General features: G+C 36.4%; 4 protein-coding genes and 1 long non-coding RNA gene across 9 annotated transcripts; 3 read left to right on the top strand and 2 right to left on the bottom strand.

Moving 5' to 3' along the window:
- Positions 1-11,338: 11,338 nt before the first annotated feature.
- On the top strand, positions 11,339-16,383 carry LOC115969209. Of its 4 annotated transcripts, none has more exons than XR_004086889.1 (5): positions 11,341-12,795; positions 13,917-14,013; positions 14,421-15,293; positions 15,556-15,650; positions 15,994-16,383. It is a non-coding gene; the product is annotated as an uncharacterized LOC115969209 (long non-coding RNA). The 4 variants fall into 4 exon arrangements; XR_004086887.1 differs by having other exon boundaries at positions 11,349-12,795; positions 14,421-14,589; positions 15,167-15,293; positions 15,556-16,383; XR_004086886.1 differs by having other exon boundaries at positions 11,339-12,795; positions 15,556-16,383.
- An 18,400-nt stretch (positions 16,384-34,783) lies between these two features.
- Positions 34,784-35,758, top strand: LOC115967216 (probable carboxylesterase 9). The gene has a single exon (XM_031086273.1). The coding sequence runs from the start codon at positions 34,784-34,786 to the stop codon at positions 35,756-35,758; it is 975 nt and encodes a 324-aa protein (XP_030942133.1).
- A 3,473-nt stretch (positions 35,759-39,231) lies between these two features.
- On the top strand, positions 39,232-40,209 carry LOC115967215 (probable carboxylesterase 9). Its single transcript, XM_031086272.1, has one exon. It carries the CDS (start codon positions 39,232-39,234, stop codon positions 40,207-40,209), a length of 978 nt encoding a protein of 325 aa, XP_030942132.1.
- A 6,415-nt stretch (positions 40,210-46,624) lies between these two features.
- Positions 46,625-47,746, bottom strand: LOC115967214 (putative F-box protein At3g10430). The gene has a single exon (XM_031086271.1). It carries the CDS (start codon positions 47,744-47,746, stop codon positions 46,625-46,627), a length of 1,122 nt encoding a protein of 373 aa, XP_030942131.1.
- Positions 47,747-53,220: 5,474 nt separating this feature from the next.
- Positions 53,221-61,401, bottom strand: LOC115969117 (alpha-1,3-mannosyl-glycoprotein 2-beta-N-acetylglucosaminyltransferase). 2 transcript variants are annotated; one of them, XM_031088686.1, is made up of 19 exons: positions 61,097-61,401; positions 60,824-60,874; positions 60,640-60,727; positions 59,720-59,782; positions 57,556-57,584; positions 57,380-57,456; positions 57,246-57,291; positions 57,034-57,096; positions 56,641-56,707; positions 56,502-56,570; positions 56,334-56,403; positions 56,163-56,224; positions 55,928-56,018; positions 55,741-55,834; positions 54,985-55,047; positions 54,846-54,884; positions 54,591-54,761; positions 53,831-53,958; positions 53,221-53,667 (listed from the first exon to the last, which is right to left on the bottom strand). In XM_031088686.1, exons 1-18 carry the CDS (start codon positions 61,166-61,168, stop codon positions 53,842-53,844), a joined length of 1,332 nt encoding a protein of 443 aa, XP_030944546.1. In that variant the 5' UTR covers positions 61,169-61,401; the 3' UTR covers positions 53,221-53,667; positions 53,831-53,841. The 2 variants fall into 2 exon arrangements, with proteins under 2 accessions (XP_030944546.1, XP_030944545.1); XM_031088685.1 differs by having other exon boundaries at positions 57,550-57,584; positions 61,097-61,400.
- Between the last annotated feature and the right edge of the window lie 10,688 nt (positions 61,402-72,089).

The following is a 72,089-nucleotide window of genomic DNA, read 5'->3' as shown; positions in this document are numbered from 1 at the left end:
TAATCAGTCCACCCCCTCCAGCATTCCCCAATAAATCATCAAAAGACCTGTCAGTATTTAGTTTCAACCAGCCCGATTCAGGCTTTTCCCATTTAATGAGTTTTGTGATCATTTAGTGGTTGCATTTTGGATTGTTAATGCAAAGGAAAAACTCAGTGGCTTGCATCTTGATCAACCTATAGATATTCGGATTGGGACTCTTGTGGTTAAAAACCACTTGATTTCGCTGCTTCCAAATCAGCCAAACAACAAAAGAAAAAACAACATTCCAAGGGATTCCATTAGCCATGAAAGGAGCCTTGAGATTTGCATTTGAAATGAGCTAATCTCTTAGCTCTTGAGAATAAAACTGTTGGTTCAATCTCTGCTGGCCTAAGTGTTGCCAAACAGATTTCACAATTGTGCAGTCTCGAAGAGCATGACTGATGGTTTCGGGTTCTGTGTGACATAAAGGGCAGATTGTGGGTATGTTCAGCCCTCTTTCTGCCAAGTAGCACCTCACCCCCACACTCTTGTGCATACACTGCCAGAGAAACATTTGGATTTTGGGGAGGGTAGTTAGCTTCCATATCTATGCACCCGGAAAAAGAATAGCTTCTGAAGGCTTGGTGGCTAGCAAATATGCACCTTTAGAGCTGAAATCACCATTGGAGGACCCTTTCCAAGCTAGCTTATCCCCACTTCTAGAAGCAATGGGAAGAGGAACCGCTTTAATGCTCTCTTTGATGTCTAAAGGCAAATCAAAAGGAATGGCTGACCAATTCCACCCATGGGGGAGAAAAACATCCTTAACTTTTAGGTTAGTGGATTTTAGAGGGATTGGACCGTGGATGATGGATCTAAGAGGACCCAAATCTGACCAACTATCCAGCCAAAAGTCTAAATTGCTCTCATGCCCCAGAATCCATTTCATTCCCTCCTTGAACACATGTTCTCCCTTTTTTAAACCTTTCCAAATAGGTGACCCCGGTAACTTGGCTTCATTTCTGGAGTTTAGGCGCTGCCTGGTTCCATATTTCAGCTTGAGCACCTTGACCCAAGGTGCATTGTCCTCCGAGTGAAATCTCCAGTTAAGCTTAGCTAAGAGCGCCATATTTCTTCCTTTAGCTGATTGAAGCCCTAAACCTCCCCTATCTTTTGGGGTGGTGACTTTATCCCAGCCAACCTAATGCATCTTCTTGGAATTTTCAGTGGACCCCCACAGGAAGTTTCTGTTTACCCTATCTATGCCCTTTAGAATTTTATCCGGGAGCTGGACATTCTGCATAGCATAAGTGGGAATGGTGGATGAGGAAGCTTGAATCAAGACCCTTCTACCCGCCATGGAGAGTAAATTAGCTTTCCAACCCACAAGCTTCTTTTTAACTCTATCCAACACAAAGCCAAAATCCTGCCCTCCACTTCTAGAGTGTTTTAAGGGAAAACCTAGATATTTGCCCAGGTTAGGAGTTGACCTAAAACCAAGAATATCAGCTAGATTTTCTCTTAGATCTAAATCAACATTGGGTGAAAAATACACCCGAGATTTTGCTTCACTCACAGTCTGGCCGGATCTTCTACAAAACTCTTGGAGGACCTCATTAATGGTATGGCAATTTCCTATGTCAGCCCTAGCAAAGAGGACTAAGTCATCTGTAAAGAAAATGTGAGAAAAAACCGGACCACTTCTAGAGGCTTTTACGGGGTGCCATAGCTTGTCTACACATTTTTCTTCAATTAGGTGGCCCAAGTACTCCATGCAAAGAATGAAAAGGTAGGGGGAGAGGGGATCTCCCTACCTAATACCTCTAGAAGGTAAGAAAGACTCCAAGCAGCCCCCATTAAAGAAGAGTGAAGTGGACACCGATGTCACACAGCTCATAATGAGATCAATAATATTGTCTGGAAAGTTGAAGTGGATGAGCATTTCTCTAATAAAGCCCCATTCGATCTTGTCGTAAGCCTTTTCAAGGTCAATTTTGATGGCCATATGACCTTTTCCCCCTTTGGATCTACCCATGGAATGAATAATCTCTTGAACTATAATGGTGTTGTCCGTTCCCCTTCTTCTCGAGATAAAGGCTGCTTGGTAAGGAGAAATCATGCTATCTAAGTGAGGTCTAATCCGAGCCACAATCACCTTAATAATGATTTTATAAACCGTATTGCAAAGACTTATAGGTCTATAATTCCCTAAGGTTTCCGGACCTTGTATCTTCGAAATAAGAGCAATGAGGGTCTTGTTGAGGTAATCCGGCACTCTTGCACTAGTGAAAGCCCTCTCCACTTCCCTTTTAACTGAATCTCCTGTAATAAGCCAAAATTTTTGGAAAAAACCCGCGTGGAGCCCATCTGGGCCTGGGGCTTTGTAGGGTTTCATGGACCAAAGCGCACTTTTTATTTCCTCAATTGTCACCATGGCACTAAGAGAGCATTTTACCTCTTCTGACATGCGACCATACCACTGAGTGGGTAGAAGAGGAACTCGGCTGGCCGCCACATGTGAGGTGGAATATAAGGAAATAAACCCTCTCCGAAAAAACTCCATGACCTCTTTTTCACTGGTGATCCACTCCCCCATATCATCCTTCACCGAGGTAATGTGGTTTCGTTTCCTTCTAGTTAAGGTGGACAAGTGGTAGAAGGATGTGTTTCGATCTCCTTGTATCATCCAATTAACCCTAGACTTCAGCAGCCAGAGGTCCCTCTCCTGATCCAGGACGTGATCAAGGTCCTGTTGAAGCTGACTTTCAAGAGTAAGAAGGGGGGCACGAGGGTTGTTTGACAATGCCTTTTGAATGCCATAAAGTCTAGCCAAAATCCGTTTCTTCTTATTGTGAATGTTTCCAAAATGGTTCTTATTCCATAAGGTAGCCTCCTTGGAAAAAGAGTCTATAGATTCAGCTAAGCCCCTGCTAGTATTCCAAGCCTTAGAAACAATACTAGGAAAAGATGTGTCCGAAAGCCGGAATTCCTGGAATCTAAATGGTCTGATAAGGGACGTTGTTCTGCCCGGATTGGTCTCGAGCAAAATCGGACAGTGATCAGAGTGACATCTAGGTAAATGTGTGATTTTTGCCTCCGGATGCAACATACACCACTCCGGATTCATAAAGAACCTATCAATCCTCTCCAAAATCAAATTGTTAACATCCCTCTTATTGGTCCATGTGTACCTAGGCCCCGAAAAGCCTACGTCCACCATACTACACCTGTCAAGACATTCCTTAAAAAGGAGAGATCGATTTATACTAACTCCTCTGCCTCCAAATTTATCTTCATCAACCAAAGGCTCATTAAAATCACCGGCCATAACCCACGGCAGATTATGAAGCTCAGCTACTTTAGTAAGGTTTTCCCATAAAATCTTCCTCTCCTCACTCCTAGGACTAGCATAAATAGCAAACAGAACCCAATTAAGGTTTGAAGAGCGTACCTTAACTTCAACATGAATCTCCTGCTCCGTGTTCGCTAGTCTCTGAATATCCACTTTGTCTGAATTTCACAAAAGCCAAAGTCCACCGGCATATCCAATGGTGTCAGTATGGATAGCCCCGTCAAAAGGCAAGCGATCAGTAATCTCTCTTGCCTTGTCCCCACCCAGCTTGGTTTCCATAATTATAAAAATAGCCGGATCATATCTTTGAGCTAGTTCCCGAACATGACTCTGAAAATTTGGTTTCAGTGCACTCTACTGTTCCAGATTATGATATTCATGGGAACAAAAGCTAAAAGGGGTGGGGCACTCATTATGCGGAGGTCGGAGATCCGCCTCCTTCCTCGGATTCCATCCGGTCTTCCTCAGCATCACCGTTGACATTCCCCATAGAGTGGTCATCCATGGCAACGATTCTGGTCTCTGCACCATTTTCGTTGATGGGAAAATTAATTTCCAAGCTGCCTTGAGCTTGCGCTTGAAGCTCCCCATGACATGCATCGGATTTGCCCAAGTCTTCAAGATCACAGCCCTCGGTATCGCGACCGCTTCCTTCTCCATTCGTGTGGCCAATTTCATCTCTTGCAAGGGTCTTGAACTCAAAAGTGGCGCTGGATGATGGTTGGAGAGCATAATCGGAGAGTGTGGTAAGGTTGGTGAAGGATAAAGGCGGGTTTAAGGTTAAGGGGCGTTGTTTTATCTGAGAGGCGGCTGTGTTTTTTTGAGAAGTGTCTGGAGTTTTAACTCTAGCTAGGTTCTTCTTGCCTTTGACCGAAACAGGGAAAGGTCTAGAAGATGGGTTTTTTTTATGTGCTAGGATCGGCACCTCAAAGTTTGGTCTAGGGATCAAAGGGCGCCCATCTTTGCTGCTAGCAAGTTGGGCCTTTGTTGCATGGGCATCTCCACTACACATGGAGTGTTCGGGAATGGGCCTACTACTTACTGGAGATTGGGCTTTAGGCCATTCGTTTTTGCTCTTCTCTATTCGGTCCAAATTGTATCCAGAATGTTGAGGCTTGGCTACCCACATGTGTTTGCTTGCCTCCACCTGGCTGGGACCATATTTTGTACCTTTGTACCCACTCCTTTTCTTGACCACAACCATCCAAGGTCCGTACTCCCCATCAGCCTCCACAATCCCACTAGCGCCAGCTGTGGAGTTGTCAGGACAAGGACGTTGGTTCTCATGCAAATCGCGTGCCGAGTCAGGTACAGTTTCTTGTTCATTCTCCACCGGAGTTTCTTGGTCTTTGTCGCACCAGACTGTGTATGGGCATGCTTCCACCATGTGCCCAATTCTTCCACATGAAAAACATAGCCCATGGACACCTTCATAAGTCACCGGTTGCTCAAATCGCCCAATAAGTATGGTGTTAATCAATGGTTTGTTGATATCGATTTGAATGCAAAGCCGAGCATATTTACCTCTGGCTTCCATGGCAGTGTGAGCATCAATCCTTAAAACTTTCCCCAACAACTCACCTATCTGTTTAAGGACTTCAGTTTCATACAGTTCCATCGGAAGTGCGTTTAGCCTAACCCAAACTACTACCAAGGATACATTTGCCGTTGCTGGCTTAAAGAAAGGCTCCCACGATCTTAGAGAAAGAAAGAAATCACCAATAAACCATGGCCCCTTCTCCAAAACCGAATCCAAATCCTCCTTGGAGAAAAAACGAACTAGGAAAAACCCATGAGAAAGGTCCACACAGTCCATTCGCCCTACTGGTCTCCATAGATGGACTAGTTTATTTTGCATGTAACTGAAGCTCACAAACCTTCCCACCAGCTTCACTATAATGGTTTTTTACCATGGTTTCCTGATGTGGCTCTTCGTTTCCTTGGATAGCTTGACTGCCACCATCCCTTTTCGGTGTAGGTTGTGACCCTCCACGTCTTTATCATCAGAATGCAAGTCATCGTCCATCAGGTCTGTAAAATCAAAAGCTTTAGCAAATGCACCTGGGATAGCTCCGACTAGCTTATCCTTAAAGGAGGTTTTTTTGACATTAGATTGATCTAAGTTATTTGTGGGAGGAGAGTTCTCACTGGACTGGTCACTGGTCCTCTCCTTGAACCCAGCGTTGTGCTAGTCTTTCACTTTCTTATTGCTTCGGGCAAGCTCAGCCTCTTCTTCTCTGGAGAGCGTTCTTGGTTTCATGCTAGAAAAAATATACTCATGTGGGTTCACAATTCTAACACTTACAACTCGTCATGTGGGTGAGTTGTAACAAATGTTGTGTCATTTGTTATGGTTCTAACATGTTTGTGACAATCGTGAACATGAGTTATATGTAGTCCATTGTGCACAAGCCCTAAAATAACTTATACAAAATTTGGTTACAAACTTGGTTGTAACCAATGACTACAACTTTACTTAATTTTTTTTTATTGAATGTGAATTTAGACAAATCAACCATTAGATTTTTTTTTTTTTTTTTTTTTTTTTTTTTCATATATTCTCAATACTTGCAAAATTTCTAGAAAATCAAAGATCAATAGTTATCCTATCAATTAAATTTTTAAAATTTCAAATTTTTTTAATATAAAATTGTGCATGAAAAGTAAGTTCAAAGATCGAACAGTAACTAACATTTGATTGGCATGAAATTTTACATGCATGTTAAAAGCTTAAAAAACATATAATTTAATGATTAAATTTTCAAAATATGTAATCGTTTTAATTGTTTTAGTGCAGTTATAATCATTAACTACGATCAAGTTTGTAGTTAAATTTTATTCAAATACCTTCCCTTTTAGGCCCAATCCTAGCCCAAATTGACTTAACAAGATCACAAAATCTAGCAAATAACTTACAATTTTACATAAATCTTCACCCTCTCCTTTGCTCAAAAAAAGGGGGGGGGGGGGAGGTGGTCTTCACCCTCTCTTGGGAATATTCTTTTGGGGTCCACCTTAAAAAAAAAAGGGGAAAAAAAAAAAAGCTTCTTTGACCCAAAAAACTAAAAAAAAAAAGCCACAATCCATGCTAACAATTGGTCAATTTAGATAAACTCAAATGGTTTGGTCATATGCTAGTATAATCAAATAATAATATATATGTATTCAGCAAAAAATATTAATAATATGATGATGTTGACAAAATCGATGCTTTTATTAAGACTTAAGCCGCACACCAGAAAACTACAAAGTTTTACAAATCAACACGTTACAAAACAAGAAGCAGAGCAGCTAATGTTACATCTCAAACAGTTTATTTATTTTTATTTTTTTTTTGAGGAATGAGATTAAATTTTATTCAACCTAAAAATCACAATACACAGAGTCGGTGAAGCCATCAGGAAACACACTGCATAACATAAGCCCCGGTTGAGAAGATAGCAACAAAGCCCATTTTTGGGCCCATAGAATAATGGGGATGGGCCTGATACTCTAACATAACACATTAACAAAGGCGTTACCAAGGTAAAGCTCCACCACCCTCCCCGACTGAGGAGAAAGGTGTTTTGAGTCTTTTGAGTCTCAGCAATAACATTTCACCATATCAGAATTTTTTTTTTAAAGCTAATCAATAAACACATTCACACACAATTCTATTCTCTTTTCAAGCAATTTATATATATATATATATATATATATATATATATATATATAACAAAACAAAAAATGTACCAACACTACATAGTACGATATGTGATTTTGTTAAATTATCGATTGTCCCAAAAACTTAAACTATTGGGATATGATAAATTTGATCATTTAACCACATAATTCTAACACTCATCCTCATGTGTGGGCTAAAACTACCTTTTTATAGGTGAGACTCAATATGTGGGAATTTAAATAGGAGGTAGAGTAAAGGAAACGGGGATCGAACTCATGACCTCCTGCTTTGATACCATGTTAAATTACCTATTGTCCCAAAAACTTAAACTATTGAGATATGGTAAATTTAATTATTTAACCACACAATTCTAACAGATTCGTATCATATTGTGTACAAAAAGTTCTATAAGGTTATATCGAAAATACTCATGAATCGTTTGTATCATATAAATCATATCGTATCATATCGTAAAATTGTATCATATTGTAAAATCATATGTATCATACAACACGTAGACATGTGGCTCTAAAATTGGTATTTTTTTTAATTAAAATTTGTGTTTTTATTTGGATCCAACAAGCTGTTAGACTTTTTCTCAAAAAAAAAAAACAAAAAACAAAAAACTATTAGGTTACTTAATTGCTCCAATAAAATAGATGTCTATAATTTTTTTTTTCTCCTACAAAATTTGGACTATATACTTGACACGTTACTTTTATATTTGCAAATTTATTTTCTATACTATGAATAAGGTATTAAATGATAATATAATTATTATTATTTTTTTGTAATTATTATTATTTTTTTGTCATTATTGTTATAAATCTATGAAGCAAGAACCCAATAAGAAATATTAAAAAAAATTATTGAAATAAAAGAACAAAAAAAGATAGTAAATATTGATGAGAAGAAAATTTCAATGAAGAACATGGTGATAACATTGACTGAGATAGAGTTTATTAGGTAAGATGATGAATATGATAAAGATAAATTATAAATTTGGTCATTTGTCATGTATTATCACTTTGAGTTTAATAAATATGAATGTGCACATTATAAATATATGTTAATTTGATTTATGTAGTTAGCTTGTTAAATATTATTATATTAGTGATGATTAAATTAGTCATTAATTAAATATATTTTGAATTTATAATGATCATACCCTTTATATATATAATTTTTTTATTATAAATTTTATTAAGTGTTTGTGTATCTTAGAAGTTACGATACAAGATACGATATGATATACGATATAGAAAAAATAAAAAATTGATTCATGATACAATTTACATTTTGACAACTATGATTACTGCCTTCTCATGTTCTCATGGATACTCTGAAATAATGAATAGCCCTTTCATGTTTCGAATCTAATTGAAACAAACTAATATAATTTTAAAAATAAAAAACTGTTCACCTTCTTTACCCAAATAATGATTGAATTTAAACTTTATCTACAATCACTATCAAATGATATCTACAGATCAAGTAATTTTTTGGATGAATAAGATTTAGGTACAGTACTTAAATGCTATTCCTTAGGTTTCCCTTTTAAGATTCTGCCATGTGGATATTTTCTCATGGGATAAAAATGTATTTTTTTATTTAAATAGTCATATATTTGAATTTTAAAAGGAGAACCTAAGGAATAACATCTAAGATATTGTACCTAAATTTTGTTGTTCCTAGATAATGTCAAAGGAAAACATTGTCATGAATGATGAATTATGTGAAATTCCAAGACTACCATTAGGGAAAATTTCAATGATGCCATTACAGAGTCAGCCGCAACAGACATTGAAATTACAAAAAATTGACGATGATGCACCCAAACCTAGCTATGAATTATGTGAAACTCCAAAACCACTTTACCAAAAAAAGAAGAAGAAAGAAATTCCAATGCCATTTTTTTTTTTTTTTTTTTTTTTTGATGAGGTTTGGATTTTGGTTGCATCATCGTCAATTTTTTCTAACTTCATTGTAAAAAAAAAAATTCATTTCTTCTAAGGTTTTTTCTAACTTCATTGTAAAAAAAAATTCATTTCTTCTAAGCTCAGCCGCCAAGTTTCTAAGGTCGCCGCAAGCGGTGTCACTCTTTTATACTAACTTTTTCTAACTTCATTGTAAAAAAAAAATTCATTTCTTTTAAGCTCAGCCGCTAAGTTTCTAAGGTCGCCGCAAGCGCCCTTAGAAACTTGGCGGCTGAGCTTAGAAGAAATGAATTTTTTTTTTTTTACAATGAAGTTAGAAAAAGTTAGTATAAAAGAGTGACACCCATTGCGTTTCAGAGTTTCACATTCATCTTCAAGTGCCTATATAAATCTCATCTTCATGCTTCAGAGTTTCAAGCCTGCCATTGAGTGTTCCAAGTGCCTATATAGCATCTGAGCTTCAAGCCTTCCAAATTATCTATGGCACGTTGGGCTTTTGCAAATCCTCCAACTCCTCTCACCGCTTACACTTTTGCAGATTCTCCCCCGCCTCTGATCGGGTAACACTATCTATATATATATATATATATAGTTATTAGTAGTTATTATCATTTTTTATACATGTGTTTGTGTGTTTCATTTACTGTCAATTTCTGAATCTCTTCTGGTAATGATGCACAAAAAACTTCAACTTTGTAACAGGGAGGAAAAGCTTCTCTTAGGCATCAAAATCGCTGTCGCAATGGTTGGTTTCATGATCTTCACTGTCATACTCATTCGTAAACTACACGAGTGTGATTCCAGCAGCGGCAGCAACGCCAGCGAAGGTGGTGGTGTTATCAACGGTCAAGTCAGTATCCAACTTCCAACTCTGAATACTGACGGTGTCTCTGTCATAGCCTAAGCTGCCTGATATTGTCACCCACGTAGTGCTTAAATTTACGCTTTACATCATTGGGAGCTTCCACGTCCAGAGGAAGATTACGTTGATGCAAAAAGTAGAATTCCATTTTGTTGGTTGTTAGTTGAGAATAAGCAAGCATGACTGTCTGTGTCAGTGGTGTGAGATTTGTTGTTTGTTCTGTATTTGTCTTGATGACCTCCGTACCCTTGCTATAATTATTTTTTTTGATTGAATAAGTTGTTATTCTAAAGAGGGAGAATATTTCTCCACATGTATGAGACTTTTAAGGTTTGATTCTTTTTTTTTTTTTTTTGGGATAGGATTTAAGGTTTGATTCTTAATGTACAATTATATACGTGCGCGTGATTTGATAACCTATTTTATGCCTATTGCCTAATCCATTTGAGTTTATTTGAATTGGGAAATTTAGATTATATAATTTGGGCACCATGGGATTTTTTGGCTAAGAGGTTTTAGGGATGAAGATCCATACAATTAAATCCTTCTCACAGCATATTCAGGATTCACACACGTAAGAAAGAGTGCGCATCACGAAGAATTCAAGAGTTATGCAAACTGGTGGAAGAATTTAGTTGTTTTTTTTTGGGGTTGTTTTTTATTTGTTAATATTACTAAATATTATTTTTGTTCATTGCATTAAATTGGTTTTCCTTATTTTTTTAAATTTTACTTTTTATTCTCTAAAGTTTTATCACTAAAAAAAAAAAAAAGAGATTTATTTTTACTAAATTTTTTTTCGGTTCACTGGAAAAAAGTTCGAAATAAACACTAAAAATAGATTTTCGCGTCAAAGTATGGCCTACTTTAACCAATACAACCTTAAAAAAAAAAATAAATAAATAAAAAAAAAAAAAAAAAAAAAAAGAAGTACGTCCGTTCCAAATATTTATTTATTAAACTATAAAAAGTTCGTTTAAATATAGTGCTTGTTTGGATAGCACTTATGCTGCGTCTGTTTTTTTTTTTTTTGTTTTTTTGTTTTTTTTAGCTGTAATGGTTGACCGTTCTTCTGTAAACAGTGCACTTATGCACTGTTTACGAGTCCCACAAACTCCATTTTTTATCAACTTTTTCATTAAAAATAGGTCCCACAGTACTATTTATATATTTAAAAATTATTTTATTACAATATTTTCAATTTTCAGTTTCAACAAAATAAGTTCTATCTAAACAGACCCATAATTTATTTTATTAAAAATTAAAAATATTGTAATAAAATAATTTTTAAATATAATACTTTTAAAATATTTTTTGGGAATAAAATGGTTAGGGTCTTGTAAATAATATAAACAGTATTTAACAGTGCTCCTTGTCGGCTAGAAGGCTAAAGGCTGAAACGCCTGCAAAAAAAAAAAAAAAAAAAAAAAACCCAAAACGCCAGATTTTGAAACGCAAAACGCTTAGGGCTTATTTGGTTAAAAAAAAATGGTCACTCATCACTCAGTTTTCATCATCTATTACTCATCACTCATCATTTAAAATACCCAAATTTCCTACCCACCTGTTTGACATATTTTTTTAATTTCTCATCACTCAAATTTTTTTACTTTTTGTGGGATCCATACCTGAGCAACATGTCATAAGTTCTGTTAACCTACCCGCCTCACCCTTACTGTCTTCATTTCATTTTCTTTCCCTTCAGTCACCATTGCCTTGTTACTCTCAATGAAGCTGTCCTCTTTCTTTTTCATTTCTCATGTACACACACATCAACAAGAACAATCCTATCCCAAACCTACGGCCAAACCATCATAAACATACAAACACAAATGAATACAAACATAAACTCATAGGTACCCACAGATGTTAAAATCAAAACCCACAAATACCCAAATCAAAAATCACAAATACAGACCTTATGCCCAAATCAAATCCGAACCCACACCACAAATCCTCAACCCATTTTGGCATTTCGGACCTAGGCATCTCAAAGAATCTCTCCGAAGATGAAGACGACAACGATGATGAGTTTCTCTGGCGCCGGTCTACGGCTGCGTCCCTCTGGAACTCCACCCATCTCGATGTCCTTGCTCCGGCCGATCCACCTTGGTCCAGACTTCTCCGTGAGAAATTGGACGACGAATCGGCCAATTTCTTGCTCAGGGATCTTTGCCTTTTGAGAATTTGAGGATCAGACAACTCGGAGCTTCGGAACAGAGACTCGCGCTCAAAGAAATCAGATAAATCCAAGCCGCAACAGAAGATCCGATTCTCGTCCATGAAGAGAATCGGGTTCCCGGCTAAAGATGGGTTACAAGGAATGTAGCAATGGTTGAAGATAGGAATCAAATGCGGAGCTCTCTTTAGAGCGTTCCGGGCTACTTGTAGAGCCTTTTCCGGGTGGGACGGTCTAGGTCCCCAAGACTTCGACTAGATCGTATTCCAAGCGATCTTCATTTAATGTGAGATGCAAAGGGAAAAGTACAGATAGACAAGAGAGAAAGGAGTAAAAAATTTATGAAGAAATGTTGGTTTGTTGCTGGGAGAAGGAGAAAGGGGAAAGAAGAAAGAGAAAGGGGAAAGAGAGAAAGAGAAAAAGTCGTTGGTGCTTAGGACTTGTCCCTGACACGGGTCTCACAAAGATGCATGTATTTACATTATTGCTACCATCACTCGTTTTTCAGAAATTGAAAACAACTTAAAGTTGTTTTCAATTTCTGTGACTCAAACTCAATTTTTTGAGAATTGAGTCACGGAAATTGAGTTAGGAAACTCATCCAAACAAAGCAAGTCTCTGTGGGGTCCACAAAATTCAAAAATTGAGTGATGAAAACTGAGTATTGGATTATGAAAACACTTAAACCAAACAACACCTTACATGCTAAGCTCACTCACTCATTTTCGCTCATCAGTCTCCCTCTCTCTGTAAGAAAACTCAAATACAGATCTCCGACGATGAACTGAGCGCGGTGGTCGGCGATCTCAACTCCGCCGCTTTTTCTTCCGATTACAGGTCTCTCTTTAACTCTGTTTGTTTCCTCCCAAAAAAAAGATTTTTTTTTAGTAAAGAGACTACGAAGTATGAAAGCAGTAGTATAATTTGGGAGCTAGAGTTTGTATACTTTGGAATTAGAATTGCATATCTATCTCTTGGAATCTGAATTATGGGTTGGGTCTATGAGGTTTGAACATATTATATTGAAGAAATGCTTAAAATGGAGTTGATAAGTATTTCATTACTATCAATTTAAATATGGATTGGATCTATGAGGTTTTTTCTGATTTGGTTTAATCTGAAGTATGGGTTGTGTTGGTTCTGTTATGCATTCTTTTCCATTTTGATATAAACCAACATCTTTAGAGTTTACATTGATTATGGTGTGTTGTTTGTGTGTTGGTTACAGGTGTGAAAACATTTCAAGAATATAACAAGCACTAACCACATAAAGAACAATAAACCATAAATGAAAAAAAAGTTTTCTTTCTCTCTTCTCTAACTTCTTGTCTTTTTTACTTTCTGGACACTCTGCACAGCTTCAATTAAATAGAAATATCCTTCTTTTATGCTTGATTTATCAAATATGGCCCTCGATTGGTTTATATGTTTTTCATGAATTGAGAAGATGTAAAAACAAATCAAAAGCTCGGCTCTTTTACTAATGAAGAGTAAATTCAAATAGCTTTGTGGTTTTATTTGAAAACTCTATGTGTGTATATATTTTAATAGCATATAGGTAACATATTTCTGCAAGCAAGTCAGGGAAAAATGTGCATTATTGTAATTTTATGTTTTTGAACAATTCTAGTGTTAAAATATGATGTAAAGGGGAAAACTTGTATGGTTCATATCTTGTGGCAGAGGCTGTTAGGGAAGAAAGTTGTATTTATTACCAGCACAGATAACCATAGGGAGAAAATTGCTACTACTGCAGCAGTCCAGGGTTCTGACCCAAGTGAACATTGCGATGTTAATTTAACAAGAAATAATGCACTCTGGAAAGATGTAATATTAACCCAAGATACTAATGCACTCTCAATTTACTTTAGCCTGACTTGTTGAATGTTCCAATTGTTTTGCATATTTTCCATTTTTTTATGATCTCCTTTGTTTTATTGTTTACGTTCTGCCTGCAGTTAGACATTTATGATAAGTTCATTCGGACAACCGACCTCTCAGATCCCAAGCATGAATCAATTGTGAAGGAATTTTACTCAAGGGTTCTTGCCAATGGTGATATATATATATATATATATATATATATATATATGAAGGATTTTATTGTGTCTACTGTGAGGAGTATCAGGAAATATTTGCATTTGAACTTGTAAGTGTGGATGTAGCAACATTATCTAAATTTAATTTCCCTTATCTGCTTATTGTTTTATATTCACATACATACTTTTGGATTAGTGATGGGGTTATTGCAATATCTATAATTGAGCATTTGATAAAAAGTGAGTTCTTTTATTTTTGTAGGTGCTAGTATTTATGTAGAAAATCTCCTTTGATATTTACAAGAACTTGTTGAGATTACTCATTATGTGTAATTCCTTTTATTTGTTGTGGTCGTTTTGTTTGAGAGAGGTTTTGTATGTGTACCACAATAGTGTAATGTCTTTTGCTCTATGAATCTACAGGATGAGAAAGAATTGCTTGATAACAAGTGTTGCCCTATGCACCTGAAGTCATGTGTTCTGCGGAAAGAGGATAAGTACTACTTTGCACTATCAAAATATAAAAAATTCTTGGAAGAAACTTTGACACAAAATCCAGATTTTTTTTCAGCCTTCTTTCCGGTTAAATGAGGTGAGATGGTAGGTAATTATGGAAAAAACTTAGTCTAGCATGTCCTAAATAGTTGTCCATGAGCTTTACTGTAAAAAGATTTTCTTGGGGGCTGCGTTCAGCATGATTAGTTTCCTGCTAAGAGCCTGAGCATGCTGATTGAGAATGCTGTAAGCTTAATAATTGGCATATTGAGTATATACTGTTGTAGTAAATTTGTATTAGCTATTGCTATAGTTATAGGCACATGACAGACTGCATTTGATAGTACTTTTCATTCAAGATATTCTTTTTGAAGAGTCATTATGCCATGATTGCTACTATATTCCTTAAAATGTTTTTGTGCTGAACCAACAATACTTTAAATATGCCTTTCGGGTAAAGATTTATTGTTGACATGCCCTGTATTGATAGTGCTTCTGCTCTCAAAGGTCAATCATGCTTGGCAGGGGAATCAGTTTTTATGAATTTAATCTAAAATTCTCTCTGCATCTCTTTCCCCTTGGCAATTTATTGATGAAACGTTAGGAATACTCTTTTTGTATCCTGCTATATGGAATTTTCTATTAATCACTTCCATAATCTTTTTTGCTTGAAGGTGCAAAGCCGGATCAAAAGTGGCTCAAGAAATTTTTTTCTGTTTCCTGAGCATCAGTGTATTGGGGCATCCTAGTTCCTAATGACAATAAGCAAACCATATATGTGTGGCTTGATGCATTACTAGGGTAAAGTTCTTTTCTTTTGTAATTCGAAATTTGCTAAGCTTCTAAGTTCCTAATTTGTATTACAAATGTTTATTTTATCTATTTATTTGTTTTATTACCACAAAACATGTAGTAGACATCAGTCAATTTCCAACATATGAAACAACTGTTTGTATATATTTATATGTGTGTGTGTGTGTGTAAGATTTATGAAAGCTTCTGCTTTATATAACATTAGCAATCTTTATCCATTGACTTTTTATTTCATTTTTCTGTTGAACAGATATGTATCAGCACTATCAGAGGATGCAGGGCAAGCAAATCTACAAAGTGCTGTTTCTTCAGGTTGGCCTGCCTCACTACACTTGATTAAATAAGGTATAAGCATCTTCTATGCTTATTGGAAAGTTCGTGTAACTGGCCACTTAATAGCTGTACTAAATCTATTATCTTCATTCTAATTATTAAAACCTAATATAAGCTGTAAGACCCCTGATTCATTAATAGATAATTTTGCAAATAATTATCTCTCCAGGTAGGTGCTGTATTTAAGTTTCTAACTTTGGATCGTGCATGCTGTGAAATATGACCTCATATTTTTTGCTCAAATTCTATTAAATATTAATAGTGCTAGATTTTAGTTTCTTTTGAATGAAAAGTAACACTTAATATGAAAATTCCTTAATTGGTGTTGCTGCTGACTGCTGCTGTATGAGACCAGTAAATATGGAATGACATGAACATTGGTAAGAGTGAAGCAGACAAAGACCACACGCTGTTGGAATTTTAGAGGCAATGCTTAGAAGTCTACAGACCAAAGGTTGAGGAGGCTGCCAATGCCAAGGCATGCCTCCATTGTCTGTTGCAGCTGAAGAAGCTGAACTTGCCACTCTCATGGCTGAACGCCTCCATCAGGATTTTGGATTATTGTGGACTTGGTGAAATGTGGTATTTTGTTATTTTGCTTGGATGTTTTAGTTTATCATGATAGGATTTTGGAACTATTGCGGACTTGGTAATATACCAATTTGTGGTCTTTTGATGTATGTGTGGTTGTGGAACACATTGAAAGAGACTTGGAGCATTTTATATAATATTGAGTTTTGAGATAGTTTAGACTTTGTAATGTGGCTCTTTAGAGTATGTGTATTTTTGTGGTATGTATTGAAATGATTAGGTGCAAGGTATCTAATATTGTGTTTTGGAATATAATTTCCAGTAGGTTACGTAATATAGTGTTTCAAGCAAGTTATATAACTCTTGTTTCAAGGGTCATAAGCCACACTCCTGAAAGTTGCAGAGATTTACAACAGTAACACATAAAATAAGCAAAGCTGCTAACGTCAAATATCAAATATGTTGTTTTTGGTTTTTAATTATGACTTGAGTTATTCAACATTAATACATTATAACCACATACAAACCATATAATACGAACTAAATAAAGCTATACGGTAACACATTGCATAACAAAAAGTTCGATTGAGAAAGTCACAAACAAAGCCGATTACTAGGCCCATATTTATGCAAGGGATGGTACAATGGGTCCAAGAATGGGCTTGGGCTTGAGACTTTAACCGTAGGCAACCTTGCCCTCACACCTGTGAGACACCTCAGACTCAGACCATACTACCTTATTTTAACTAACATCAAATACGCATCCTAGAATGAATTTAAATTAAGCTATAATTCTTTAAATGTGCATGATCTCCCTTCGAGGGACAATTCTAATCTTCATTGTTGTACTCATTGTTAAACTAGGCGATTGTGGAATTAATTCAAGCTGTGGAATCGGCATTAGTGACAGTGACAGTGGTAACCAACATACTGTGTAAGGCTCCACATTATTTAGAGCTTGAAGAAGAAGATTGTGATGCTTGTTCTGTGTAATATGTCCCTGTGTTACGTTTTTTGATTGTGGTGTTTTGTGTCCCAGAGGGCAGAGTGTGACAGTCTTATTATTAAGGGTGGAGATGGAGAATAGCATGGCCTGAATAAATCTCAAGTCTCCTATATATACATATATACATGTGTTTAATTAGTTTCCTTTTTATGGAGTTTCAAAAAAAAAAAAAAAATGATGCCCTTTAAGAGTTCTAAAACTTCACAGTACAATGTCTTTACATAGAAAGTAACTTACCTTTTTTAAGGGAAAATTATTGTGTATTTCGGAAGTATACTCTTTCCCTCTCACAAAGGGATGAGTCCTACCGTACACTTATATAATTATATATTTAATTAAAAAAATTATCTTTAAAAAATTCTTATTATTTAAAAGAGAGAAAAAGAGTATACTTGGAATTGGTAGACGTTAATTACATGCATTTTTAAGGTTTAGGTTTAAATCTAACCGTATTATATTTCACTCACACAAAAAAATCTAACTGTATTATTTTTATTTTTTTTGTAGGATCTCATTTTATAATGTCTAAATGGCATGTATCAAAATTGACATTCTTACGGTTTGTATATTAAAACGAAACATTTTAATATCAGTTAATTTTGATTTACCATTTCATAGTTACCTCTAATAACACAAAATAATTCATCAAAAAGTTGTATAACATATCAAATTATCTATGCAAAACCAAATCATTAACATTTTTAATATTAACACATATATAATAAGGAAATTAATTTTAGAATGAATTTATAGTTTAGCCTAATACACCAAATTTCAAATATCAAATCCAGAAAATATTTATGATGAATCAAATAAATAACTCAAATTGATCCAATTTCTCTTGACAGTGATATCAAATAAAAGAATCAAATCCAAATTCCATATTCTAAGAATAAAATTAGAAACTTAAGCCAAGAAAAAAGCTTAATGTTTTGTTCACATATGGCCGAAATTTAACAGAACAAATTAGAATAAACTAGAATTTTGGCAGAGGTGAAACATATGAGTGATTCGTACCAATTAATAAACCATAATAAAATTTTTGGTTAGAATAGAATTGATAACATTGATGTGTATTAGACTATTAGTGTTTGATTACATCACTGAATGCTTAATCCATTTGAGTTGATTGTGATATAAAAATTTTCGTTATCCTTTTCACAACTTGCTAAAGTTGTAAGTTGAAATTTGAGTAACATCTTGTTTACCATGCCCTTGAAAATATTTTATTATAAATAAATCACAACAAAATATGTTGTGGATTTGGGTGTGTGAGTCTATCCCTAACATTATTCAATCATGTTAATTGGTGAAAAAAATATTAATATAGAACTAGATGCTGATGTTCTTGGACATTTACTTACTAACCCTTCCTCTATTAATCTCATGTTAAAACTCCTTTTGAATGATTGCAGGAACTTGATCAGAGCTTTTCCTAATTGCACAATGACTCATATTTTTAGGGAAGGTAAAAGATGTGCTAACAAGCTTGCTAAGACGAGAGTGATTCAGTTTACTGACTTCCTTATTTTGTATGAACCAATGCCTGTGGTAGATAATTTGCTAGCTTTTGACAAAGAAGAGCTCTCTTGTAATAGATTGGTTGTTGCATAGTGGTATATATTCAGCGTGTTTAACCAAAAAAAAAAAAAAATTGGTGAAAAAATGTTTTTATGTCACTGATAAATCTTATTGTTTTGTGGATTGGGTTAAAAAAAAGGTGGTCATTTTCAATTTTTTGTTTATGTGGGCCAATAAAATATTCTGTAGACTGTAACTTGCCCTCACGTGCAAGTTCTATTTTCGTATGAGGGTTGCAAGGAAGTCATTGGATTAAAGGCTTGTGACCTGTCGTTCGCTTTTATTGTCAAGCTCAAATTAAATTTGGGCTAGGATTGGCCTCACGAGGGAAGGTAATTCAGTATTTGTGGAAACTGGGCCTATAAGGTGCATCTTTGCCTTGTTTCAAAGTTTTATTTTTATTTTTTCGCCCAAAATGATAGATTGTATTTATAATGAATCAGAGTTTACTATGGTAAAGAGAATAGAAGGTGTGTTCTTGAGCCAAACCGAGGGTTTCTTTGTCTCCTTAGCATACAGAGCTAATTCTTGAGTCACCATATTACAATATCTAGGAATGGAAGTATAATAAGAAATTCATCTATTGGAATATTCAAAATAATATCTCTAGAGGGCAATTATCTTTAGATGAATTTGATTTATTGACATTGAACAAGATGAGTATAAAACTAATGAATGTTTCATATTAAGAGTCTGAATTATGTAAGTAGAGATTGACACATCAGTATTTTACTTAAAATTTAATACATTTTACCATACCTAATAACATTTCAATATACTCCTAATTTGATTGGATTTATTTATGGGTATTAGATTTTTTTTTTAATTGAATTATGGGTATTACAATTGTTTGGGTGTGATTGTGCTTATTTTTAAATATATAATAAGATGGTGTGACATGTTGGGATTAGAGGGATAAAATATGAGTTTTACACCACATCCTTACAAAATTTAATCTCTTATGTTAATTTATTACACATCCATCTATTTTACATAAGAAAAAAATAACTTGATTAAATTAGTACAAATTGCACTTTATAAATACACTAGTCTCTAACCTGTGCTATGCATGGGAACCTACCTATTTGTGTGGTAGAGTAAATAATTTTATAAAATCTTAAATTGATTAAGAAAGTACACCATTACATGATTTGCTCTTGTATGACTTCAATTTATGTTGCAATTTGAAGAAGAATGCATTGCTTAAACATGCAATGACTTACAAAAAATTTGTCAGACAATTTTAGATACTGTAAAAAATAACTTAAAAATTCAGATATTAAGAATTTGATTTATTGACATTGAACAAGATGAGTATAAAACTAATGAATGTTTCATATTAAGAGTCTGAATTATGTAAGTAGAGATTGACACATCAGTATTTTACTTAAAATTTAATACATTTTACCATACCTAATAACATTTCAATATACTCCTAATTTGATTGGATTTATTTATGGGTATTAGATTTTTTTTTTAATTGAATTATGGGTATTACAATTGTTTGGGTGTGATTGTGCTTATTTTTAAATATATAATAAGATGGTGTGACATGTTGGGATTAGAGGGATAAAATATGAGTTTTACACCACATCCTTACAAAATTTAATCTCTTATGTTAATTTATTACACATCCATCTATTTTACATAAGAAAAAAATAACTTGATTAAATTAGTACAAATTGCACTTTATAAATACACTAGTCTCTAACCTGTGCTATGCATGGGAACCTACCTATTTGTGTGGTAGAGTAAATAATTTTATAAAATCTTAAATTGATTAAGAAAGTACACCATTACATGATTTGCTCTTGTATGACTTCAATTTATGTTGCAATTTGAAGAAGAATGCATTGCTTAAACATGCAATGACTTACAAAAAATTTGTCAGACAATTTTAGATACTGTAAAAAATAACTTAAAAATTCAGATATTAAAACTTCTAAAAGACCAAAAAATATTAAAAAATCAAATGATTCACAGCTTAGAAATGATTGAAATAAAACAAAATATATATGACTAAAAAATAGAAAAATATAAGAAAAAGATTGGGTTACATTCAAAAGAATAATTCGTGGCTATAAGTTTGCACCCTATCATAAAATATCACGTTAATGAAGTAGAGAGATGATAATAATAATAATAATAATAATAATAATAATAATATCAACGTTTGAGTTTGAGTTTAAGTTGGACTTATTAAAGAGATAGAATTTCACATCCTATTAAGTTTGGATTAAACAAAAATAATTTTGTTTTAAAAAAAATGAAGAGTTTGAGTTTAAGTTGGACTTTTAGAGAGATAGAGTTTCACTCATTGTTAAGTTTGGACTAAACAAAAATAATTGTATTTAAATAAAATGATAATTTTATTTAAATATTATTCTGGTGTGGAAAATTGTGAGAGTTTCAGAGGTTTTGGTTATGTTTATATATATATATATATATATATAGATTAGAAAAATATGGGAGAAATAGTAAATGTAAGGACCGGATTTGAGTTCCTAATCCAAAAGATGGATGAACTGAGGCCCAAAAAGCCTAAAACAATAAATTTGTAGAGAGTGGGTTAGAAAACTGGGCTAAAATGAGTTGAACAGCAGGTAAAGTGAGTTCAAGTGACAAGAACAAGAAGATAAATTGATTCAAATTAAAGAAAATCGTCTTCGGCACAGTCGAAGGAGATAAGTTCTTATATACTTCTCACAAGTTTGATTACAAATTTGGTTCCCGATTGCTACAGTGTTTTTCTCTTGATTTCTCAATCCTCCTTTCCTCTGTGGTCTCTTACATTATATATCTCCCTTTGAATGATCTTGGCCCTCCACTTGTCGATTTTCCAAACCATCACTTGAGTGCTTGTCCCATCGGACACCTTCATAGGCTCTTTGTGAGTTGGGGCGACCAAAGCAGCACTATTTAGAGGACTTCTCCACATAAATGCAGCTAGAGAGTTATTTGAAGAGCGTTCAATGCGGTGGTAGTAACTTTTTCTTAGATATTTCTCAACTCCCCCTTTATTCCGTTCGTTCACAATGCATATCCTTATTAGCAGAACTTCCTGAAATATCATCCTAGATAATAGATCTCACCTTCTGACCCCTTCTTTGTTTTAGCTAAAGTGATACTCCTCCTCGACTTACCTTTCCCAGCCTTTACAACAATGGCTTGCTCGTGAAGTTCTTGGTCTTACTCCTTCCTTACTGTTGATCTATTCTCGGACCATTGTGTCTCATCGGACAAGCCCAAGGCTCAATATATATTTGGGCCTGCGTCCCCACAGAACGTATAACGCATAATGTAATAAATCGAAATATGGTAAAGGAAGCTTTTATTAATAGTAATACCTTCTCAGGTTGCTTACCTTCCACAGGTGTAGTACGACATTTTCATCTAGATCCTCAAGATAATATGCACCTATTCCAACTACTTAAGTGATGCGATATGGTTCTTCCTAGTTAGGCCCTAACTTTCCCTAAACTGGATTCTTTGTGATACCTAAAACCTTTCTTAACACCAAGTCGCCAAGCGCTAAAGGCCTTAGCTTCACATTGGCATCATACACTTTAGCTTGTGTTAGTAGTATGCTAATTGAACCATTGCATTTTCTTTTTGCTCTTCAATTAGATCTAAACTCTTCTCTAATAGCACGTCATTGTTGCTCAGAGTAAAAGAGCTTATTCTTAGTGTTGGGAATCCAATTTCTAGAGGAATAACAATGTCGACTCCATAAATCATTGAGAAGGGTGTTTCTCCTATTGATCTACGAGGTGTGATCTAATATGTCCAAAGGATGTGTGGCAACTCTTCCACCTATTTTCCTTTCCCATCATCCAACCTCCTCTTTAGCCCACCCACTATGACCTTATTAATAGCCTCAGCCTGTCCATTCCTTTGTGAATAAGCTGGGGTGGAATACCTATTCATAATTCCCAGGTCACAATAATACCTCCTGAAGGCTTTTCTATCAAACTGAAGTCCATTATCCGAAATGAGTGTATGAGGGATCCCAAACCGAGTGACAATGTTTTTCCAAACAAATCTCTTGGCATCCACGTCCTTGATATTTGTCAATGGTTCAATTTTAACCCACTTGGTGAAGTAATTCGTACTGACTAGTAAATATCTCTCATTCCTTACTGCCTTAGGGAAAGGTCCAACAATATCCAAGCCCCATTGAGCAAAGGGCCAAGGGCTAGAGATAGGATTGAGGACTCCTCCTAGTTGATGGATGTTTGGGGCAAATCTTTGGCACTGGTTACACTTCTTCACATATTCTTGTGCTTCTTTCTACATGTTCGGCCACCTTCCTTGTCTCAGGGCTCTGTGAGATAAGGATTTGCCTCCTGTGTAACTTCCACAAATCCCTTCATGCAACTCTTCTAGAAGTAGCTCCGATGCCTTAGGGTTTATGCACAACAAGTACAACCCAGAGAAAGAGCATTTGTACAATTTTTGGTCCTCGGATAGCTAAAAACAAGGAGCCTTCCTTCGCACCTTGTCACTTCTAACTTATCCTCGAGCAAGATATTTTCTTTAAGGAATAGCACTATAGGGTCCATCCAGTTAGGCTCTACCCTGATCTGATGGACATGGACCATTTTTCCCTTCCCCTCAGTAGACTTGCATAAGTCTTCAATGAGGATGACCCAAGGTAAATCCTATGCCAAGGAGGTTGCAAGAGTGGCTAGAGAGTCAACGTGTGTGTTTCCATTCCTGGGGATATGCAGTAGGCTGAAAGACTCAAATCCGGACTGCAAGTGCCTAACTTGATTCAAATATTCTTGCATTCTCATGTCCCTGGCCTCTAACTCCCCTTTCACTTGGCCTACAACCAATCTTGAATCCGAGAATATCTTTACTGCCTTTTCGCTCATTTTTTGAACCATGGCCATCCCGGCCAATAAAGCCTCATACTCAGCCTCGTTGTTTGTGGTTAAGAAGCCCAGTCTTATGGATTTCTCAATAGTGACCTTCTCAGGAGATACCAGAACAAGCCCCAGTCCGAAGCCCCTTTGATTTGCGGCGCCATCAACATATACCCTCCAAGATAAAGGCTCCCACGAAGAGACCATGCCAACTAATTTTTTATCCATGCCCCGCTTCTTCACTTCTTCTTCTGTTAGGGATTTAGCGAACTCAGCCATCAAATCTGCGAGGACCTAACCTTTGACAGAGGTGCAAGGCATGTACTTGATGTCAAAAGCTCCTAGAATTGTACCCCATTTGGCAATCCTCCTTGCGAAGTTAGCACTCCGAAGTAGTGATCGAAGTGGAAGTTGGGTTAAAACAACAACTGTGTGAGATTGGAAGTAGTGGGGGAGTTTGTGTGTAGCATGTACCACTGCTAAAATAGCATTTTCTAATAGTAGATAATGAACTTCTTCCTCATGTAATGACTTCCTCACGTAGTAAACTGGCATCTGCACACCATCAACAACTCGGATCAGCACCAAGCTTAGGGCATGAGAAGCTACAACAATGTAGGCAAACAAGACTTCGTCCACCTCGAGCCTGGACATGACAGGTGGCCAAGAAAGGTACTCCTTAAGCTGTTGAAAGGCTGAGGCACACTCCTTGGTCCACTCGAATCCCCTCCACTTATTCAACAACTGGAAGAAGGGTTTGTATTTGTCTGCTGATCGAGAGATAAACCGGTTCAGGGTAGCCATCATCCCAATTAGCTTTTGGAACTCTTTAGGATTCCATGGTGGCTATAGACTGTTGATTGCCTTCACCTGATCAAGATTGACCTCAATTCCACGGCGGGTGACCATATAGCCTAGAAACTTTCCTGATCCCACTCCAAAAGAGTATTTGGAAGCGTTGAGGCGTAGCTTATGTTTCTTTAGTATTTTAAAAATATCCTTGAGGTCTTCCGCATGCTCGGATACCACCTTACTCTTTACCACTATATCATCTATATAGACTTCAATGTTCTTGCCTAATTGCGATTCAAACATCCTAGTCATCATCCACTGATAGGTGAATCCTGCATTCTTCAAACCAAAAGACATCATATTGTAGTGGTAATTTCCAGTTGGGATGATAAAAGCGGTCTTCTCTTGATCACCTAAGACTAGTTGTATTTGATGGTACCCTTGAAAGGCATCCAAAAAGCTCATCCTAGGATGGCCTATAGTTGCATCTACTAGTTGGTTTATTCAAGGCATAGGGAAAGGATCTTTTGGACAAGCCTTGTTTAAACCGGTGAAGTCCACACACACTTGCCACTTCTCATTCTTCTTTCTCACCACTACTGTATTGGCCAACCACTCAGGGTAAAACAACTCCTTAATAGCCCCAGCTTGCTTGAGCTTCATCACCTTGTCTTTGACAGCGTTAGAGTGGTCTTTAGATGAGTGCCGAGGTGGTTGCTTTTTGGGGGTGACAGATGGATTGACATTCAAATGATGACAGATGAAGCTTGGATCCACCCCAGCAGTTTCGTAAGCATTCCATGCAAAACGTCAAGGTTCTTTCTGAGAAACTCTATCAGTTCTTCCTTCTCTTGAGGAGGTAGCTGAGCCTCGACCTGGAAAAACTTCTCTGGATCATCACCTACAGTAATTTTTCTAAGTCCTTATATTTCGCCCCCTCGGATGTCTTTTCCATGAGTAACACCGGAGTCTTTGACTGCTATAAGCTCCTCTCAGCAGAGGCTGAAGTTTCCACTCCTGGTTGATGTGTTATTGCAACGATCAAGCACTGCCTCACCACGGATTGGCTCCTAACCAGCTCCTCAATCTGGTTCCCAGACGGATATTTTACTTTCAAATGTAGGGTGGAGGAAACGACCCCCAAGACATGAAGCCAGGGCCTTGCCACAATGGCCGTGTAGGGGGAGTAGGCATCCATTACAATGAAATTCATCTTCACCACCTCTGATCCTGCTTGTACAGGTAATCAAATTTGGCCCTTAGGAATAACAATTTTCCAGTCAAAACTTACCAAAGGCGAATCATAAGCCGTCAAGTCTTCAGGCTTCAAGCCTAGCTCGTTGTATAAATCGGGATACATAATCTCTGCCCTATTGCCTTGATTCACCATCACCGTTTTAACATCATATCCCACTATCCTAAGGGTGACCACCAGGTCATCGTTATACGGCTGTATGGTTCCCACCTTGTCTTCCTCAGAGAAACTCATCACTGGCCGGTTCTCCATTCTAGCCCTCTTCGGCTCAGGTTTTGATTCCTCGACAAGTAGCTGGGCTATAAACATCACCTTGGAAGGGTGAGAGTTGGTTCTCCCCAGGGCTGCAAAGATGACATTAATTATGCCCAAACGAGACCTTGAAGAAGTATTCCCTTGAGCCCTCGGCCCTACTTGGTCTCATTGCCCATTAGGTAGATATAAACTGTTGTAGCCTTCCATCTCTGACCAATTGCTCCAAATGGTTCCATAGGGTTCTACAATCCTTGGTGGTATGTCCTCGTTCTTGGTGGTACTGGCAATAAAGGCTTTGGTTGCACCTCATGGTGTCTCTTTCCATTTTGTTTGGCCATTTAAAGTATGACTTATTCTTGATCTTCTCCAAGACCTAGTGTATTGGTTCTCAGAACACCTTATTAACTATCTAAGATGTCGTAGGCCCAAATTGCCTAGCAAAATCCCTTCGGGGTCTGTTATAATTGTAGCGGTCCTAACTGAAATCCCTCATCTCCTGAGAGATAACCTTACCTTTCCCCTTGCCTTCTTGTTGGTCCTCCTCGACCTGCTTATACTTATCTATCTGATCCATGAGCTGGCGTACGCTGGTAGCAGGTTTCCCAATTAGAGATTTCCTCAAGTCATGCTCGGCAGGTAAGCCAATCTTGAAGGTCTTGATGGCCACGTCCTCAAAGTCGCCATCTATCTCGTTGAATATCTCCTAGTATCTATCTGAGTATGTTTTCAGGGTCTTCCATTCTCGCATGGCCATGGACAATAGGAGTCTAAAGGCTGAGCAATCCTATTGCATGTGATGAAGCGGGACCAGAAGGCCTAAGTGAGCTCCTTAAGGGAATCAATGGAACTTGCACCTAGGCCATCAAACCACCTTATTGCCACAGTTCCTAAACTAGAGGGGAACACCTTGTATATCAATGTCTCATTCTTAGAGTGCACAGCCATTCTCTAGTTGAAGTGGCTTATGTGCTCTACAGGGTCTGTTTGACTATTGTATATGGTGAACGTTGGCTGAGTGAATTGTCAAGGAAGTTTCCTTCTCTCGATTCTGCGAGTGAAGGGTAACCTAGAAATTTGGTTGAGTACTCTACTCATCGCATCATTTCCCAAGCCCTTGGAAGATGGATTTCTGTCTTTACGCTTATGATGGATGTCCTCATCATACGAGAAAGACTCACTAGGAGGAGTTCTTGATCTGCGTCTGTAACTACGATCCCTTTCATCGTCAAAAAATGAGTTATAATTAGAGGGAGTTCACTTTCGCCGTTCATGGCGTAGCTTTCTCTTCAGATGATCAATTTCATGTTGCAGGGCCCTGGTATCCTTCTTATGAGAAAGGTGGCTCACATTTTGGGACTGGCTTATACTAGTGTGGGTGGTATGCACACTAACCTCCCGGTCCCTTCTTCGCTAAAGATTGACAAAATGGTCTTCGAGCTGGGACCCTATAGATTCTACCTGGTTTGGACCTGAACCTACCATAGTTGCATGTTAGACTCACTACTACACCAGGATTTCCCACAGACGGTGCCAATTGTAAGGATTAGATTTGAGTCCCTAGTCTATTAAATGAGTTTAGAGTTGTTATCGTGGTGGTTGGTGGAAGAAGGCTTGGAAGAAAAGAGGTTGGAGAGGAAGGGAGCGAAGAAGAAGTGGAGAGAGAGGAGGGATTCGAGAGCGTGTGGAAGAGGCGAGGTCGGAGACACGTGGGAGAGGAGGATAGGGAAGTTGTTGATGTGAGCTCGAGATGAGAGCAGCTGGTGCCCTGGGGTTTTTTGCTTTGATAGAAAGAGTCGCTCTTTCGATTTCGATTTCGATTTTGATTTCTTCTTTGCGTTTTTAGAAGTAATGGAAGCCATAGTTGAGCTCTGTGTGTGTTCTTTCTGGTTAGGGTTTTTGGAGGAAGTAGAAAAAGAAACAGAGAGAAACAGGGTTTAAGAGGGAGGGTCTGTTTGGATGCGCGGGGTTTTTATTCTCTTGTCACGAATAGGAATGTGACTGAATTAGTACATGGAAGTAGGTTTTTTTTTTTTTTTGTTTCCCAAAATATCACCCATTTTTAAACAATTTTGTTAGTTAGCATTGTTTCCAAACTATTTAGGAAACTAACTCGAATTTTCTGAACTTGAGTTCATTATAGTAAATTGAGTCTTTAAGACTCGATTTCCATTAGGTGCATAGTTGAGGTGGATTAAAAAAAAAAATCCATGTGGAAACACAGAATGTAGCAACCCAGAAAACAAGACACAATTCAACGCAGAAAATACAAACCCAGAAAACACAACATAGACCAACGTAAAAAATGAAAACCCAGAACAGCAACCCAGAAATCACAACCAGACCAACTAGAAAAAAAAAAAAAATAGAACATCAACTTAGAAAATAGACCAACCCATAAAACATTCCATCGGAGACAGACCAACCTAGAAAACATTCCACTGGAGACAGACTAACCCAGAAAATGAATCAAGAGAAAAACCAAACCAAAAAACACAGAAAACAGACCCTTGGTGCCAAGATCAACAAACCCAAGCCACTCTAATACCGAGATTGTCAAACCCATGGTGCTCCAATGCTGAGATCGTGATTTTTGGGTTTGTGTTTTTGCTCCGATTTCGAGATCGTGATTTTTGGGTTTGGGATTTTGAGAAATGGGTTTGGAACTTTGAGGAAGGAGAAGAAGAAGGAAAAACAGTCTAAAGAAGAAGAACTGTCTTGGAACGGCAAAATGGAGAAAAAAAAAAAAGAAAAAAGAAGAAGAATGAAGGAAGAAGATGGTGTAAAGGAACTGGAGTCTTAAAGACTCAAGTTCCGTGTGATTTTTATTCCACCTCAGCTTTGCTAGCACACAAAAATCGAGTCTCTTAGACTCGAGTTGCTATAAGAACTTGAGTCTAAGAGACTCAAGATACTAGTTTCGTAAATAGTTTGGAAACGTTACTAACTAACAAAATTGTTAGCAAAATGGGGCTATTTTGCAAAAAATTCCCATGGAAGTTGGAAGTTGGAACAATATAATCTTTTTTTTTCCTTTTTTTTTTTTGTATTTTCTTTATTAGGTTCCATATTTTTTTGGGGGATAATTTCGTATTATCTTCTTGTGGTTTGACTCAATTTTATATTGTCTATATGTGACTTGAAAATTGTCACTTTATCCAAATGAAATTAGCAAAATTTTTTTTTTTTGAGAAACATGAAATTAGCAATGTTAGGTAGCCCGTAACCCATTTCATTATTTTCCATTAGAAAAACACTATTTTTTAAAAAACTAAAATATAGGGGTAATTACACATAACCCACCTATGGTTTGGGCGAAAATCACTTTGCCAACTCGTAGTTTGAAAAGTATCACTTAACCCACCTGTGGTATGTCCCTTTTGTTTTCCGTAACCCACCTCTATTAAAATCAGGGGTAAATAGGTATTTTTGCTCAAATTTTATGTCTCTCTCCTCCCAAAACAAAAAATAGTACAAAAATGCAAGAGAAACAAGATCAAAAAGTGGTATTTGTCTCTCTCTCCATTTACACGAATTTTGAACATGAAGAACATACCAAAAAATTAAAACCCATATCTTGAAGAACATACCCAAAAAAATTGTCACTTGGGCCATTCCCAATTTTTCTTTTACATTCTTTTCAGCCAAACACCAAAACTCAAAACTCAAAAACAAATTTGTACCATATCTAATTATTCTTCTCTCTCAAACTCTTTATCTTACTATCTCTCTTTCTCACTTGCAAACCCAAAGTTCTCACGTTCTAATGACTCTAATCTACAACTGAGCCTAGCTTCAATCCTCCATGGCCGAAGCACAGGTCGACCTTCATGGCCAAAGTCCTTAAGCTCTTCTAGCATTTACTACCAGCAGTGTCGTTGCTTGATTGCCAGCGAAAATGTATTCGCTCTCCTTCACGGCCATTGACCGTTGCAACTCCATCAGACACAATGTTGCCATAACAGATAACACACACATGCAAACTTAGACACCCTCCTTTCTAATTATTTCCTTGGAACCATTTTCTCTTTGCTTGCCCAAATACAAAACAAAATATAAAAAAGCAATTGAAATATTAGTCTTCTAGGTATTCTTTATTTGAATACGTGTCTTTGTTGCTGTTAGTTTGGTTGTGAGTTTGTTGCGAGATTTTAGAGATTGTGAGATAAAAGAGAGAGAGAGAGAGAGAGAGAGAGAGAGACAGAGACAGAGACAGATACTAGAGAGGGATCAAATCTAGGTTTTACGTTTGGTTCCCTTGAGGGATTTTCAAGCCGGTAACCACATCGAGCAGGGAGATTCGATTGTGGAGACGCAATCGAACGGTCCCTATTGGGTTAAGGGTTTTGTGGGGTCAATTTTGATGAGATCGATGTCGCGTTGTTTGGCTTGGTTGATTAAAGAGTTTTAAATAAAACTCTGAACATTTTGGGGAGAAAGAGCATAGCCTATATAGTGCCTTTGAGAAGACCAAGAAGAAGAACGTGGAGATGGAGATTGCACCACACTTGGATATGGGTCCTCTTGTAATAATTTGGATGCTAATGGGAATGCCTCGTATGCATTTAATATGTATTTCCAGATATAGAATCAAGATACAATGGCCTGTAATTTTCAAGGGTTGGCCCAAGTGACAATTTTTTTGGGTATGTTCTTCATGATTTGGGTTTTATTTTTTGGGTATGTTCTTCATGTTCTTCGTGTTGAAAATTTGTGTGAATGGAGAGAGAGACAAATACCACTTTTTGATCTTGTTTTTCTTGCATTTTTGCGCTATTTTTTGTTTTAGGAGGAGAGAGACATAAAATTTGAGCAAAAATACCTATTTACCGTTGATTTTAACAGAGATGAGTTATAGAAAATAAACGGAACATACCACAAGTGGGTTAAGTAATACTTTTCAAATCACGGGTAGGCAAAGTGATTTTCGCCCAAATCACAGGTGGGTTAGCAAAATTGTTAGCAAAATGGGGCTATTTTGCAAAAAAATTTCCATGGAAGTTGGAACTTGGAACAATATAATTTTTTTTTTCTTTTTTTCTTCTTGTGGTTTGACTCGATTTTATATTGTCTATATATGACTTGAAAATTGTCACTATACCCAAATGAAATTAGTAAATTTTTTTTTGTTTTGAGAAACATGAAATTAGCAATGTTAGGTTGCCTGTAACCCACTTCATTATTTTCCATTAGAAAAACACTATTTTTTAAAACTAAAATATAACATAGAACAGATCAAAAAGAAACTTAAGAGAAATTGTCTCACCATAATGAAATCCAAGGTTATTACACCAATCTTTATCTCACATGGATATATATATATATATATATATATATATATATATATATTCCTATAAAAAGAAAAAAAAATAGATACATATTTATGTGCAATGGAAAATCAAAGCATGATATTGAGTTTAATTTTCTCAAGATTTCAAATGTTAGAGGATGAACACTTGGTGGGTAAAGTAACAATTTTCAAACAACAAATAAACAAAGTGAAATCTGACCAAACTACAAGTGGTTAATCTGTAATTATTTTTTACATTAAAATTTAAACTTAAGTCATATTATAATATAAATAAGTACATCCAGCAAATTGCAATTGGTGGAGGATAAGAAGATTAAATCAACTGGACTACATTATTTTAATGGAGTTATAGGGAGAACAAATATTAAGATGAACACAATGAACCCATCTTTTACTGAATCAAGCTAAATAAAGGCATTTGGGATTTAGACTGAAGCATTAAATCAAACAAATCATTAAGAGCACTAACATTGGGAGGTGTAAAACCCCTAAGGTGCTATTTTACAACTCAAACCATTAAAAACATGCCACAACTGGTTGCTAGATGCAAAAAATTATACCCACCAGCTATAGTAAGTACTTACTTTTGAAACCTCACTATTCATAGGATGCAAACTTAAAACTTAATTTTTTTTTAACAAAGAGACTTCTCTCTCCCCCTGACTCACCCTCTTCTCTCTATTCTTTGTCTTCGCCGTCTCTCCGTTTTCTCTCTATTTCTCTCTTCTCCGTCTCTCACTCTTCTCTCTATTCTCTTTATTTCTCTCTCATCTATTTCTTCTCGTATAAATCGAGGTTGGGTTCTGGTGGTGAGTCTCGGTGATAATAGGTTTCACTAGTGGTGGGTTTTGGTGATGTGGGTTTCAGTGATGGTGGGTTTCAGTGGTGGCTGGATTTTAGGGGTGGCGATTTGGTGGTTTCTAGGTTGGGTTTCGGTGGTGGAGTTGAATTGGTGGCTAGGTTTTGGTGGTGGGTCTCTGTGATGAATTTCAATGATGGGTTTCAGTGATGGTGGGTTTCATTGGTGGGTTTATTTCAAAGGTGGAAATTTGGTGGTTACTGGGTTGGGTTTTGATGGTGCTCGTTTGGGTGTTGGCTGGGTTTCACGATGAAGATTGGGTTTGGATCACGATGGAGATCAAGTTTGAGTATGGGTCACGATGGAGATCTAGTTTGGGGTTCAATTTTGTCTCTTCCTCTTCGATCGTTTGGGTTTTAGTTCTGGTGATGATTGATGTGGAGAGTGGTGGAGCCATGGAGATCAAATTAGGGCTTGGGTTGAATCATTTGCAAGCAAGGCTGTGGTGGCAGCAAGTATTCCAAATTGGTTGTAAGTGATGGGTATTTTGGCTGTGATGAGTCCTGTGGGTTTGGATTTCACTAGGTTTGGATTTGGGATTTTTGTTTGGTGTTCCAATGATGGGTTTGAGGTTTGGTTTGGTGTTTCAATGGTGTTTCAGAGGTGATGGTGGTGTTGGTGTTGTTTGGTTGGTTTGGTGTTTCTAGGAGGTTGGTTTGGTGGTGATGGTGTTTAAATGTGAGTTTGGCTGTTGGGGACAGATATAGAGATGAGGGAGAAATCAATAGTTTTATATATATATATATATATATATATATATATATATATATTTAGTTTATATTATTTGATTGAGTTGTATGTAAAAATAAAACTGAGATGTAGAGTGAGTTGTAAAATGGAATAATAAAATAGATAAAGTAAATTTTTAGGGTATAAAATAGATTTTTTTTGCATCCTCGAACGCTAGTGCTTTAAATGGTAATGAGTAAATGGTTTGTTTCAATCAAATTAATGAAAGAAATCCAACAGAGAACTAAAAGATGGAATCCTTTTACCTTAATGTCCAGTTAGCGTGTAACCCAAGCAAATGCATAGATGTATTTAAAATTAAACACAAATTTTATTATAAAAGTATAAATAATTAGTCAAATTATAAATAAATAAAAATAGCATATAACACATGCATATTTATAGATACATTTAAAATTAAACACAATTTTTATCATAAAAATATAAATAATTAGTCAAATTAAAAAAATTAAATGTAATTAGTCAAATATTAAAATTCTTACCTAAATTTAATACAACTTATGATCAATTTTTTTTTTAATTTTTAATAAAATAGAACGTGCATTGTGTGGAGATTTTTATTGAGTTTATATATATATATATATATATATATATATATATATGCGTGTGTGTGTGTGATTGGTTATATATATATATATGTGTGTGTGTGTGTGTGTGATTGGTTTATTTATTTATTTATTATTTTTCTATAGTTCATTAATATTAGATCCTTCGTATTTTGTACTCATTAACTCACTTGGTACAAAGATTAAAAAACTTAAATGGACACATGGCCTAAACTTAAGTGAATAATTATGATATGGTCCCCACATAAATTTAGACACATAGCACAAAATTGGATTCTAATTGAACTTTCTCTAAGCTTTACCTATATATATAGAAAAAGATTTAAGTATAGTATTTAGGTGTTATTCTTTAGGTTTCTCTTTTAAGATTCTACTATGTAGATTTTTTTCTCATAGAAAAGAAGTGTATTTTTTAGTTAAGTAGCTACATGACTGAATTTTAAGAAGTGAATATAAGGAACAGCACCTAAAGTATTGTACCTAAGTTTTGTCTATATATATATATATTAAAGACTCTTGTAGGTGACTTGAAATTGCAAACTAATTAGCTACCCATATTTTTTCTCTCTACACACACACACAGGAACAGGAAAGACACGGTCAAGCTTGCAAGTGAATTGGGACCAATTTCAAAAGTTTCGGGCCAAGAACGGAGGGATAGATGGCTGGTGGGTCTAGTGAACTGCGTATTTCTCTCTCCTCCTGCCATCGGGTTCATGGGATTAGATTTGGTATTTTGAAGTCCATGTGCATCTCATGTACTATTTTATTAGCATATTAACAAAAGACTAACAAAGGTATTGATTTGGCTCTTGCGTAAAGTTTAAGGAATAAATTAGTCAAAATAAAAATTTGAGGTGTCATTACCACTACTCTAAAATTTGAAAATTTTGAGCCTATTGCCTCTACTTTTAAAATTTGACCCTATTTTTGAGCCAAAAGTTTCCCTAAACTACCTGAAAATTTTACTCAATCTGTTAGAAATTTGCCAAATTCAAAATTTAAAATTTTACAAATCTTGGACGTTTGAAACCACAATACCATAGGATCTGTTTCTTTTGTTTTCTGTTTCTTGTTCACCCTTAAATAAGACTCACACACCAGATGTCGTTGTTGAACCGATTTCAAACCTCAAAATACCATAATTTTCGTAGTTGCAAACCTGGATTGTCACATGTTTCTGTAATATATATCCAACTTCACCACCATTATCTTTTCTTAACAATAAAAAATTCAACAACAAAAATTTCATGCACTTGCATGAAAATTTTATTATTCAACGTACAAAACAATAAACTGTTCAAAATCATTTGCCAGAAAAAAGTATTAAAAAAAAAAAAAAAAACTAATAGTAACATCTTTCATTCGTAGATTATGTCGTTGGCAGAGTCTGATATAGACCCATATGAACATTTCAGAATTGGTCGCAACCCTGATGGCACTATCACTCGATATATGAACCTCCCAAGGATCAAGGCAAGCCTTGTAGCCTCTCACGGTAACCCTGTGGTCTCCAAAGATCTCACTCTCAATCCAAAAAACGAAACCCGAGTTCGAATCTACATGCCTACGACCAAACTGTGTTCATCAAATGATGATACAAGAATTCCCATCATAATTTTCTTTGCGGGTTCTGGATGGATCTCAACTAACTGGGACACTGTCCTCGTCCATTCACAATGCTCAGCGCTCACACAAGAAGTTCATGCCATTGTTGTCAATGTTGACTATCGCATCGCCCCAGAGAATAGGCTGCCGGTTCAATATGAGGACGCAATGGATGCGGTTCTCTGGGTTAGAGCACAAGCTTTGGATACAAATGGTGAGCAATGGATTAGAGAATACGGAGATATTTCGAGGTGTTATCTACATGGAAGTAGCAATGGTGGTAACATGGTATTTTTCACTGCGTTAGAAGCAACGAGGATGGAGTTGGAGCCGTTGAGAATTGCTGGGAATATAATGAACCAACCCTTGTTTGGTGGGATGGAAAGGACTAACTCAGAGATGCAAAGCATTGATGACCCGTCGTTCCCCTTGTGTGTACAAGATATGTTCTGGGAGCTCTCTTTGCCAGAAGGTGTAGATAGGGACATTTGGTATTGTAATCCAATGGTGGAGGGTCCTTACACAAGCGCCATTAGCAAGCTTGGTAGGTGCCTTGTGATTGGGTTCTGCGGGGACGCCCTCATCGATCGGCACCAGGAGTTTGTAACCATGTTGGTGAAGCATCAAGTCCAGATCGAAGCACAGTTTAGCAACATTGGTTTCCATGCCATCGAGCTTATAGACAGGGAGACGGCAAACGAACTTGTGGAAATAGCTAAAGACTTCATAAACAAAGCATGAGCTCAATTGTTACTAATGTAAATTTGTTCTTAATTAGCTGGTGATGTTAAATGCTTGACTTGTTTTTTAGTTGATAAATTAGAGAAAACGTATGAATGTGTGATCTGATAATCATGTATACATTTTATGCAAAGGTTAAAAAAAATTATTATATTTTAAGTTTATTTCTTCCAAATGGTGAAAGAAAGAATCTCCTCTAATTAATTTAGTGGCTGTTCAAATGTTCATCCATATATATGTTTTAACTTTTAATTAGTTGAGTGATCTAAATAGGTCACATTATACTTAATTTCATAAATTAAACTTAACAATGGATAAAAGTAATGGAGATTGGAGAGATGATTAGGAAACTTTGCGAATTTTTTATTTTGCAATAAGGGATAAATTATTTAATTTAATTTAGATTGATGTGGGCAAAACTTTTTTAGAAACGTGTTTGCAATATTATTTGCACAATTTTTGTAGTTATATGGCTTCAAAAGGCATCCTTGCTAATTTGAATATGGGAAATAAATTGGATGGGAACGATTATGAAATCTGGCATCATAAATTCCAAGATGTCCTAAATGAACACGATCAAGGTCTTGAAGAGCCTAACCCGTTAATTAGCTGACCCTAATTAAGGTGATATCGAACAACATCATCATGATTTTGTTGAGTTCAAATCTTTTGTCTCACTTTTCCTAATCTACTCTATACTCCACCAATAAAAATTTGTCACATGTTCACCTAATTAATTAAATACTACTATTATTGATTAATGGTTGTATTTAATTAATTAGGTGAACATGTGGCAAATTTTTATTGGTAGAGTATAAAGTGGAACAAGAAAAGTGGAACACAAAATTTGGACTTAATTTTATTGCCTTCGAGAGTTGGCTTTAGAAAAATCAAAGCACACATTTAGAATATTCATTCCATCCTAATTTGTTTATCTTGTCAACCTTTTAAGGAAACATCATTTATTGTCTTGTCTGTTGTATAAAAATATATAAGTTTCCAAAATTATCCTTAAATAAATTTATCAAAAATGGTTTTGAAAATAAAGTAGAGGCATAATAGAAATATTAGTAAATTAATGGTTTTTAATTTTAGAAATAAAACAATATTTTAGGACATTCCAAAATGGAGTAGAGGACAAACAAATTAAGACGAAAAAAGTATTATGCAATACATGCACAATGTTGTGATTGGTGAGCTGGAGGAGTATCAAATACCTCAAGAGATGTGGAAAGCACTTAAGATGAGGTATGATGGGACTTCAGCCTTTAGATATGATGAGAAGTGAAATCTGGCCAAACTATAATTTGTAATAATTTTTTTATATATTAAATTTTAAACTTTGGTCATTTTGTAATATAAAAAAGTACGTCTAGTAAGTTGCACTTGGTAAAGGATAAAAGGATTAAATCAATTGAACCACATTTTTTTTTTTTTTTAACGGAGTTGGATGGAGACCAAATATTAAGAAGAATACAATAAACCCATCTTTTACTAAATCAGGCTAAATAAAGACATTAGGATTTAGACTGAAGCATTAAATTAGGCAGGTAGTAGGCAAATAATTTGTTAATTTCAGTCAGATCAATGAAAGAAATCCAACAAAGAAACAAGTAATCGTAAACTAAACGAGAGATAGAGAGAGAGAGAGAGAGAGAGAGATGAAAGACTTGGTCTTGCAAGTGAATTTGGACCGATTTCAAAAGTCTTGGCTAGAACGGAGGGATATGTAGTGGGCAGGTCTGGTGAGTCGTATGTTTCTCTCTCCTTCTACCATTGGGTTCATGATGGGATTAAATTTGGTATTTTGAAGTCCATTTGCGTCTCATGTGACTATTTCATTAGTATAATAATAGAAGACTAGCAGAGTTATTAATGATTTGACTCTTACCTAAAATTTGGGAAGTAAATTGACTAAAATAAAAGTTCAAGGTGTGTCACATGCAGTTACTATTCTAAAATTCAAGGGATGTAAAAGCATTTTTCTCCTAAATAGTTGAGATAACACAATACATGGAAGGCAAGCACAAAAATCAAAATCTGCATTTGTATCACAGGATTTTGAATCAACGCATTTAAACATTAAAAAAATGCTACTAAAATTTAACAACAATTTATAATTTGAGTTTTAAGGATTTTACTAAAAAAAAAACTATTAGAATTTGACATGACATTTAACATATAATTATTTTTCAATTTGCATATTAATAAAGCTTAAATCCATCCAAAAAAATTCCATAAATGAACAAAAAAAAGGTCATTTGATTTATTAGTATTAACATAAAAAAGGAAAAGTTAGTTATTGATTTTTTTTTTATTGTTTAAAATATCATTTCTATAAAAAAATACAAAATATTTTAAACTAGTTTTTTTTTTTTTTATTAAAAAAACTCTAAGTGCATATAAGAAAATTTTAAATTTTATTATAAAATAAATCTATGATATCTGAAAAATCCAAAAAAAAAAAAAAATTCAAATATCAAGTCAAAAGTTCAAACACATCCAAATCTTTTAACCTACCTATTATGCTATTAAACGGTTACTAAATGAATTATTCTAGAGAGTAGAGAAACGAAAAAAAAATTCCAAACACATTCAAATCTTTCAACCCACCTATTACGCCATTAAACGGTTACTAAATTAGTTTCTAGCTCTAGTTACACAACAAACGTTCAAACATATCCAAATCTTTCAACATACCAATTACGTCATTAAACGGTTATTAAATGAGTTATTCTAAAATCACAACAAAATATCGCAATATCTTCATAACAAGTAAGGTGTTAACCTATAATAAAAGTCAAAGTAAATTAATGAAATATAATATAATAAATTATATCAAGACCCATCACAACTCAAAAACAAGGATATTGTAAAACTGGTGTAACATTATACTGTGTCCTTAGACTTTCTCTTGTTAAATTTAAAACTAACTCCTTGGACTTTATCTTGATAAATTTAAAACTAACCGAATCGCTTTTATTTGTCCCCTCGAATGTTCTCCTAAACCCTTGCTCCTTCCTTTAAAATTAGGCACTTATCCAAAAGTTTCCCTAAACTACCTGAAAATTTTACTCCATCTGTTAGTAATTTTCCAAATTTGAAATAAATTTTTTTACAAATCTTGGACGTTTGAAACCACAATACTATAGGATTTGTTTTTTTTCTTGTTCCACCCTTGAATAAGACTCACATTATTCTGTACAGCATTAGAAAATTTCAAACCTCAAAGAGTCAAAATACCCTATTTTTTCTTCGTTGCAAACCCGGATTTTCTCGTGTTTCTGTAGTATATATTCAACTTCCCCCACCATTATCTTTTCTTAACGATAAAAAATTCAACACCAAAATTTTCATGCACTTGAAACATTTATTATTCAACGTACGAAACCCTGAACTGTTCTACATCATTTGCCAGAAATAAGTATTAAAAAAAAAAAAAAAAAACTAATAGCATCTTTCATTCATAGATTATGTTGACAGATCATTTGGATATAGACCCATATGACCACTTCGGAATTGGTCGCAACCCTGATGGCACCATCACTCGATATATGAACTTCCCCAGGATCAAGGCAAGCCCTGTGGCCTCTCATGGTGAGCCTGTGGTTTCCAAAGATCTCACTCTCAATCCCAAAAACAAAACCCGAGTTCGAATCTTCATACCAACGTCCAAACTGTGTTGTTCAAATGATGATGATACAAGGATTCCCATCATAATTTTCTTTGCGGGTAATGGATGGACCTTATCCAACTGGGACACTACCCTTGTCCATTCACAATGCTCGATGCTCACAGACCAAGTTCATGCCATTGTTGTCAATGTTGAATATCGCCTTGCCCCAGAGAATAGGCTGCCGGTTCAATATGAGGACGCAATGGATGCGGTTCTCTGGGTTAGAGAACAAGCTTTGGATCCAAATGGTGAGCTATGGATTAGAGAAAACGGAGATATTTCGAGGTGTTATCTGCATGGATGTAGCAATGGTGGCAACATGGTATTTTTCACTGCATTAGAAGCAACGAGAACGGAGTTGGAGCCGTTGAGGATTGCTGGGAATATAATGAACCAACCCTTGTTTGGTGGGATCGAAAGGACTAACTCAGAGACACAAAGCCTTGAGGACCCTGTGTTGCCCTTGTGTGTACAAGATATGTTCTGGGAGCTAGCGCTGCCAGAAGGTGAAGATAGGGACATTTGGTGTTGTAATCCATTGGTGGATGGTCCACATACAAGCGCCATTAGCAAGCTTGGTAGGTGCCTTGTGCTTGGGTTCACTGGGGACCCCATCATGGATCGGCTACAGGAGTTTGTAGCTATGTTGGTGACTCATCGTGTCCCGATCGAAGCGAAGTTTGACCATACCGGGTTCCATGGCATCGACATGGTAGATCCAACGAGGGCAAATGCTCTTGTGGAAATGACTAAAGAATTCATAAACAAACCGTGAGCTCAATTGTTACTAAAGTAAATTTGTTCTTAATTAGCCAGTGATTTTAAGTGTTCTACTTGTTTTTTAGTTTCTTATAAAAAAAAAAATTAAAAAAAAAAAACTTGTATTTTAGTTGATGAAAGAGAGAAAATGTATGAATGTGTGTTTCATTTTATGCAAAGGTAAAAAATATATATTTCGAGTTTATTTCTTCCAAATGGTGTAAGAATCTCCTCCAATTAATTTAATGGCTGTTCAGATGTTCATCCATATATATATTTTAACTAGTCGAATAAGTCACATTATCCATAATTTCCTGTTAAATATGGATAATAGTAATAGAGATATGATTAGGAGGAAACTTTGCAATTTTTTATTTTGCAATGTATATACACACACTAGCTTTATCGTATGCGCTTCGCAAAAAAAAAAAAAAAAAAAAAAAAAAAAAAAAAAAAAAAAAACACTTTGTATTTTATATATAATTTTTAGGGCAAAGTTTAGTTATAAAATTAGTTGTAGCATAACTATAACCTTACTTAATATCTTTTTATTATTTAACCAAAAAAAAAAATCTTTCTATTGAAGGTAAATTTTGACAAATTTACCATTAGATTACACCTTCTTCTTATATCCTTCATGCTTGCAAAATTTCTAGAAAATTAAATATCAATAGCTATGTCATCAATAAATTGTTTAAATTGCAAGTTTTTATAGTTTAAAATTATGCACAAAATATAAACTTATAAATCATATAATAAATAATATCCGATTGACATAAAATTTGACATGTGTATTAAGAGCATAAAGAACATGCAATGATCAATAGTTAGATTTTCAAAATATTTAATAATGTTAATTTTATTGAGTAAGGTTATAGTTTTAAGTTACAACCAATTTTGTAGTTAAACTTTGTCCTAATTTTTATTTTGAAAATCTAATTTATAAGTGAATAAAGTAATTTGAAAATTAATAGGAATGTGACCCTAGGATGCGTTTGGTAAACTGTAATAGACATTATAATGTAATAGATATTCCTATAACATAACTATTCAATTGTTTGGTTATATTTTTATTACAATGAATAATTATTCATTATAAATAGCTATTCTTAAAAATGAGGAATTATTATTCCTTATCAAAAGTACTGAATATTTATTCATTCACCTTATGTAATAACTATTTTTAAAAATTTCCTAAAAAGCCATTAGTTACCACATCTTCAAAATAAAAGAAAATAAATTTTCCTTATTGTTAATTATTAGCTCTATTTTGAAAATCCTAAAATACACTTATTTTAGGAAATTTTACTTAAAAATGATTTAATTACACTTTCTTTTTATATTCTACTAAATTGTGGATGCATATTCAAGATTTTATTCCTAAATGGTCACCAAATTACTATTCTCATATAATAATCATTACAGTGTACCAAACATGCCCCTATTTTTTAGGCAATATTTCAGTATGAGTTAGAGTTATATTTTTATCAATTTTTCTTTAGTTTTGTCTCTACATAAATATAAGGGTGTAGGGACATTTTTGAATAAAAAAAATGAGAAACTCAAATAGGGGAATCCCTTTAAATAATAGTATATATATAAAGCTAAGAAAAAAAAAAAATCCAAATAGTCATTAATTAGTACTGTCCAATTTTGTACCATGTTTCTCTAATTTCTTCTTAATTTTGATGTCAAATGAATTATTCAACGCAAAATATAATGAGGAATTTTTTTTTTTTTTTTTTTTTTTAGTTTTAATGCATGAATTTACACTATTGTGAGAACGAGAGATCCAACAAGTTAAAACTTAAAGAGATTATAAATTTTTTAAATCTTGGGGCCAAGTGACCTTCATTCATAATGCTTAGTGTGGAAACCAAGATGAATACTTCATCATCACAATTATTAAATGTTTCCGTGTGTAAACACAAGTTACATACTAATATATATTTAAAGTTAAAGTTTAGAGAAAATTCAATTAGATTTCAATTATGGACTAATTTTGTGTCATGTGTCCATTTAAGTTTTCGAATCTTTATGCCAAGTGAGTTAATGAATATAAAATACTAAGAGTTCAATATATTAATGAACTACAAAATAAAAATAAAAAACCAATCATATATCTACTCAAGAAAAATCACCACACAACAAAGGTTACCACATATTCTATGTTATTAAAAATTAGAAGAAGAAAAAAGAGAGCATAAGTAGTATTAAAATTAGGCAAGAATTTTAATTTAACATGCAACTTATTACAATTACTTTTTTCTAATAATTTGACAAATTATATATATTTTTATGATAAAAAAAACCATGTTTATTAATTTTTAAATGCATCTATGTGCATGCATGAGTTACAAGCTAGTAAGGGATAAATTATTAAATTTAATTTAGATTGATGTTGCAAATCTTTTCTAGAACATGTGTATAATATTACTTACACAATTTTTGTAGTTATATCTTATATGGCTTCAAAAGGCATCCTTGATAATTTGAGTATGGGAAATAAATTGGATGGGAATGATTATGAAATCTAGCATCATTAGATCCAAGATGTCCTAAATGAACACGATCGAGGTCTTGAAGACACTAACCCATTAATTAGCTGACCCTAATCAAGGTGATATCGATCGAACAACTTCATCATGATTTTATTGCCTTCGAGAGTTGGCTTAAGAAAAATCAGTGCACACACTTTACAATATTATGCAATACATGCACAATGATGTGATTGGTGAGACGTTGGAGGAGTATCAAATACCTCTAGAGATGTGAAAAGCACTTAAGATGAGGTATGGTGGGACTTCAGCCATTAGACCATGCAGCTTGGCCATTAGATCTACAAGATGCTCTCTAAGCATACCAAGAAGCAAAATATAGGAGTGAAAAAGGTACTCTCTAACTTAATTAGTTTCCCATTGTGTTTTTGCAACCATTCAAGTTATGGTTGCTCATTCTTCTCCTATATACATGCAACAATCAAGCATGTAGCATGGGACTAGGTCAAATTTGTGAAATGCCATGGGATACCAATTAGGATAACTAATAACATAATTATTAATTTCAATGGACAGGTCTATTAATAAAAGTGAACATATATAGCTAGTAATAAGACATGATCTCCATGTTTTAATTACATTCTTAATAAGAAAATAGCCCAAAATTGAGGATGAAAAAAAGAACTAATAAATTGAAATCCAAATATTTATATATATATATATACACATATATTTATACAAGATAAAAATTCTACTCTAACCTAATCTAAGTGTATATGTGTGTGAATCTCCCTCTTAGAGACTTGAATTTCAGTCCTTCCTCTCACAATTTACAAGCACTTAATATTTATAGAGTGACCATCACACCAAAGATGCTCAGTGATCCAAATATTTATCTTAACACACATCTTTAATAAGTAATAATTAGTTCCAAGATCCAACAAACTGCCAAAAGATCTATTGATAAAAGTGAACTTTGAAAAATGACGAAGGGAGCATGCATCCACTGATTCTTCTTCGATAACCTCAATACTCCTCAACTCTTTCCTCTTCACGTTGTATACAAACAACTTGTGGCAAAACTGTATCATGATTATTTCAACTGAATAAGAGTGCGCACTATGGTATATTGCAAGAGGTAAGAACTTATCATGAACGAAACTCTTCAAACTTGTTGGCTTGCAGGTCATCGATGAAAGGCGTAATGTATATTGCTTGATCCAAATAGGTTTAAGTTTATCCCAACCCTTCAAGATCCAAAAATCAAATCTATCCTTGGAACTTGGACTAGCATAACAAAGAAATCCATTGAAAGCTAATAACTTGCAATTGAAGAATATTGTCATGTTGCACAAGCTGGGTTTAGACGGCAACTCAATTCTTTTCCCAAGCTTCTCACTTGATATGTCTATCGTTGACACATATGCCATCAGATCTGTTTCAGTTTTTGAAATCCAATTCAGAACCCCATTACACACAACTCTATCAAAGTCTACTGTGGGATAAGTTGGAAAGTTTACTAGGAAAGAAAAGTTCAATTCCCTCCAAGTAGGAGCTTCATTTACTTCATCATCATTACTATCCAGAACATATATATAGCACTTCACAATATTATTACGCAAACAAAAGCAAACGACCTTGTACTTTTGGATGGAAACATCATGTACCAATGAATGGTAGTTTCTTGAACTCGTTAGTGGCACAAGAGGGACGGTGGTCATCTGGTCATTGCTATTATTATAGACGTGGAGATTGCTATAATTTGTAGATTTGTGAAGTATCAGCCCATTATAGGCATCTTCAATTCGAAAAAATGTGCACCAGGAATGTTCTAATACTTTACCTGTCCAATTGCCATTGTTGACATTCAAAACTAAATATTGAAGCCGATGAAATTTTCTAATGATGAATACTTGCTTAAATTTGTGGACGAAAGTTTGGATCATGAATCATTCTAAACCAACTTTTGCAAACCCTCTCACATTGGATAAGGCTTTCTGCTAGCAATCTTGCTAATGTTTCCAAGATGACATCTTGACCCAAAGAGCAATTTTCATCTGCTATGTGAGAATGTGATTCATTTTCCATGATCAACTTTACTATTGAAGTTTTCACTGCAATTTAAAATTTAAAAAAAAAAAAATATGAGTTACAAGTATTAAATTACCGATTGTCCAAAAAACTTAAGCTATTAAGAAATTGTGAGTTTAATCACTTAACCATAATATTCTAACACCCTCCTCACTTGTGGATCTAAACTTTCTCTTAATAAGTGGAGGCCCAACAAGTGGAAATTTAACATTTTAAATGGGAAATAGAGTTAAGACAATGATCGAACTCAAGATCTCATGCTCTAATACCATGTTAAATTACTGATGGTTCCAAAAGCTTAAGTTATTAGGAAATTGTGAGTTTATTCACTTAAGCATAATTCTAATAACAAGGAACCAATTTTAATTATGTTGACTACCTTTCTTATAATACCCTTTTGCTATGTTTCCCACCAAATTTTAAAAAATTTATTAATAAAGGAAATAAGAACTTTGATTAGTTAAAATGAAGGCAAAAAATAGGTTTTTATTCTTATTTTTCTAGGCATAATGGGGCATGGGGGAGTGATAGAACCAGAAACATGATGCAATACAAATAATGACATTAGTCATGGGTTATCACTTAATACCTTAGAGCATTCCCATTGGATAATACAAACAAAAAAACACTAAAACTCTATATAGGTGTTGCTATTGCATTCTTTAGAGCAATTACATCAGTTTGTGCAAAAGATTTCGTCTATTTTACACAAAAAACCTACTTTTTCTATTTTACACTATCACTTTTACAAAACACCCACATCAGTTTATCTATTATACACACTTTTTTATTAAAATAATATTTTCTCTCACTTTTTTTTATTATTTCCCACCTACCCCCACCTAACCCTTCTTTTTTCTCTGAATAACCCCTTCTTCTTCTTCACACCATCCTTATCTCTATCTCTGCCTCTCTTTCTTCTCCTTCTTTTTTTTTTTTTTTTTTTGAGAATCTTTTTCTTTCCTCTTCTCCGTCAACCCATTACAGGCACTCCATCAACACCGATCTCTATCAACCCATCACCGATCTCCATCAAAACCGATCTCCATCAACACCGATCCAATCAATTCGATCTGATCCAATTTTGTTCCAGTGGTTGATTTTTTTTGTTGATTTTGTGGTTGATTTTTTATTTTGTAGTTGATTTTTGATTTTGTGTTGTGGGAGTGTATGTATCAGAGGAAGAAAGAACATGAGAGGGAGGGTTAGTTTTGCAAATGAAGAAGAGAGAGAAAAAAATGAGCGAATCAGAAATTATTAAAATATTTCTTGCACATGTTACAGTAACCGTGCATATATGCACAGTTACTGTAGTAATTGTGTATTTATGCACAATTTTACATTCACTAATGTGGATATTTTTTTTACTCAAAATGTGTAAAATCAATTAGTTTTTTCATTTTGCACAGATTGATATAATTGCTCTTACTTTTAAAGATTATTCTAGTGTTGTGTATCTTTGTGAAAACTAATATTTTATACTCTCTCCTTTGATTTGTCTGAGAAGAAGAAAATAACACTAAAAAAGTACGTGGGAGAAAAAGAAAATATATTATTTTAGTGTGATGATAAAATGACGAAGGTAGCATGCACAGTTACTGTAGTAATTGTGTATTTATGCACAATTTTACATTCACTAATGTGGATATTTTTTTTACTCAAAATGTGTAAAATCAATTAGTTTTTTCATTTTGCACAGATTGATATAATTGCTCTTACTTTTAAAGATTATTCTAGTGTTGTGTATCTTTGTGAAAACTAATATTTTATACTCTCTCCTTTGATTTGTCTGAGAAGAAGAAAATAACACTAAAAAAGTACGTGGGAGAAAAAGAAAATATATTATTTTAGTGTGATGATAAAATGACGAAGGTAGCATGCATCCAATGATTCTTCTTCGATAACCTCAATACTCCTCAACTCTTTGCTCTTCACGTTGTATACAAACAACTTGCGGGAAAACTGTATCATGATTTCAACTGAATAAGAGTGCACACTATGGTATATTGCAAGAGGAAAGAAATTATCATGAACGAAACTCTTCAAACCTGCTGGCTTGCAGATCATCGATGAAAGGCGTAACGTATATTGCTTGATCCAAATAGGTTTAAGTTTATCCCAATCCTTCAAGACCCAAAAATCAAACCTATCCTTGGAACTTGGATTAGCATAACAAAGAAATCCATTGAAAGCTAATAACTTGCAATTGAAGAATATTGTCATGTTGCACAAGCTGGGTTTCGATGGCAGCTCAATTCTTTTCCCAAGCTTCTCACTTGATATGTCTAATGATGATACATATGCCATCAGATCTGTTTCAGTTTTTGAAATCCAATTCAAAGCTCCATTACACAGAACTCTATCGAAGTCTATAGTGGGATGAGTTGGAAAGTTTACGAGGAAAGAAAAGCTCAATTCCCTCCAAGTAGGAGCTTCATTTACTTCTTCATCATTACTATCCAGAACATATATATAGCACTTCACAATATTATTACGCAAACAAAAGCAAACGACCTTGTACTTTTGGATGGAAGCATCATGTACCAATGAATAGTAGTTTCTTGAACTCGTCAGTGGCACAAGAGGGATGGTGGTCATCTTGTCATTGCTATTATTATAGACGTGGAGATTGCTATAATTTGTAGTTTTGTGAAGTATCAGCCCATTATAGGCATCTTCAATTCGGAAAAATGTGCACCAGGAATTTTCTAATACTTTACCTGTCCAATTGCCATTGTTGACATTCAAAACTAAATATTGAAGCCGATGAAATTTTCCAATGATGAATACTTGCTTAAATTTGTGTACGAAGTTTGGATCATGAATAATTCTAAACCAACTTTTGCAAACCCTCTCACATTGGATAAGGCTTTCTGCTGGCAATCTTGCTAATATTTCCAAGATGACATCTTGACCCAAAGAGCAATTTTCATCTGCTATGTGAGAATGTGATTCATTTTCCATGATCAACTTTTCTATTGAAGTTTTCACTGCAATTTAAAATTAAAAAAAGAAAAAAAAAAGTATGAGTTACAAGTGTTAAATTACCTATTGTCTCCAAAACTTAAGCTATTAAGAAATGGTGAGTTTAATCACTTAACCATAATTCTAACACCCCCCTCACTTGTGGGCCTAAACTTCTCCTTAATAAGTGGAGACTCAACAAGTGGGAATTTAATATTTTAAATGAGAAATAGAGTAAAGATAGGGATCGAACTCAAAATCTCCTGCTCTGATACCATGTTAAATTACAAATTGTTCCAAAACCTTAGAGCATTCCCATTGGATAATACAAACAAAAAAACACTAAAACTCTATATAGGTGTTGCTATTGCATTCTTTACTTTTAAAGATTACTGTAGTGTTGTGTATCTTTGTGAAAACTAATATTTTATACTCTCTCCTTTGATTTGTCTAAGAAGAAGAAAATAACAATAAAAAAGTACGTGGGAGAAAAAGAAAATATATTACTTTAGTGTGATGAATTTTAAAATAAAAAAATGGGATGTTGGGTGTGTTTTTAAAGTGGCAATATAAAATAAATAAAATGTGTTTTAATAGTACAAAATGCATATTTTTTTTTTAAGAAGCTAATAGAAATGCTCTAAGATAGATATGAACTAATCATTATGAACTTTCCATTTATAGGCTATAATGAACTCCATATTTTGATATAAAATTATATGAAAAATTAATTGAGATAACATAAATTTAAGAGGAGAATAACAAGTTTAACAAATTCGATAACCATTTTCTTTAGAAGATGGAAAGTCTTTAGAACCCCACAAGAACAACTCCTAAAATAAAACATCTTCACACACATATACACTTAAATTACCCATATTTATAACTATACAACAACAAAAATTCTGTTTTGGTTGAAAATGACTAAGGAAGGGAGGTATCTAGCCCATGAAAAATGATCTTAGTTTCATGAATAAGGGAGGAGGTTTTGAATCAAGATTCTCTTTCAAGAAGAAACTGGTAATGTCACTAAGCTACAAGACCGTTGGACATTCTTCAACACTTTTACTAAACGATAAATCATAAATGAAATAAATTATAGTCCATTAAAAAGTTAAAAAAATACATACCTGTTCTTCTTTTTTTTGTTTTCTTGATACAAGTCCATACTAGTGCTATTCTGTCTAGAAGGGAAACTATAGGGAAAGAGACGAACAATACACTTGGCATCCTTGGCACCTCAATATGTTTAGAAGATCTTTTGATGGTTTTCTTTTTTGTTCTATGTGGTGATTTTTTACTTTCTAAACTTTTCGCATTTTAGAAAATTATATTTGCACTCATTGCCAAAAAAGGAAAAAGAAAAACACAGAGTGTTAGAATTAAAAAACTTTGACCTAGAACTTATCTGGGGTACATGTCACACTCTTGGGAAAATCTAGAGAGAAAGATTGTACGGCTGAGTTTAATTACAACACCCTTGCAAGTAGGGCGAAGGCTTTTGACCACAGCACATATATGTATGTCATTGAACAGGGTAGTTGTAAAAACGAGTATGGAATTGGTTGTGGTACTAGAAGTCCAAAATTACTCTATTTATCAAAAATTTCATGGGATTATAAAATATTTCCCAGCTTGAGAAATTATGTGAAAAAAAAAAAAAGAGAGTTATAAGAACTATCAAATTTACTGTAAAATAAATAAAAGATTTATGAGCTCATGTTATAATAAATATAATTAGTGCCACATCAACAACATAATAATTTAAATAAATAAAAAAGAATAATAAAATAATTTAGTTATTAATTAGTCAAATGTTTAAAATTTTACACATGATTTTGAAAGATTAATATAATAATAAAATTTGTAATATCCCTAACATAACTCTTTTTTCTTCGCAATCATTAGGAGCCAAAGCTATAGGTTGAAACTCAAAAAAAAAAAAAAAAAAAATTATATTTTTGTGCTAATTGTCAAATCCTACAATTTCAGGAATTTCCTTATGAGATTCATAAAGAGCTCTCTTTAATCTTGACTCTAAAGCCTCATCCTTTTTAATATGGTGGTTCATAAATTATAACCCTTCGTGAATCTATCGTGGTGAGGTATTATAGCATAAAAGAATATAATATTATTTTATTACATAATATAACATGACCTGAGTAATTTAGTGTTTATTATTTTATTTCTTATTTTTCTTCTCATATTATTCTCTCTCTCTCTCTCTCTCTCTCTCTCGATTTTTTATTCTTTCTTGCGACTCTACTTTATATTGATGGATCATTGTGATTTTTAAAACTTTATTTTGGGTCCATACTTTTTGTTTTTGTATTTTTTTAGTTCCCCATTACAAGTAGTATCTCTATTTCTCTTATAATTTCGGTTTGATTTTTGTTTGAGTTAATACTTAATTATTTTGGAAGTAAGAATATGTGTTTATATCAAAACACATTCTTGACTATGCTAATTACATATAGACATTCAATCCATTTTGGTCTGTTTCAGTCCACTTCATCTATTTGGTCTAATTCGGTCTACTTTAGTCCACTTCCGTCATTTCAGTATACTTTGGTCAATTCAGAAAGATTTGGTCTATTCGGTCCCATTCCGTCCATTTGAATCACTTCGCTCAATTTTGGTCCATTTGGTCTTCTCCGGTCCTGTTTGGTCCACTTCTGTCCAATTCGGTCCATTCAATCCACTTTGATTTATTTGATCCATTTGGTCTATTTCTAATCACTTTAATCCAATTTGGTGTACCTACTTAAGAATGGAAAAATACAACTTTGGGTTGAGAGTACTATTAATTATTTGAGTAATATCAATTGTAATTATATAATAAGTTTTGGTTATCATGATAATCTCCTTAAGAGAATTAGAATTTGAATAATAACTTTGAAACTTAAAAATTTTAATTGTACTAAAGGTCTGTTTGGATAGAACTTATTTTGCTAAAACTGAAAACTGAAAACACTGTAGTAAAATAATTTTTAAATGTGTGAAAGGTATCGTGGGACCCATTTTCAATGAAAAAATTGCTGAAAAGTGAAATTTGTGGGTCCCATGAACAGTGCATGGATGCACTATTCATGGGAGAATTGGTCAACAACTGTGGCTGAAACGAAAAAAAAAAAAAAAAAAAAAAAAATGTTGAAAACGCGCTAGAGTTGAAAACGTGGACGTGGACGTGGACGTGTATCCAAACGGATACCAAAAGAAACTGGGAAAATATAATGTATAATAACAATAGTTAGAAAAATGTGGATCATTTCAAAAAAGAATAATATCGATAAAAAACATAAAATATATATATATATATTATTAAATTATATATTTGTAAAAATAGAGTGATGGAAATTAGCTTTTGAAATTATTTAATTTTTAGGGAGAAAAAATTATGTACAATAAAATTTAAAGAATAAATTATATATGTAGGAACACTTCCCGCATTAAGCAGTTTTTGTCCGCTTTGGGGAGCCAGTCCCTCACGGTTTTGTCACGAAGGGGTAGAAGCTCAGGATTTTCACCCTTTGGGCTTGACACCCGAGTCCCACATCGCCTAAGTAACCCTCCCACTCATGGTCACTCCAGAAGCTTATAAACCATGAGTGGGAGGGTTACGTAGGCGATGTGGGACCCGGGTGTCAAGCCCGAAGGGTGAAAATCCTGAGCTCCCACCCCTTCGTGACAAAACCGTGAGGGACTGACTCCCCAAAGCGGACAAAAACTACTTAATGCGGGAAGTGTTCCAACAATATATATTCAGTACAAGTTTCTTATGAGTTTTGATTATCATATTCAGTATAAATTTATTTAAACAAAAATCATACAAACATATGTGTGTGTGTGTGTGTGTGTGTGTATTGCTTGAAAGTAATGACTTTAAAACAAATGAGTAACTGCCTTAAAGATTAGATTATATTCATAGCCTTCATGTTTAGAAAGACTTTCACTTAAATTTAGCCAAACCAAAATTATTTGAAATGCTACATTAATGTGGCTCAACAACTGTATAGCAATAATAAATATTATGCTTAAAATTTTAGATATTATGAATTTGAAATCTATGTATTTTTTAATAAATTTAGATTTAAAATAGGTGTTCTCAACCCAAACAAGTCTTTTCCCTATACGTAACTCCACAAAAATGGATCAAAGTGGACCGAAATGAACCAAATTGGACCAAATGCAGCAAAGTGGACCGAATTGACAGAATAAGACTGAATGGGAACAATTTGGACCGACATGGACTGAATAAGACCGAAGTAGACAGAATAGGATCGAAGGGGACCGAATAAGAATGAATGGACTGATTAGGATTAAAGTAGACATAAGGACCGAATAGGAACAAATTGGACTAAATTGGACCGAGATGGACCGAATAGAACCAATGTGGACAGAATGAATCAAATAAGACCAAAGAGGACCAAATGGTCTGAATAGGACTAAAATGGACTGACTAGGACCAATGTGGACCAAAGTGGTCCTAATAAAATTGAAGTGGACGGAAGAGGACATAGTGGACCGAATTGGACTTTTAAATATATATCATTTTTATTTCATTTTAGGACTCATATTTCTAATTTTTAATGTCTATTTTGTTTGTATTTTTTTAATTCAAAACTAAAGAATTTAGCTCAAATATAATAAAATTTCATATTTTTCAACTCAAAAATTATGGAAAAAATAATAATGTTTGAGCTAAACTTGAAAAGACAATATATAAAAACAACCTTTAAAAAGAATCAATTTAAAGCTCAATCAATCCAAAATGAATCGAAGGGGACCGAAATTAACCAAGTGAACCAAATTGGACAGAATGAGTCCAAAGTAGACCTAATTTGATCGAATAGAAATATTTTAAATTTTAGAAAGAGCAAATTGTTTTCAACAAATTTTAAAGAAAAAAAAATTATACATTATATTATAAGTTACAAAATAATTAATTATTTATTTCTACACATCGTATGAGCCTGCAACTAGTTAAATTAATATGAAGATCCTACAATTTATATAGTACTTCTCTTACTTTCGGGAAAACCTTGAAATACAAGTAATAATAATAAAGCACGCTAGCGTTTGAAACATCCTTGCAACTTGCTAGTAGTGAGTGCAACTTGCAAGTAGTGAGTTCTGACTTCTGATTGGATGCATTAAAGTTTTTATTTTTTATTTTTTTTGATAGAGTGAAAAATTTTAAAACCACTAATAAACCCAAGTGATAATGAATATGATTTGTACCAATATCACATCAAATATATATATAGTTGGTCTTGAGTTTAAAAGTTTACACTTCAATTTGTGATATTTCTGGTATTACTCTTTTTTTTTTTTTTTTGGCTACTAATTGCCAAATCCTACAATTTCAGGAATTTTCTTATTAGATCCATAAAGAGCTCTCCTTAGTCTTGAGTCTTGACTCGAAAGCCTCATCCTATTTAATATGGTGGTGCATAAATTATAACCCTTTGTGAATCTATCGTGGTGAGGTTCATTTGATATCAAAACTGCAATGTGTCAACAAGTACATCTGATGCCACAAATCAACAATTAGAATTACATTCTCATATTGTGGCTATCCATCAAAGAAAATAAAAGGGCTTAAATAAAAACTGAAAAAGTATACACTTAAGTCATGGCATCTTCTTGCCTATATATTAAGACCATCTGCAAATGTTTAAACCTCAGGAGATAACCACCTTGACGAGCGCAAAGATATGTCTGCTACATTAAGTTGTTAAATGTGTCAATTACAGAAGTTGGTATTGCTGTTGAGAAACTCAACCTGTGAACTCGGGGCCAGATCCTTTAGTGTAAATGGTGCTGTATGTCTAATTGTAACAGTGCCCCGTCTACTTCGAAAACAATTCTTTTGCCTGGACTCGTTTTCTAATCCAGTTAACATATTCTCTCCCCATAAACTGTCCATTAAATGAGAGACAATCATTCGTGCCAATTAATAAATAAGAACTCATCACTAAGTTACTCTCAAAAAAATTTCAACAGTTTTAAGCAACCAATATTGAAGGTGGTTCTGGTGATGTTACAAGACAATAATGAAGTGTAAGTGGTCACTACACTAACCTGTTTTTGCATCAAGCACCTTCAATACCAAGCTGCTTGAGGGAATCTGGACCAACAAGGAATACACGCCTTGAGGTTTGGTACCGGAAAACAACTACTCCTTTATATGCTGTCCTTGGTATACCATCCTGGAAAATTGAGTAAAAGCAAGAAGATAAGCATGGCTTAAGCTTTTATGAAAAAGCAGCAGAAAAATCAGTTTCAAATAAAGATAATACAAGCACATTTGCAACAACACATAAAGCCAAAGAGGCCAGATTAAAATAATTCAGCTAGAATTCTGTCAATGTGCTAGTTTCCTAGTGCAAGTATTGGAGTGTGTGAGAGAGAGTGAGATCAACTCCAACTTTTCATTGTTTCCTTATGTCAAGGTGAAAACAAAAGCACCATTAGGTTCATTACCACACACTTGATTGAATGCTACATTCAAAATAGACCCAAAACATTACAAGTCTGACAATAATAGCTAGGCAAAAAGGAATTATCCAACCACTCGATAATAAGAATGCCAAAGAGGATTTCAAAATCTTTTGAATACCAAGTTCATCACTTCCTCTGCGCAATGATAACAGAAATTGTATGCAATTATTTAGCTTAAAAACTCTGCTGTTATTAATCAAAGCTCTAGCACTAACAAAGTCGATGGACAAAACAGGAATTATCCACCATATCATCCACTACATTCAAATAAAATCGAACATTTTAGTGCCCATATGAGTTTAAATGAAAGGAAATGTATGCCATAACCGTGAGGGATTACCTTCCACTCTTCAAAAATTCCAAACTGGTTTGCGATGCGTTCAAACTCTGGTTGGTCTTCGTACTGTATTCGTACATCACCATCTATATTATATGCCTTCAGAACAACATCTGTTCCGCGGACAGGTTTAGCCTTTTTCACCATGTCACCAAAGTGCTTTGTGAACTTCTCCTAAGAAGATTAGAGGATATTTTATATAACCATAAATGTAACAACGGCTGCAGTCACTTCAAAAAGAACTAAGATATATTTTACCTCCATCAAGTAGCTCAAATCCATGGACTTCCAGTCAACCTTTTGGAAAGAAAAGGAAGAATCTTTAAAATTTAAAATGTAAAAGAAACGAGTACTAAATCAAACAAGACAGAATAATCAGAGAGAAATTGGTGCTAACCTGGACATCATTAAGCTTAATTGGCTCAAGGTATTGTTTAAAAAACTGCCCCATACTAGAACCCTACAAGAAATCACGTAAAGACTTCAAAAGAAATCCATAATAAATCCACATTGATAAAGACAGCTACATCCACATTTTTTCAATGGTTAAGTTATGCACTCAGAGGGTTTTGGACCCAAGACCTCACCCTAGACCTTGCTCTTACAAGGGAAGGAGGTGCCATTTGAACTAGAGCTCATTGGCATGGCTGCATGCACTCTAGGTTTACTTTAATCACTGAGTTAAGTCACTAATATTCCTCAGTGAAACAACAAAAATCAGCACAGCATTTAGCATCAAACTTTAAATGGTACTTCAAAATTCTGAAAATGGGTGATTTTCAAATAAAGATTCAAAAGAAGTAGACATCTAACAGTATATTATCCATTAAAAAAATTTGTTGACTGCATATAACCAGGTTGAATTGTCCAATGTAAACACACAAACATTTAATTCACTACGTTAATTTCCTGAATATTTGCTGTTGCAAGGAACAATTTTAACTGTCTAAGAAGATTTGGTGGCATCACTGATAAATTTCAAGTATTTGACTGCATGCACATATAATAATAGACATTCACTGACTAAATATTCCAATACATGCTTGCATTATCAGCAAACCTCAGGTGGGGGATAATGAAAACCTAAAAACCAAATAATAATAATAATAAATAAAAATAAAATAAAAACCTTAACACATAAATCAATACATACATGCTCACCAAAATTGTAGGTTCTGCACACTTCTGGACGAATAAATTGTCGACCTTTGTGATTCTCTTTTAACCTCAACCAGTCATCCCAGTAAGTAAGGTTTTGTTAAAGAAAATTTTAAACAGAGATGCATCAATATGTATGGATAGTTAGATCCAAGCACAAAAGTAAATTAAAACAAGGATATGCCTTAGGCCATTTTGGAGACAGCTCATCCCATATAGATCTAGTCAGCATCCACCCAAGTCCAGGAAAGAAATTTGAACGATAGAGTGCATCTGCAGAGCACATCAAATAGCAGATCAGGCAAACAAAAGTACAGGAAAGTTCTGTTTCAATAATTATCAAAATATTATTTAAACATTAGCAAATAAAATGTCTAATCAACGAATGATACTTAAAGGGGGATGAAAAGAACTTACAAGGATCATGCACAAACTGCTTTTGTCCATTGTCGTTCCACGAGGAAACAGCCATTATGGACCTAGCATGGTTCAAAATCAAAAACATGATAAAAATCAATTTTGGAAGTATAACTCAAATAAAATGATATCCATCATTTAAAAGTTTTGAGTTCTCCCAGAAGACAGTACTTATCCTTGTCGAGGAGTGCTGCTGCAGCCTCAAAGTAATCAAAAAAGTCGGGTGCAATTTCCATATCATCTATGCACAGAGATATTATTTTATCAGTATACACTTGTTCCACAAACTTAAAGGAATATTATAAGTGAGAGAAAAAAAATAAAGCAACAATGTTTCACCTTCAAGTATGATTACTCGGCTTAAGTTATGCTTATAGAACAATTCATCCAATGCCCATTTGTAATGACCTAAAAATAAGCAAGTACATAAGCAGTGAAGTTTATAGAAGTTATCAAAGAAGGAGCAAAATATCCTTACGAGCAATTTTATAGTATGCAACCATCTCTCCAGGCCTTTCAGTTTTCGGTGGTTCAGAATCCAAGTGCTGCAGTGAAATGAAGTCAGTGTTCAAGGTAATCTGGACAGCTCTCAAGTTAAGGCTATTCCTAAGGACATAAGTTGATGATTGAACATTAAAATCACTTTCTAATTAAAAGTATATGAGTATACCAACAAAATCAAATCTTTATATAACATGATAAACTTGTCTCATGTTCATTTAAAAGCACTGCCAAGGAAAATTTACTTTGAAGATATATGATACATACAGGACAGTTTTAAAACATCTACATGTTTGACAGTTGCAAGCAATCCCTACTATCCAGTGGTATTTGACCACGAAAAACAATTTCACAAAAGCACAACAGTTACCTGCATATATGTCAGCTGATCATAACTCAATGCCTTCCTTTTAACATCTGGATGTGATCCATCCTGAGAGAAAATAAAAGCCACCATGCTTGGCGGTGAGTCTCTTCAAAATCACAGCTTAAGGAATAACATAGTTTTAAGGGCATCAAGCATGCCCATAACGCAAACCTTAATTTGTAAAACAGCACTAACAAGCCTATAAATGTAAGTACCTGGGATACAAAGACAGGATACTTCAAAGCAACAGAACTTTGATATCTGGAAAATGGAGAATCATGCCAGAGGGTCAGCTGAAAATATGAAAAACTGAGTTAAAAGCACAAAACATAGAATGCAGTGAACATACTTTAAGACAGAATTAATTGTCCTCTCTAAATAATCTGCACGATTGCATGCCATAATCACAACTGCAGCCACCGGCACCTAATAAGTTTGGCAGACCAACTTGTGAGAAGGATTAGAAGCAAAGACCCGAAACAACAAACATGATTAGAAAACATCATATTTCATCAGAACCTGTACTTTGTCAGTCAGTCTCTGTAGGCCCTTTCCTGAAATTTAACAAGAGAGGATGCTAAGTGCCTTGTGTCAAACAGGAAATTTCATATGATATCAAAATGACATAAAAGAAAAGAGCCTGAATGCAACAGCAAAGAAATCTACTCAATAATTTGGAGATTCACAAGTAAGGAAATCACCAAGTAACCAATTAATTTAAAAACAAAAAACTAAGGTCGATTGGCCGTAAAGAGAGCAGCAAAGGAAATAAATCTGCACAATCCATAGAAGACAAACATGAATAGAGAATTGCCAATGTCTTTCAAGGCTAAAGCATTCTTCTTCTTCTTTTTTTGATAAGTAAAATATTTTATTTGAAAGAGAAGCTAGTATGAATAAGCAAAGTTTTCATTGAACCACTCCTAAATCATTACAATATGAGATTCAAAAGATCTAAAAATTTAGAAAAGATGATGCAGAGACACTACCCAATGTAGTCAAAGATCTTAACATAGATTGCATAATGGGCGTTACATGCCATTAAATGTTCTATTGTTCCTCTCTTGCCAAATTGTCTACAAAACACATAATTGAACTGCTTTCCATATTTTCGAACTCTTGTGACGATGAAATCTTCCTTGCCAACATTCTAGCATCTATTGCACAGTTTTTGGCATAACCCAAGCTACCTTGAGTTTAGCAAATACAAATTACCAATATCCCAAGCCACTAAACAATGAAGTAAGAGGTGCTCAACTAACTCCGTACTATTCTTGCACTTAAAACACCAATCAAAAACCCCAAGACTTTGTTTTTGAAGATTGTCTGCCATCATAGTTTTATCCAAGTAAAACACCAATCAAAAACCTCAAGACTTTGTTTTTGAAGATTGTCTGCCATCATAGTTTTATCCAAGTTATAAAAAATAATAATAAAAAAAATTTTAAAAAAAGAAAAAAAGAAAAAAGAAGAAGCAACTTTCTAAGATACTGTCCTCCATTAAAAATTGTACTCTTGTAGATTCTCTAAGAAAATCATTGTACTAATGTCAAACCCCAAACTTTCTATCCTTAGTCAAGCTCTAGGATAATTGATCCTCTTGTTATTAGACGGAAAGTTTGAATACTACAAATCAAACAGATTCTCCACAGAATCTAATTCTTAATCCTGAAAGGACCGTGTGAATTAAGGATTCCAATGCCATGTACCTCAATTATCAACAAGATACATGGTGATTGAGAAATCTTATCCATTATTAATCTAAACAAGTTAAGAAAGAACTCTTTGAGAGAGCAATCCTTACACCAATGGTCAAAGCCAAGATGAACTCAGGAGCCATCTCCAACCATAAACCTAATAAGTTCAGAAAAAGTATTGCACACTCCTTTAATACTTTCCATAGACCCCTAACTACCACCTTTGTCCAACAGCCATGTTTCTCCATATTTGCAAAAATGAAATGTCACCAAAGATGTTCATTCTCGACTCCAAACCTCCGCAACCATTTCTTTAAAAGGGCTTGATAAAAGTACTCAATTTTCAAATCCCCAATCCTTCCCCCTCCATTGGTGAACATGCCTTACCCCCAATTCACTAGATGGAATTTAGAAACATTGCCCTTCCCTCCCCACTAAAAATCTCTCTTGAAGTTTTCTCAACCTTTTTAAATACAAATCGGTATGGTAAAGAATCACATGGAGTACGTAGGAAGGGAAGCTAGTTCTCCCCGAATGCCTTTGAGAATGTGAACTCAGATTCATCAAATGATGAAGACATTTTTTTGGGGGGGGGGGGGGGGGGGGGTATGCATTGCCCTCTCTCAAGATTGGTCTTTGAAGCTCTTTTTATTTCAAATTAGCTATTTTCAAGTTTCCAGCCTTTTGCCAGCAATTAAAATTCACATATAAGTAGAAATTTTTTTCCAAAATGTAAACAACTAAACCATATTTTTAATTTGATTCGATATATTTGGGAAGGATTTACTTGTGTACATACATTTTCTTAAAGATTACACAACCTGAACATATATACATGCATGCTTTGAAAGCATAAAGGGAATCACTTAATCAATATCCACAAATTTTCAAAATAGCAGTGATTATCAGATGTTATGCATGGGGAAGGAAATATTAAGAGATAAAATAGACTTAAAAACAAGAGTTATGTTTAAGTATTGATAAACACGCACTTTCAAGTTCTTCAACAAGGCCCTTCAGTTGTGCACACTCTTGCTCTCGGCGTTTCCTTTCTTCTGAAATAGAAGCAGTCTTAAAAGAATAAGTACCAATAAACTCTCTGTTAATTATTAACAACTTAGACAAAGAGAAACAGAGATAATGAAGCAACAAAAATAATCCTTGTCCAGATCCTTGTGAGGAACTACATATATGAAATGTTTTCACTTTTTGACAGGGGAACAACAGCGGACAAAAAATAGCCACAGAATGACCATGCAATGCCCAAGGAAGATCAAGCAATTATGCAAAATTGACTACCACTACCATGGGATCACGTATGTGTTATGTCATATGCGAGAAATTTATCTCAAGTGTTAAAGTTAAATATGTGCCACAATCATAGTGACAATATGACCCAAATCAAAACATGGATTTCATTCGATGACCTAGACTGATTGCTCCATAAGGATTTTAACAAAATTTCCCCAATACAACAGCAACAACCCAGCCTTAGTCCTAATAATTTTGGAGTTGGCTATGGATCCTCAACAGACTAATCACAGTTAGCCACATGTATTGTTTTTCACCATTCTATCATATCCAAAGTCATACTCTCTATTACCGCCTTAATTAACATGTCACAGTTACAATTCCAAATTAATCAGAAACATTTAATGTAACTCATATCTAGATGATGGCCACATTCTTCAACCATTATGTGTATCTGCTGATCACTTAATTACCCAAAAACTTTAACACATTACAATCACTGAATCGTGACCAAACCAATGGCTCCCCAAACTTTCTCATAGTCTAACACATCTCTTGGAAGAGACCTTGTAAAACCAGTAACTGATGCGTGATGTTCCTAAAACAAACATCTATAGCAATATCAAAATTACAAGAAAAAGAGACAAAACCACACACCCACCTTCAAGTGCCACAATTCGCCCTTGTTGCATGCTTATTTGATCAATTAGTAATCGCATTTGAGTCGTACAATGATTCTCTTCTTCAACCTTTCAAAAAAATAAAAAAAATCAATGTGCAACCCCATGATAAGTTTATTAATACCCATAAAATTCTCTTTTAACAAGCATCATGATTAGACATACCGCAGCAGCAAGGCGATCAGCATATTCTGTTTGTGTAGCGAACAGTCTCATCTATTCAAAATCAAACCCAAAAAAAAAAAAAGAGGATTGAGAAAGCTAAAAGCTTTGTAACATAAATACCCACCTTACAAAATTGTGAAATGAAAAGTCCTACTACTTTTTCAGAGAGTATTATTGAGTGATATTCATGGCTTTAGCAAAATTGGCACAAAACAACAACAACAACAAAAGGAAGCAACTTGAGCGTGAATTCCGAGGAATCGATAGTGGTACCTGGATGTAGATGAAGGCCACGGCTGCAACGACGAGAAGGAAGCGATAGTCACAGAAGACCATGTTCGCCATTTTTTTTTTACCTTCTTTGAGAAAAATTGAATTTTTTTTATCAAAAATTTTACTATGAATTTGGAAGAACTAGAAGCTAAGCTAAAGCTAAAGCTTCCTCTGCAAAACAAAATATTTAGTTTTGTTTTGTTTAGTTTTAGGAAATGGTTTAAGGTTCAGAATTTCATTTCATTTCTTTAGATCCGCGTGCGTTTACCCTCGACTTGGCTCTGAAGAGTCAGTCAATTCACTCTGTTTATTACTACATTTTTTTTTTTTTTTTTTTTTTGAGAATCAATTTTTATTTTATTTTATTTTTTACAACCTAGAGTATCTAGACCACTTTGACTACGTCAAGACTATTCTCCAATATCTACAACATTACTTTGGTGCGTTCTTCCATAAAATATATATATATATATATATATATATATAAATGTTTGTGAAAATATAAATGTTTGTGGGTTGAGAGAGGGTAAAGACCGAAGTTCAAGTTTCACACATATATACACTTAGATTAAGTTATAATAGAATTTTTATTTTGTATTTAAAAAAAAAAAAAAAAAAACTATTTTGCAATATGTAATCCTGTCTTATGCTCCAGGTTGGTCAAATATGTTAATAAGAGCTTTCAAACCCAAAATCTCATAAATATCATAAAATCTTAGGCTTTGTGGTGCAATGAAGCTTTTTTTTTTTTTGGTTCTTTTTTGGTCTAATGTCATAATTTTTCTTTTCTTTAAAAAAAAAAAAAATTGGATAAGTTTATTTTTAAAGATATGGATTAATAAGAAAGTGTCATATTTTGTAGATATTTTAAATAAAGTTAGAAATATATTTTTATCGGATTGTTCTTAAGTTTTTTCCCCTATTCAACCTAAGAGATATTTCTTAACTATATAAAAGTTCAATCCAAAAAGGGGAATCCTCTTATAAATAGTATAGATTACTACTTACTAACATGGGCCACCTTCATCTTCTTACTTTCTTTCTTTCTTTCTTTCTTTTCTTTTTCTTTTAGGTTTTAATTTTTTTTTATAAGAGAAATATAATTTGGCCCATATACATTATTTTGGTCCCTAAAATTTATAAAGTAATAAATTTTTATAAAATGAAAGTTGTAGGGGTGAAATTCCCAAAACTAACAGTGGGCCTGGGGACCCACACGAAGCCTAACCATGACCTAACGAGGAATAGGGGCCCAAATGACTTCTGGCCCAACCTTGTTGAGCCTAGTTCGTTCTAGAAGACGTCCGAGGAGGAATGCCTCCTCGGACACGCAAATATGGGCCCAATGAGTGCCCCCTCCATAGTGAAGAACCCATCCAGGCGAACGTGGGTAGGAGGGTGAGCCTCACGCAGCAGGAAAGAGGAAAATGTAAGACATCAGGGAGAAGCCACAACTGCCGCATTAAATGCAAGAAAGCTACCTTTTCAGCCGCATTAATGTGGAGAAGACAAGCGAACAGTGTTACATTGGCCAGTGCAACTCACAGAAAGATAAGGGAGATGTCCGATGGGACAGGCACTCAAGTGAAGGTCCAGATGGGTAACAAGTGTAAGGTTCTTATCAATTCAAGGAGGCTATATAAGAGAAGGAGATCCCCATGAAGAGGGGATTGGAGAATTAAGAAAAAAGAGAGAGAGAGAGGTGAAAGAACTCTATAGTTTGTAAACAGAGTAAGAGGTGTACTTATACGTCTCCTCGGACCGATATCCTATTAAACGTAAATGGAATATTCTCACGTTCAACATGTTGCATGGCGTACATCTAACTGACGTTCACTTCGTCTAGTCCTAGCTCTATAACACACTCTCTACAAATTCATTGTCTGGGGACTTTTGGGCCAGAACCACTTACTTGCTGGGCCTGAGCCCCAAAAACTGCCCCTATAATTGGCGCCGTCTGTGGGAAGAACTTGTGTCTCGACAAGTGAAACAGTAAGAGATGGAAGGATCAGGTCTGCGCCAAACCGGACGTGCAGAATCTCAACGGCAGGACAACTTTTTAAATCTCGAACGAGGGAAGGACCAAGATAATCAACGAGAGGGCAGTGTGAACACCTCTCACACGAGTAGAAGCCGTTCAAAAGGGAAAGATCATGCATCCCATAAGCAGAACGAGCGAAAGGCTCTACAGCAAGAGATTGATGATTTGAAGAAGAAGCTGCGTCGAGCGCAGCGAAAACGTCCTTCACCTGGCTCGGACACTAGCAGTGATAAGGATGGCGAATACAGGCGAAGGTCAAGAACCCCTCCGAGCGAGACTTTTTCCTATGAGGAAGAGCGGCCTCGCAAACGTGGCCACAAAAGCCCGTCTTATCAAGGCCTGGCCAATGATGCCATGAGCAAGGCCCTGGATCGCATCTCCCTGTCGCCATTCATACGTAGAATAGAGAGGGCAGTGCTTCCTCGGCGGTTCAATCAACCGACGTTTGCCATATACAATGGTCGGACTGACCCAGTGGAGCATGTAAGCCAATTCAACCAGAGGATGGTCGTCCACTCCAGGGATGAGGTGCTAATGTGTAAGGTGTTTCCATCCAGCTTGGAACCCATGGCAATGAGATGGTTTGATGCCCTCCCGCTGAATTCCATAGATTCCTGCCGAATTTCATCACCAGCACTAGAGTCCCTCGGCCCCTCGACTCCCTCTTATCCTTGTCCATGCGGGAAGGAGAAACGCTAAAGGCCTACTCGAACAGATACTGGGAAATGTACAACGAGATAGAAGGAAACTACGATGACGTCGCCATTAGTACGTTCAAAAGGGGCCTGCCGACAGAGCATAGCTTAAGAAAGTCCCTCACTGGGAAGCCAGTCACCAGCGTGCGCCAACTCATGGGCAGAATAGACAAGTACAAAAGGGTCGAGGAGGACCAGCAGATAGGGAAGGGTAAAGCGAAGGTTGTCCCTCAGGAGAGGAGGGACTTCAGGTCGGACCGCTTTAATATCAGTAACAGGCCGAGAAGGGACTACGCGGAATAGTCCGGACCTACTGGGGCTCAGGCAGTCCATGCTGTGTTCCGAGAACCGTTGCACAAGATCCTGGAGAAGGTGAAGTGCGAACCCTTCTTTCAGTGGCCGAACAGGATGGCAGGCGACCCCTCAAAATGCAATCAGAATCTGTACTGCGTGTACCATCAGGAGCCTGGTCACACCACCGACGATTGCAGGAATCTGAAAAACCATTTGGATCGGCTTGTCCGAGAAGGAAAGCTGAGGCATCTATTGCACCGCCCTGAATAGTCAAATGTTGAAACCAGACAAGGCACATTGAGGCCACCTATTGGCACAATAAATGTCATTCTTGCCGCATCTGGGAGAACCGGTTCCAGCCCTTTCAGAGTAATGTCAGTGGGCAGGTTCCCAACGGAGCCAGATAAAAGGGAATCCAAGAGAGCCAGAGTGAGTGTCACGCCATTAATTGGGTTCATGGAGGAGGACAAGTAAGGAACTATTCAACCCCATGAAGATGCCCTAGTCGTGACGCTCAGAATAGGAGGTTATGACGTGAAAAGGGTGTTAGTTGATCAAGGCAGCGCCGTGGAGGTAATGTACCCGGATTTGTATAAGGGGCTGAACTTGAAGCAGGAAGACCTGTCGCCATACGATTCACCCTTGGTCAGCTTTGAAGGAAAAATCGTCATCCCGAAAGGCATGATTAGGCTGCCTGTGCAAATAGACTTAGACGTAGTGGAAGTGAACTTCATTGTCGTAGATGCATACTCCCCCTACACAGCTATTGTGGCCCGGCCATGGCTTCATACACTAGGGGCTGTGTCGTCAACCTTGCACCAAAAAGTGAAGTATCCGTTAAGAGGTCAAGTCAAAGAAATAATAGGGAACCAAGGAATGGCCAAACAATGCATGGTGTCGGCAATCTCACGACGACCAAATAGCGAACCTTCCACTTCAGCCGAGAACGGCTTATAGCAATCAATGACCCCGGTCCCAACTGCGGGTAGTGGAGGACCGGCCATGGAGGTGAGCTGTGAGGAGCTGGAGAAAGTGCTCGTCAGATCAGACCCTAAGAGGTTTTTTCAGATCGACTCGGAATTACCAGCATAGGAGAAGTCAGCGCTAATTGATTTTCTTCGACGGAATGAGGACGTATTCGCCTGGGATCCCTATGAAGCCCCTGGGGTTGACTCAGATCTCATATGCCATCACCTTAATGTTAATCCGACCATAACACCAAAGAAGCAACCTCCTCGGCGTCCGTCAAAGGAACATACAAATGCTGTGAGAGAAGAGGTCGCAAAATTGAAGAAAGCTGGGGCTATCAAGGAAGTATTCTACCCCGAATGGTTGGCAAACACAGTCATGGTAAAGAAGAAGAGCGGGAAATGGCGGGTCTGCGTAGACTTCACGGACTTAAACAAGGCCTGCCCGAAGGATCCTTTCCCAATGCCGCGAATAGGCCGATTGGTAGATGCGACTGTCAGACACCCACGAATGAGTTTTTTGGACGTTTTCCAGGGCTACCATCAGATATCCCTAGCTACCGAAGACCAAGAAAAAACCGCTTTTGTCACCCCAGTTGGCAACTATCATTATAAGGTGATGCCCTTTGGCCTGAAGAATGCCGAGTCGACCTATCAGAGGATGATGACTAGGATGTTTGAACAGCAGATGGGTAAAACCGTTGAAGTGTATATAGATGACATGGTAGTAAAGAGCAAATTGGTGGCCGACCACATCAGAGACCTCGGTGAAGTGTTTCGAATCCTGAGAAAGTACAAGCTACGACTGAACGCATCCAAATGCTCATTTGGGGTGGGATCAGGAAAGTTCTTGGGTTATATGGTAACCCACCAAGGAATTGAAGTTAACCCTGACCAAATAAGAGCCATTCATAGCTTGCAGCCTCCTCGGAATCCCAAAGAGGTCCAGAAGCTTACCGGCATGATAGCTGCTTTAAGCCGTTTCATCTCCCGCTCAGCAGACAGATGCAGGCCTTTTTTCCTCCTATTGCACAAGTGGAAGGGCTTCGAGTGGACTGAAGAGTGTGCTTTAGCTTTCCAACAGCTCAAGGAATACCTCGCCCGACCACCGATCATGTCCAGTCCCGATGCCGACGAGGTGTTGTTCGCATACATCGCAGTAGCCTCTCATGCGGTGAGCTTAGTGCTAATCCGAGAAGACAACGGCACGCAGCGGCCCGTGTATTACGTAAGCAAATCGCTGCAGGAGGCAGAGACCCGGTATCTCCCCCTCGAAAAAGCTATATTGGCCGTCGTACAAGCCACGCGGAAGCTCCCCCTCTATTTTTAGGCACATACAGTAGTTGTGCTAACTCAACTTCCACTGAAATCAGTCTTCCGCAGCGCCGACTACACAGGTAGAATAGCTAAGTGGGGAACAATCCTGGGCGCCTTCGACATTAGATACATGCCTCACACCGCCATAAAAGATCAGGTCCTCGCCGATCTAGTAGCTGAATTTGCGAAGCCCACCCTAGAAGGGATGGAAATGTCGGGGTCACCAAGTGCTGATGATAAATTGGTCAGCACGGTCTCTCAGCATGAGCACAATAGGTGGAAAGCACACATCGATGGTGCAGCAAACCAAAGGGGCTCAGGGGTGGGGCTCGTTCTAGTCTCTCCCGAAGGGATAACCATAGAAAAGTCGTTGAGGTTCGGATTCTCGGCTACAAATAACGAAGTCGAGTATGAGGCACTGTTGGAGGGGATGTCGATGATCCGGAAATTGGGTGGAAAATGCGCAAGCATATTCTCGGATTCGAGACTCATAGTGGGACAAGTAAATGGGGAATTGGAGGCGAAGGATGAAAGAATGCAAGGGTACCTTGCTCGGGCTAAACACCTGCAGACCCATTTCGATGACTTTCGTTTAACACATATACCCAAAAGTGGGAACACTCATGCTGATTCTCTCGCAACACTGGCCACCTCCTCGGCTCAGCCCCTTCCGCGGGTTATTGTAGTTGAAGATCTCTGCCGCCCAACAACAGAGGAGGCCAACGGTATTCGGGTACACAACGTCAGGGCAGGACCTAGCTGGATGGACCCTCTGGTGCTGTTCTTAAAGCACGACACCTTACCGGACGATAAGGTTGAGGCTGACAAAATCAGGAGGAGAGCTCCTCGATTCTGGCTGTCCGAGGACTCCAAACTTTACAGATGCTCGTTCTCGGGGCCATACTTGCTGTGTGTGCACCCAGGGGCTACGGAACTCATCCTGGAGGAGTTACATGAAGGGATTTGTGGAAGCCATACGGGGGGCAGGTCCCTCTCCCACAGGGCCATGACGCTGGGTTACTGGTGACCGAGCATGCATAAAGAGGCTCTGGAATATGTGAAGAAGTGCGACCAATGCCAAAGGTTCGCCCCGAACATACATCAGCCGGGCGGAGAACTTAACCCGTTGTCCAGCCCTTGGCCATTCGCGCAATGGGGCCTAGACATACTAGGGCCGTTCCCCAAAGCGGCTGGGAACAAGAAATTTCTTCTCGTCGGCACCGATTACTTCACAAAGTGGGTCGAAACTGAGGCGCTAGCAAATATCAGGGACGTCGATGTCAAGAAATTTGTCTAGAAAAATATTATCACTAGGTTCGGGACCCCGCACATCCTGATCTCGGACAATGGCCTCCAATTTGACAGCAAAGCCTTTAGAGAATACTGTAATGAGCTGGGAATTATCAACCGATACTCCACACCGGCCTACCCACAGGGTAATGGACAGGCGGAAGCCATCAACAAAACCATAGTGAATGGACTGAAGAAGAGGTTGGACGACACGAAAGGGAGGTGGGTTGAAGAGTTAGCCCACGTCTTGTGGACATACCGCACCACGCCTCGCAGGTCCACGGGAGAAACCCCCTTTTCATTGACCTACGGAGCCGAGGCTGTCATCCCACTGGAGATAAACTTCCCAACCCAGAGGACTACTGCCTTCAATCCCATTGCTAATAACAGCCTTCTGGAAAAAAACCTAGATCTCCTCGAAGAAAAAAGGGAAAGTGCGATGGTTCACCTAGCTTATTATCAGCAAAAGCTCAAACAGGGCTACGACGCCAAGGTGAAGTCAAGACCCTTGACGCCCGGGGATCTAGTGCTGAGGAAAGTCCTGGGCACCGCGAGGAACCCTGCATGGGGAAAGCTTGGACCAAACTGGGAGGGCCCATACCGTATCACTTCCGTAGCCGGCATTGGGGCATACTTTTTGGAAGACTTGGACGAACATGTAGTACCACGTCCATGGAATGTAAATAACCTGAAAAGGTACTGTTATTAATGAAAGACACCATACTTGACGCCGTGTTACTGTACAACTATTTGGGTTAAGTGTTAAACAGAACCCAAGTCCTGCTTGGATCCTCGGATCACAGACTTGGGGAAATTAACCTCGCAAAAATTTTCAATAAGTGTTAAACAGAACCCAAGTCCTGCCTGGATCCTCGAACCACAAATTTGGGGGAAATTAACCACGAAGCGATTTTCAATAAGTGTTAAACAGAACCCAAGTCCTGTCTGGCTCCTCGGACCACAGACTTGGGGGAAATTAACCTCGCAACAATTCTCACTAAATGTTAAACAGAACCCAAGTCCTGCCTGGCTCCTCGGACCATAGACTTGGGGGAAATTAACCACGAAGCGATTTTCAATAAGTGTTAAACAGAACCTAAGTCCTGTCTGGCTCCTCGGACCACAGACTTGGGGGAAATTAACCACGAAGCGATTTTCAATAAGTGTTAAACAGAACCCAAGTCCTGCCTGACTCCTCGGACCACAGACTTGGGGGAAATTAACCACGAAGCGATTTTCAATAAGTGTTAAACAGAACCCAAGTCCTGCATGGCTCCTTGGACCACAGACTTGGGAGAAATTAACCACGAAGCGATTCTCACTAAGTGTTAAACAGAACCCAAGTCCTGCATGGCTCCTCGGACCACAGACTTGGGGGAAATTAACCTCGCAACAATTCTCACTAAGTGTTAAACAAAACCCAAGTCCTGCATGGCTCCTCGGACCACAGACTTGGGGGAAATTAACCTCGCAACAATTCTCACTAAGTGTTAAACAGAACCCAAGTCCTGCATGGCTCCTCGGACCACAGACTTGGGGGAAATTAACTTCTCACTAAGTGTTAAACAGAACCCAAGTCCTGCATGGCTTCTCGGACCACAGACTTGGGGGAAATTAACCTCGTAACAATTCTCACTAAGTGTTAAACAGAACCCAAATCCTGCCTGGCTCCTCGGACCACAGACTTGGGGGAAATTAACCACGAAGAAATTTTCAATAAGTGTTAAACAGAACCCAAGTCCTGCCTGGATCCTCGAACCACAAACTTGGGGGAAATTAACCACGAAGCGATTTTCAATAAGTGTTAAACGGAACCCAAGTCCTGTCTGGCTCCTCGGACCACAGACTTGAGGGAAATTAACCTCGCAACAATTCTCACTAAATGTTAAACAGAACCCAAGTCCTGCCTGGCTCCTCGGACCATAGACTTGGGGGAAATTAACCACGAAGCGATTTTCAATAAGTGTTAAACAGAACCTAAGTCCTGCTGGCTCCTCGGACCACAGACTTGGGGGAAATTAACCACGAAGCGATTTTCAATAAGTGTTAAACAGAACCCAAGTCCTGCCTGACTCCTCGGACCACAGACTTGGGGGAAATTAACCACGAAGCGATTTTCAATAAGTGTTAAACAGAACCCAAGTCCTGCATGGCTCCTTGGACCACAGACTTGGGAGAAATTAACCACGAAGCGATTCTCACTAAGTGTTAAACAGAACCCAAGTCCTGCATGGCTCCTCGGACCACAGACTTGGGGGAAATTAACCTCGCAACAATTCTCACTAAGTGTTAAACAAAACCCAAGTCCTGCATGGCTCCTCGGACCACAGACTTGGGGGAAATTAACCTCGCAACAATTCTCACTAAGTCTTAAACAGAACCCAAGTCCTGCATGGCTCCTCGGATCACAGACTTGGGGGAAATTAACCTCGCAACAATTCTCACTAAGTGTTAAACAGAACCCAAGTCCTGCATGGCTTCTCGGACCACAGACTTGGGGGAAATTAACCTCGTAACAATTCTCACTAAGTGTTAAACAGAACCCAAATCCTGCCTGGCTCCTCGGACCACAGACTTGGGGGAAATTAACCCCCCAACAACTCTCACTAAGTGCTAAACAGAACCCAAGTCCTGCCTGGCTCCTCCAAACGCGGACTTGGGGGAAATTAGCCTCGTAGCAATTCTGTCTAAATTATTGACTATCATTCTTTATACATTCATTCATTCACGCTTGGTTTTCAGCAGTTAAGGGCAGAATAAACATCCATTTATGATAAAAACAGAAGAGAAAATAAAACAACAAGAAGAAAAGGAAACGACACCTTTCATTAAAATCCCCAAAAGCGATTCTTTTACAACCATTAAACAGAACAAAATATGAAAGGTCTAACAAGAAAGATCCTACACTACTTTCCTAAATCTGATCCCTGAGCAGGCCCGGTTTGGTCGTCTGCTGGCTGTGGCCCCGGAACAGTCTCCTTAGCCTGTGCAACAACCTCCCTGATTGAAAGACTGTCCTCGGGCAACTTGTCCTTCACGGCCGGCTGCGCATCCTCAGCTTCAGGCATAGCAGAGTCCGAGGCTAAAGCCTTCGTTGGGAGAGGCTCTTCAGTTGCGACCTCGTCAGGGATCTCACGAACGTCCTCAGGAAAAAAGATGTTCTCAGTTTTCCTAAGATCGAAATCCGCTGGGACTGCCGCCCGGTCCAAGGCCACACCCTAAGACAGGGTGATGTATTCTTTGCATACAGTAGCCACCTCCTCAGCCAGCCTGACCTCAGTGTCCTTGACCCCGCGATCATAAGAGGCTGCCACTGCTTTCTCGGCCGCCTCCCTGGCCAGACGGACCTCCCCCTTGACCTTCGCAAGCTCGGACTTGAGACCTAAAACCGCCCGCTTCTTTGTCGCGAGATTTTCCTCGGATTGACGGAGCTGTAGGCGTAGATCCTCAGCCTGCTTAGTAGCGTTTTTAAGGCCGGCTTCCGCGCTTGCATGGTTCTTCTTTGCCTCCTTTACCTCATGGCTCAGGCTATCGTTTTCCTTCTTGAGGTCGCCAGTAGTCCTCTCGGCAATGCGGCGGGACTGAGCCTCATTATGAAGGTCCTCACGTGCCTTTTTGGCCCACTCCTCAGCAACGAAGATTTGTTGAGTAACCTGCACCAGGAAAATAAAAGCTTAATAAAAAAGAATGGTGAATAAATGGATGCGTAACAAGAGAACGAGATAGTAAAAGTTTTCGCTTACCATGGTCATGTCCCTCTTCAGCGACATGAAGAGTTCTGGTTGCTGAGTATCCCGGAGCCCCTTTATGTCGCGAGGCAAAAGAAGAGGCTACTGCAGGGCCTCAGCCAAGAATGACGCTTCCCGTCGTTGGGATTCCCACAAGGTTGCATCCCAGGAAATTGGAGCGCCATCCAGTTCGAGCCGCGGCGACCATATCCGTTGTTCCCTCCGAATAGCTGCCTCGTCTCGGCTATCAATGGACTTGGTCCTCTTCTCTTTGGGCTCCTTGGTCTCTTTGCCCTTCTTCTGAGGTTTGGCTTTTTCTTGGCCAACCTCTCCCTCCTTCAGCTCCCCCACAGGCCTTTTTCGCCTTAAATTGGGCATAGGCTGTAGCGCCACATCCGATGTGGGAGGAGGAGGAAGAGGAGCCTTGGAGGTCGGCTACTCCTTTGGGGCATCCTTGGAGGACTGCCCTTTGTTCCTATTGGCAAGAAGGCCCCTGAGGCCAGACCTTTGTCTCAGGTCCATTCCTTCTTCTTCAAGCTCTTGGCTGGTACCAACTTGTGCAGTTACTAAACCCAGGTCAGGGGCTGCCGAGGCGCGGTCTAGATCTGAATCAGAATCTGAGAGCTCTACTATCCTGGCCGACACCTCTCCCTCCTCGGC

The sequence above is a fragment of the Quercus lobata genome, chromosome 11 (genome assembly GCF_001633185.2).
Source record: "Quercus lobata isolate SW786 chromosome 11, ValleyOak3.0 Primary Assembly, whole genome shotgun sequence".
Lineage (NCBI taxonomy): Eukaryota > Viridiplantae > Streptophyta > Magnoliopsida > Fagales > Fagaceae > Quercus > Quercus lobata.
This window is presented reverse-complemented; position numbering and strand designations above follow the sequence as displayed.

What these genes read in the sequence shown, in the direction of transcription:
- LOC115969117 (XM_031088685.1), bottom strand. Translation starts at nt 61,168, where the DNA reads ATGGCGAACATGGTCTTCTGTGACTATCGCTTCCTTCTCGTCGTTGCA. An exon ending in TGGCCTTCATCTACATCCAG is followed by an intron (nt 60,875 to 61,096) that starts GTACCACTATCG and finishes GATTTTGAATAG; the next exon opens with ATGAGACTGTTCGCTACACA. An exon ending in TTAAGCTTAATGATGTCCAG is followed by an intron (nt 54,885 to 54,984) that starts GTTAGCACCAAT and finishes TCTTTCCAAAAG; the next exon opens with GTTGACTGGAAGTCCATGGA.
- LOC115967216 (XM_031086273.1), top strand. Translation starts at nt 34,784, where the DNA reads ATGTCGTTGGCAGAGTCTGATATAGACCCATATGAACATTTCAGAATT.
- LOC115967215 (XM_031086272.1), top strand. Translation starts at nt 39,232, where the DNA reads ATGTTGACAGATCATTTGGATATAGACCCATATGACCACTTCGGAATT.
- LOC115967214 (XM_031086271.1), bottom strand. Translation starts at nt 47,746, where the DNA reads ATGGAAAATGAATCACATTCTCACATAGCAGATGAAAATTGCTCTTTG.